The 71,223-nt window shown below is 38.7% G+C and overlaps 5 protein-coding genes and 1 non-coding gene across 10 annotated transcripts; all 6 read left to right on the plus strand.

Annotated features, from left to right (window-relative positions):
- The first annotated feature begins 6,550 nt into the window (after positions 1-6,550).
- LOC137999135 (pituitary homeobox 2-like) lies at positions 6,551-10,254 on the plus strand. Its single transcript, XM_068844978.1, has 3 exons — positions 6,551-6,820; positions 7,126-7,307; positions 8,700-10,254. Exons 1-3 carry the CDS (start codon positions 6,721-6,723, stop codon positions 9,249-9,251), a joined length of 834 nt encoding a protein of 277 aa, XP_068701079.1. The 5' UTR covers positions 6,551-6,720; the 3' UTR covers positions 9,252-10,254.
- A 15,126-nt stretch (positions 10,255-25,380) lies between these two features.
- On the plus strand, positions 25,381-34,010 carry LOC138000444 (diencephalon/mesencephalon homeobox protein 1-B-like). Of its 3 annotated transcripts, none has more exons than XM_068846865.1 (4): positions 25,381-25,518; positions 26,123-26,260; positions 29,223-29,398; positions 31,010-34,010. In XM_068846865.1, the coding sequence occupies exons 2-4, from the start codon at positions 26,146-26,148 to the stop codon at positions 31,409-31,411; spliced, it is 693 nt and encodes a 230-aa protein (XP_068702966.1). In that variant the 5' UTR covers positions 25,381-25,518; positions 26,123-26,145; the 3' UTR covers positions 31,412-34,010. The 3 variants fall into 3 exon arrangements, with proteins under 3 accessions (XP_068702966.1, XP_068702967.1, XP_068702968.1); XM_068846866.1 differs by having other exon boundaries at positions 25,423-25,527; XM_068846867.1 differs by lacking the exon at positions 25,381-25,518 and adding an exon at positions 25,752-26,042.
- Positions 34,011-35,067: 1,057 nt separating this feature from the next.
- LOC138000446 (diencephalon/mesencephalon homeobox protein 1-B-like) lies at positions 35,068-40,636 on the plus strand. Of its 3 annotated transcripts, none has more exons than XM_068846869.1 (4): positions 35,068-35,167; positions 35,508-35,758; positions 37,481-37,659; positions 38,521-40,636. In XM_068846869.1, the coding sequence occupies exons 2-4, from the start codon at positions 35,632-35,634 to the stop codon at positions 38,827-38,829; spliced, it is 615 nt and encodes a 204-aa protein (XP_068702970.1). In that variant the 5' UTR covers positions 35,068-35,167; positions 35,508-35,631; the 3' UTR covers positions 38,830-40,636. The 3 variants fall into 3 exon arrangements, with proteins under 3 accessions (XP_068702970.1, XP_068702971.1, XP_068702972.1); XM_068846870.1 differs by having other exon boundaries at positions 35,134-35,167; positions 35,393-35,758; XM_068846871.1 differs by lacking the exon at positions 35,068-35,167 and adding an exon at positions 35,267-35,286.
- Positions 38,171-38,243, plus strand: Trnat-ugu (transfer RNA threonine (anticodon UGU)). The gene has a single exon. It is a non-coding gene; the product is annotated as a tRNA-Thr (tRNA).
- Positions 40,637-41,646: 1,010 nt separating the features above from the next.
- LOC138000445 (diencephalon/mesencephalon homeobox protein 1-B-like) lies at positions 41,647-47,200 on the plus strand. The gene is made up of 3 exons (XM_068846868.1): positions 41,647-41,932; positions 43,907-44,085; positions 44,433-47,200. The coding sequence occupies exons 1-3, from the start codon at positions 41,800-41,802 to the stop codon at positions 44,763-44,765; spliced, it is 645 nt and encodes a 214-aa protein (XP_068702969.1). The 5' UTR covers positions 41,647-41,799; the 3' UTR covers positions 44,766-47,200.
- A 13,496-nt stretch (positions 47,201-60,696) lies between these two features.
- Positions 60,697-67,379, plus strand: LOC138000448 (diencephalon/mesencephalon homeobox protein 1-B-like). Its single transcript, XM_068846874.1, has 4 exons — positions 60,697-61,067; positions 64,216-64,413; positions 65,064-65,242; positions 66,023-67,379. Exons 2-4 carry the CDS (start codon positions 64,287-64,289, stop codon positions 66,362-66,364), a joined length of 648 nt encoding a protein of 215 aa, XP_068702975.1. The 5' UTR covers positions 60,697-61,067; positions 64,216-64,286; the 3' UTR covers positions 66,365-67,379.
- The last annotated feature ends 3,844 nt before the right edge of the window (positions 67,380-71,223 follow it).

Below are 71,223 nucleotides of genomic sequence, written 5' to 3' on the forward strand. Positions count from 1 at the left end.
GGTGCCGAGCAGCAGCAAGAATAGTGATATTTGATATCGTGGTTCCGTATACCTTCAAGGGTGGACTGACCGATGTAGTCGCACTTGGAGACAGCCCATTATAAATGAACACATATTCCAATGATACCCTTGGCTACCGAGATATCTTGGGATAGTTTTCCGCTTGAGCCGGTATCTGCAACTTGGCATCTACTCGGTGTCAAAATATGATTGTGCAGTAGGAGACTATATATTACAACTTTCAATGATTTAAAAGTGTTACCGGCTCAATGGTGCATGGTTACATATTCGAAATTTAAAATAAAGACAAACATGCTTGGGAAAATGCGGTGGAAGATCTAGTTACTTTCGAAGCTCGCTCAGTCTCGAGCAATAGTGTTTTAGTTACAGGGCTGACAAAATTGAAGGGCTTCTTTCAAACACTTCTTATTGAATACTATGGCCTGACCAAGGCGTTAAAAATAAGCAGGTGATTTCCAGCAGGGACAAATTAAAAGGGCGGAGACGTTTAAGTGTGTCGATAGGAGAAGCAATTATATTTGTTAAATACTCAACATTAGAATTCCAAGAGGGATTTTCATCTGCATAAACGGAAGGATTTTGGAGTGAACACTTGATGAACAGAAACATCGCCGAGAGTAACGTAAGATGAGGGATCTCGAAAGCAAATGTGAGCTCGAAATGCACTGAAACGCGTTTCGCGCGTGCAGTGCGATTATTTTCCCTTTTTTAACCAATAACATGATTGCTTTGGTGGCGTTGTCGTTGCTTTAACCGACAACGCCACAAAACAATATCACTGGTTAAAAGCGGAAAAAGAATCGTGTTGCATGTGCAGCACGCATTTTATTGTCGTACTTTGCATAACAACAACGTGAAATCACTAAATGCGAGGTTTTAAGGAATAACGTGAGCGTACAAGTGCGAATCTTTCATTTTATATTTTTACTCTGCACACGCTCGTATAAATCCAGTTTTACGGATACTTCGCCCACACTGTACGAGGTGAACGACTCGGAGATGAAATAACCGCGAAAGACTTTGGATTGTGCAAAGTTTCATTTTGAAGTAACGTTTCCGTCGCCGCCACCGTAGTAGATCTTAAAGTCCTTACTTTCAGTTTCGTGGTAGAAAATAAAACTTGGTACTTCTTGTAGAAAAGGATCATGATTGCTATTTCTAACTTTAACACAGTAGGTTTTGTTTGCACGGTGTTCGATAGCTTTTTAGTCTTATATTGTCTCAGAGGTAAAGCCTGTTGTGTCACAGCTCAAGGCCATGGAATGACTATGATCATTACGGTCTAGCTGGCATGTTTGATATCACGATTCTACGGTAGACGGAATAGCTCTAGGAACCTTTTGATAGGGATAAAGTAATTACCGTAACCTGCCAGAGTAAGGACATGCAAACATTTTGGTTAAGTAAAACCAGTTAAGCTGTGTAAACTAGTTTCATTGCACACGAGAAGGTGCCTGGACAAATAGATTGAAGATCATTTGTTATCCGACCGTCCTTAATAAATGCTTAACAACGAGAGACCAAGCGAACACATGGCACGTAAAGACATGAAGAACGTCATGCGCATGAATAGTGGCCTTGAACTTGAGGCCATGTTCATCGCTTTACAGAATAAAATGCACTTGCCCTTTGTTTAGTTTATCAAGACTGTGACAATGTATTGACAGAACCAACACACTATTCGTGATCTGTCGTTTCCTTAGATCTTGTGAAAGGTACACTGAGACTGATTGCTTTGTCTGAATCATAAAGATGATACAACAATACCATGTTTGCTTTACTTGAAATCAATTGAAGAGAGGTAATAACTTAGTGGCACATTTCGAATGATCAATACTTTCGAAACATCACATGCATTAAACAAGTTTTCCACAACACTTGTGATTTGAGCGAACGTTTCCAGCGAGAAAAAATCATAGTTTACCTTAAGTCTAGTTTGCAGGTGTAACACTGACAAATTTAAACACGCTGCAAATGTAACGAAATACACATGTTGACTACCGCAACGTAAACACAAACGCGTATGCCAGCTTCTCCCATCATACTGGAAAAAGACTTTGACGGCACCGGCGTATCTAAATTTCCTTGCGTTTTCGTGCTACGCCGCCAAAAGGACTGAGTGACCTGTCATTCGTACAGTTGAAAGCATTCACGTCCAAGTTAAATATCCAGGGGGCCGGTTGCTCGAAGCTTGGTTAGCGCTAACTGTTGGTTAAGATGTATCAAAACCGATAGGTTTCCATGGTATTTAACGCTGGTTAGCGCTATCCACGCTTCGAGCAACCCGGGCCAGGGCTTTCGTTTATTCCTTGTCAAAAAAAACTTAGAGATGGATTCTTCAAAACAACCTCCACGATTTGTGTTTCGGCAAAAGACCTTTCTATACAGATTCTCGGGCCAATTACTAGTGTAATTCGCATTATACATCATTTGTCACATGTCATACAAAAAGCACTGAAATCGTACATTAAGTATCACAATGACCGCGTTGGTCTGCAGATCAGGAAGTCACGTGTAATGCTTTTGAAATCACATCTTATATCAGGAAAATGGCTTGGTTAACCAATTCTGAAATTAATGCATATTTGAAGTGCAGGTTATAGGCGAAATGGAGAAGGGATCCTGGCGATTATTGTCTCTTTAAAACCTATGACCCGCACTTCAAAGTATAAATTTGTTTCATTCATCGACTCCTTCACGGGAACACATTGACCTGTTCCCAACTGAGTAGCTTCATAGCTCAGTTGGTAGAGCATTACACCAGCATCCCAGAGGTCATGTGGGTTCGAATCCCGTTGAAGACACCTGAATTTTTTAGTTGTGCATACGAGACACTATTTTTTTTTTTTTTTTTCAATACACAACATTTATTAACAAAAGTTACTATACTTACAATACTAACATTGCAATGACTACAGTACTTTCCAAACCGTATTAATTTACAACATAAAAAGCAATGCGAAGTAGAAAGAAAAACTAAAATACAAAACAAAAGTTGCAAGTACTTACAATCGCTATAATATTGCACAGTATACAATACAAACAAAAACTGCAAAGGTTACTGAAAACAACCAAAATTAAAATGCGGTACATTGACGGAAAACACTCTTATGTACAATCAACAAGAATGTGTGTAAAGTTCTGCCATTTAGAAAAGAAAAGTTTTTGTTGTCCCGAGGTAACTGCAATGTATTTTTCAAGTTCTATCTTATCCTGCACTACGAGACACTTGCTCATATTGTTCAGATAAGTGCGAATACCACTTCTCCATTTCGTCATTTTAACCAATTCTGTCGTGGAGAAAAGGCGGGGCCTTCACAAACTACGCCGTAGTACGCAGTAATGTTGTGCTAAGGTAAAATCCGAAGTAATTTTAGGCCTGATGGTGACTTTTCTAACCCGACAGTGCTTTCAGAGATACACTGGATCAAATTATGTGGAATATATCAGATATGCCTTTTTTAAACTGCCAATTGGTGTTAACTACGTGAAACTGCAGTGAGACAAACCAAAGCTTTGAAGAGCACAACTTCGGCACGGCTTTTAAGCCGAAAACATATATTTTCCTTGACAACTCAGTCCCGGGAATTCAGTTCACTGACCAAATGTAGATTTGGACTGCTCATTCCTCGACGACGCAACAGTACAATTCTCATAGAAACTCGCCCACTGTGCGATTTATCGACAACATTGGGTTTTTTTTTTGTTTCTTCAAAAAAGTAACTGCTACTCTTTAGCCTTTCTTTCGCAAACGTTTTACCCGGAATTTTATTTATTTCTCTTTTTTACCCACATTTTGCTTTACGTACGGAAATCAGTCGAACGCTTTTATTTGAATTTTCCTGGACAAAACCATAAAAAACATGACCGTTAAAATAGATCGCGTCTTTTTTTTGTCCCAAATGACCATTTTGATTAGTATCCGGACCCAGCTGTCCCAGTCGGAATCGATTTCTAAGAAAGGCCAAAATGGATTTTTGTCTTATCAGCCTAATGCATTATCAAGCAAACAGGTGAAAGGAATAGGAAAATGGCTATCATTTTGGAAATGAGATCCGTCAATTAGATATCATTAGGAGATTGAAAGATGCGTGTGGCTGCAAGGAACCGCTCTAATAAGAAAATCATCCAGCGTTCGAAGCATTCTTCTTCGAAGCATTATCATAATGAGAAGAGAGAAAAAAAATCACTAGTTACTTTAATAAATCACATCTTAAAAGAACATGTAATGCAAGATAAACATTTCGATATACCGGCACGATGAAAAACTAACCTTTAATATCGATATTTATTTACCGAATGGGTGGGTGCTATCTTAAAGTCTGTTATTCACCCACACCCACTTAAGTGCATGTTTTTAAACCACGAATAAAAGGCAGAAGTTGGATGGGTTTCCTAGCCCCTGCTAAAACATCGAATGTGCTTCTTTTCTTATCAAAAGAGCTCAGGGGCAAAATTAAAGAGGAATTAAACCATTTACACATTTGTAGACTAAACGGTCGCTCTCAATGCCAGGCTGATTTACCATCGAGATATATAGATATCTATTTTGAATTTCGCGGCAAACCTTCCTCTATTCAAATGACAGCACTTGGGCAAAACCTTCCCTGTCTACTTTTCACGCTGTATAAGTTTCTTCTAAACTTAGAAATCTCTGTTAGTTTAAAATCTTTATTTCTTATCAGTTAGAACAACCAACGAGAGGTATTTCGTGTTCGCCTGTTTTTTTTTCCTTCTGATGATCTTGCGAACTGAAAATTCATTTTTTTTCCTAATAGCTACAATTGAGTGACTTTAAGGTGAATTTTCGAATCAAGATGAAAGTCGGCGAAAAACGTGTATCCTTTCATCGGCTTCGTTTCCGAAGGAAATGGATAGCATTTAAACAGTTTTCTCTTTGTTTACTATCACTCTTATTTTTCATCTCAATACAAACGCCCTGGCCTTTAAACTCCAATTAAGGCAACAAATTACTTAACTCAAGGTAATGTTTTAGCCGGCTCCACACACAGTAATACAAGCTCACGTTAAGACGAGAGCAGTCTCGCCCCCTTACTTTGCAAAGTATTTCTCATTAATTAAAAAATCTTTGTTAGCTTTTTCCAAGATCAATAGCTAATTAGCAAGCTATAGAGCAAGCCGACGAACAACGTCAATGTGCTCTAAGTATTTGACGAATATATTTCTAGGTCGCGAGAAGATTAAAGAGTGTATACAGAAATCGCGACTATACAGTTATTCGGACGTTCTAGTTGAGGCGTAAAGAAAGCAGAAACTGTGTATACAACAACCGCTCTGTCGGTAGAGGAACACACTCAGCAAATCATGAATATTAATCGGGTTTTCTGGCGTTGGGACGTTGAAATATCCTTGAAATTCGATTTTACTAATTTCTGCAGCAAGAAAAAGTGTAAGGTTGACACCTCGAGCATTTGCTTGTACTTCAAACTGCTTTTCCTCCACGTCAGTTTTGTTCTCATTTTTTGTAAATGTGGAAGCGCCATTGTCAGTGTAATAAAATGACTGAAATAGACCGAAAGAAATTGTCTACGGAAGGCGGCAAGACCGAATTTAATAAACTACTCATTGTAGACAACACAAAGCTCTCTGTTTACTTTACTGTGTCTTTTCTAACAAATTACTCGATACATGGCCTTTAATAAAGTTTTGACTTGACGAAAATTTCGCTTTTGTGTGCTAAGTAAACATTGAAAAATCCAATAAAAAATAAGTCGAGAAGCGAGTTCGTGGTGACATAGATTTGCGCAACACAGATTCTTTGTGTGGTAATGGCATAATAGCCTTCATTATTCCAGCAATAGCTAGAAGTTCCTACAATGTTTGATAACGGCCTTAAAGTACTCGAATTCACAATTGTTTCCGAGACAGGATTGACAGAAAGCGCTTCTTTCTAGCTGAAAGTCAAACAGTTTGCAAATCAAATCGCGGCTAGCCTAATTAGGGCTCGAAAGCTTGCTTTAGGAGTGTATCAGCTCCACAATGAAGTACTTGACAAAACTCAATCAACAAATTTTAGACGAATTGTTTTGCCAGTTCGCTTTGGTACGGTCAGATTTATTTGCATATTATTACGAAAAATATGCACTTTGTTGAGGTTTGCTTTACAGACATAATTTTCTCCTCTAATCACGCGCGTTTTCTAAACCTCTCACGTCGTTCTCGAACGCCTAACGGTGAAAACGTTGAAGCATTTAACTTGCGTGAAACCAGCCGTGCGCCTATCCAGATATGTGAAACTTTGTTGTTCGTGGTTGCGTCTTTTCCCTTTTCCGAGATGAAGAATGAAATTGTTCTCCAGATAATTAGTCAACGGCAACCCACAAAGAGTCGGCGTCTCATACCGCAATTGACATTTGCGAAGTATTTTTCAAACTAAACAATTGAAAGCGTTAAAATGTAATTAATATAGATATGAGTTTATTTATAATAAAGTCGCTTTCTGATTGGCTGGCAGTACTTTACAGCATCAGTATAGTTTGTAAAGAAACTCACTGACGCATGAAGTCTCAGTCCCGACTTAATCGCATGCCGGTTGCATCAGGAACAAGACAGTTTTCTCAAAGCTAGGGACAGAGCACTATACCAAAGCCTTAAGCAACTCAAGGAGAATTCAAGGACCTCAAGAAAATCCTATTAAGTAAATCATCAACCAAAAAAAGAAAAATCAGTTTTTGAAATATGAGTTCCCCCAGGGATTCACCCGAGTTGCCTTCATACGACATGAACAACAACCTGTCCAGCAAGGAGTTATCCGAAAAGCGCACGAACTCACTCGAAGGTAAGACTTTCCTCCAGGGAAGGAAGAAACCTAGATTACTTTCCAGGATTCTAGATAACTAAGTTCTAATTAGTTCAGGATTTCTCAGGGATTAAGTGTTAATCTTGCCTGAAACAACAATATGTGTTCTTACTCCTTACAATTGAACGTGCGAACGTGCCATACTAGGCGCAGCAAGCGCTTCAGAGACATTCCAGGAAAACGGAGCGGCGAGTTCCGTCGTGCAAATTGTACTTACAATCACTACTATGTCTGCCGGGGGGCACTTATAAATGAATGAACGTTGTTTACGTTTTGTCGGACAGAAAACACAATTGTGGAAGAAGAAGGCACGAAGACGAAACGAAAACAACGGAGGCAACGAACACACTTCACGTCCTATCAGCTGCAAGAGATGGAGGCCATGTTCGCCCGAAACCGGTATCCAGACATGGCGGTTAGAGAAGATATTGCTTTGTGGACGAGCTTGACAGAAGCTAGAGTGAGGGTATGTATATAGACAGTCTGTTTAAATATCCTGGAATGGAGCGCACTCGAAACAGTTTGGTCGATTTTAAATAATTCAAGTCGAAGATAAATTTACACACTTATGGTTTGCGCGCGTCGGGCAATCCACACTTAAACTGAATCATTCTCGGCGCAGAGAAATCACGTTTTGTCGTAGCTAAGCTTATAAGAAACATGCTATGTTTGTTTGCTTTTAAACAAGCACCACTTAAGTCCCGCATTTTAAATACAGAATGAAAAACAGCACAAACAGAGTTCTTGCTCTTGCACACGAAGCGTAAATTATTTACCGCTACTAAGCAGAAAACCTGGCACATAAAATAATGGTACCGCCCCAAGAAGAAACATCGTACATATTTTCCTCTTCAGAGCTTTCTTGGACAACGCAACATCTCGATCATGACACAGATCTAACAAATTAGGATTAAAATCATTTTAAAGACTCGAATATCGTCAAGATGTTTGCTTTTTTAATGCGTTTCTCCGAGGTATATGTTCGTGCAATTACGGTAACTTTGTTTGTCGTGAAAGTCGGGAAACCGTTTCCAAATCACCTGGCGTTCGCCACACCAGCCCGCTTTGATTTCATGTTGCTTGTTTAATTTCGGAAAGAGCAAACTTTGCGAAAACAGTGTGTATTTCTCGCCTGGAAATCTTATTTGTTCTTTAAGCCCTTTTTGTCTCTTAAGTCCTCTGCACCACCTAAATTATAGAACTGGACGGCTTTTGGTGTTAACACCTTTGGAAATTACTCAATACCAAGTGTACCTGTGTTCATACGTTTAGGAACAGACATTTGAAACGCAGCCTAGAATCGCCAAATATTGAATAACATATACGTTTCTTTTTCGAAAAACGACGCGACACAATGGCTCGAATTGAAGCACAAACAGTCTCTCTGAAACATCCTGTGTTTTAGACATCGTAATGGCTGTACATCTTTCTTTCTTGCAAAAGAACCTTACTTATCAAATTAAACGTACTAAAGAACTACCTGCGATGCATTCCAATTTTGTCATTTAACTTTGAAGGTTAAGGGATCTAGCTTGGACTTTTAACAATGCGTTGTCGACATTTTAGCATGGTCATAATAATATCGAGTGGTCACATTATAAACGCCGCTGGTAGGGTTTCAAACAAATTAGCTCTTCTTCAGTGAACTGAATTACTATCAACGCAAAGAGAAGACCGTGTTTAAGGAGACTATAGGTTGAAGGCAAAAACCTTTGTCACAGTGTTTGTACTTTTTTTTTTTAGCAGAGAAAAATAGAGCTCTGACAAGTGTTATTTATCATTGCATTATATTCCTTAAGAAGATAAGATGCAAGCAAGCTCTCTACAGCGTTGACAAATTATACTTGATTTTCTCCAGGTGTGGTTTAAGAATCGCAGAGCAAAATGGCGAAAGAAAGAGAAAAACAACCCAAGTAACGTCCTTGGACAAGAAAAGCCTGGCACAATCATTCCAAGTGTGAATGGATACTACGAGAGTCCGAGCTCGCTTCGCTATGACAGCTCGGAAACAGCACCGTCGGTTTTCCCGAACTACAGCTCGAACTATTGGAGCAAGGGCGCACCTACTCTGGGATACAGCCCATTACAACAAGGAACCAACAGCCTTGGATACAACTCGTTTGGCCAAATACCCCCTCCCTGCCCGGTACCGCCACCCATGACGGGTTCTTTGAGTCCATTTTCAACTCCAATATCAAGTGACAATAACTCGGCAGCATCGTTTGGTGTCAGTTCTTCTGCTGTTCCAAGTGTTCCCTGCGGTTATCCATCGACTTACGCCTACCAGGAACAGAGCTCTATGTATTTGAAGGGTAAAAGCCCATCCTTAAACCACCACTCAAATTATTCGCAAGGGAATCCGTACGGCTCATACCCTTACGGAATGGCTGAAATCCCGATCAATATTTAAAAGAGCGCGGCGAGGCGACTTTTAACGGACGAGAACCGACTGTAGAGACATGTGTCTTAGGAAATGTGTCTTAGGAAATAACGTGAAAGATAATTTGTGTTTAGATACTTTTCAAATGAAGGGTAATTGCTAGAAGCAGAAGTTGTTTTTTAAAGTTTGATATTTTATGGTTTAAAACCGCCGTTAAGTTGGCATCAAAGCAATTAAAGGGCTAAACAATTCCCTGAACTAGATAATAGATTCAACCTAGGTTAGGCTTGGATGTTTTAGGCGGTCAGGCGTGTAAATCATCTCAAAAAAGTTGTAAATTCAGTATCATTCAACGTATCGAAATTAGATTAAGAAAGAGATTCAAGTCCTCAGTTACAATTTTAAAACTTATTAGATTTTCCCGGTGGCGAGAATGTTATGTGGCACAATATTCGACAATTTAGAAGTTTCTTGTTTTCACGCCTCAATGATCTTCATTCACATATTTCTATTGTTCCTGGCTGAAACCTTTTGAAGCATAATATCGGAGTAGCAACAACACCGAGTTTTAGTATTTTTCTGAGTTAAATACGCCTAAAGCTATCTACTCATTGAACTAAGAACTTTTTGATACCGATTGTAAGCGTTTCCTAATAATGGTTTTGTCTGGGACCCGTGTAGTTCTCGCTTCCTAATCCGTGATACATTGACTTAGTTATTAAGGTAATATCAAACCATTCTTGTGTAAGACGCTTAGCTGTTGAAAAGTGCTAAGCAACATGAATAAGTGCTTCCTTTTTAATCTTATCTGCTAGAAGTCGCAACTCGCAAGCGTTTAAGAGCGACACGCCCGCTGGTGACACTATGTGTAAAGTACCTGCGGTTTTTAGCCAGTTTTCGTGCCCTAAAAATATTTATTGAAATCGATTTTCAACAGCTGCGTTTTAAAGCAATCTCAAGAGACCACGGTGTTTTGCCCTGGGAATTTTCAGCTGTATTTAAGTTTGTACAGTCAATAAAAGAGTAAATGTTATGCACAGTCTTTTGTGTGTGATACACTCTTTTCATGGAGTGAGACAAAAGAAACAGGTCTCTTGAAGAGCCTTTTATGTCGTGTTCAAAAAGCCGCTCTATGCATGACGCTTTGACTTGTAAAATATCAGGTAACTTCTTGTGTCTTGTTTCGTGGAAGATAAATGTTATCGCGTAAGCATGGTTTTCAGGCAGTTGACTTGTCGCAACCATTTGAAAATTGCCGAAAGATGCAAATGACCAACAAAAGGCTATTCAAAATAGCGGCTATTTTCAATTCAAAGGCTGAATGAATATATGCACTTTACTGGACGGATGCAGCTAAATAGGTCCATTACATTGATGCATCTGATAAAAGAAGATAAAGGCGTCAAGGCTGTCCACAAAACGTCAAGTTACCAGAACTAAATTACTCAAAAGTAGTGCAATTTTTACAAGGAATAGACCCTTGAAGTTTCAAAAGCTGGATTAAAAACGTTCGGCATGGATTCCTTATTCGCACGATCCAACAGAATGTATAGACTAGACCAAAACTTTCGACTCGCATAAAATATAAAAATTTCTTTCGGAAATGTTTGCATCGAACCTTTGCTCGTTGAATAAGTGGCGGACATTGTCGTGGAAAAGTTATTACAATTTTCAGTTGTATGCATGACGGCAATTTCCTGGCGGGACAAATGATCCCTGAGCGTGTTTCGTGAAGTTATATTTTGAATCCTTATTTTTGAAAATACAGTGGCTCCAAGATGATTTTGGGTGATAATTCAGCAAATTTCAACGAAAATTCTTTGCATACAATTTTCCTTTCATTGTTTTTGCTTTGGACAGTGTTTTCGTTTGCCACAGTATTTTTGTTTCCTGCCCGAAAATTACGATGTAGACGCAATGGTACTTAATTGTAAAGAAACTAATTACTCGGTATTCTTGATCAGCTTTTCTGAGGCCTCACTAAAATTCGAAAAGGAGAAAAAAAAAAGACAATGGGTTTTGATATTACAGACATCTGCCTGGCCATTGAAAAAAGGATTTGGATCTCACACTTGTGAATTACTCATTATTAGAAACTGAATTCAAAAACCGTAATGTTGGGATTTGTTTTCGCTGCGAATGGCGTCAATAAATTAAATGACACTGTTATTCAAGTGTTACGCCAAACAAGGGCTTATATTTCGCGTTCTGTAGATAGCTGAGAATTCATAACACTTTTACAAAAAGTTGACCCAGAATTAAAGCCATCGCGTCGAATACAAATAGCAAAAGAAAACCCCCAGTTAACAATAATGGTTAATTTATGTATGTATAACTGACTGTAAACACTTCTTCGTCATTTTTGGCGTCTTTATTTTTGAAAAGTAGCATTCCCCGCTCCTTCTCGTTTCTAAATTATTTTTCTGGCCGAGGAAATTAAAGATAAATTTGAGGTCTTCCTGGAAAAAAATGTGGAAAGTTCTCTCGATTCGCTAGATGGTATAAATTGTCTGCTATCACGCCAGGTGATATTACGTTTTCAAAGTAACTAATAAAGTAATGATGATTCTTCTGATAATTTTCCTTGCGCCTTGCCATCAGTGAAGTAAAAATTTCTCACCTCAACTTTTTAAAATTTAAAAATTCAAGAAAATTTATGGAACACGCTGGGTTAAACTTGACATTGTGCTGCATAATTGATATTTTAGTTCTTTGTCAAGCTTGGAAAAATACTTTTTTTTCCCTTTATCTCTTTACAACTTTCAACGCCAAAAAACAAACTTATCGAAAATATAATTTTATCATCACTTTGTGTACTTGTGAAATAAACATACATTACAATAGGATATTTGCTTCCTGGAAGTATCATTTATTGGGGTATTACATTGCATATGGCATATTTTAGATAAGAAAAACAATAAACGAAATAATTCATATGCAAATGCCGATTTTGACAGTAATGGATCTTTCCAGGGTAATGGTTTATGTTTGATACAGCAAAGTAATAAATTGGTATAGTTATACAGCTGATTTTTTCAGTGGTAAAGTTTCATCAAAAAGTGTCAGCTGAAAATAACACTAAAAGCCACGTAGCTTATCAACAGGAAAGCTAATTAACTGGACGCCGTCCAGAACTTCAGATGCATTATGAAGTTGGTTAATAAATGAATAGAGTGGCGTAAAGGAAAGCCAATAGAATGGAAAAAAAAATTTCAAGAACCAGGATCTTTCCGTCCGTAATTGAAGAGGAAAAACGTTTACAACCATAGAAAGAGTAAAAAAATTGGAAAAGAGGAAAAGGGTTTCTTATTTTAAAAAGTCTTCTTCAGTATTTTGTGCCGGAGTGATAATTTCATTTAAAAGGTGTCTTTGGGACGACTATCACAGGCCTAGAATTTAACGCAAGACCTCGCAACTCGTTTTCGAGAAATACTTAGTGTTTGATCTGTGTTTCTTGAAGAATTTACGTTTGATAATTAAATCTATGTTTAAGATTTTCTTTAATATAATCCTTAAGTGTTAGATTTACAACGAAAGTTTTAAGGCGACGCGTGTACAGCTGCAAAAGTTTGATTATCAGAGTATGGCTATGGGCTTTTCTAGATTGTCTAGCGCAACGGTAAGTATTGCCTGGACAGCAACTGTTTTGGCCGTACCACTGCATAACGAGAATATCTAGTTTTTGGGGTTTGCAATAATTAAATGCAGCAAAAGTGACATATTTTCCAATGAATCCATAATGAAAGAAAACAAGTATCAACTGTTCGATATATTTACCAAGCTTATCGAAGGAGAAAATAACTGATCTTGTGTCAACGAGTCAATAATGTACAACGAATGTTCACTTTTTGGGTCCGTCTTCTTTATTTATTTTTATAGTATCTCTTTTATTTTATGACCCGTTTTCACGAAACGTTCATTTTATCAGCATCAGTAAGAGAATCCACTCTCATTGTTTGGGTTTTGCGCGACCACGGAAGACAAAATAAGCAAACACAATACACTCCATAGAACGATGTAGTGGCTTCATTCAGTATTTGCGAAGTCTCAAGTAGAAGAGGAAATGAACCTAGAATCTCGAGGAAAAAAACGACATTGGCGTACAAAGATGCAGAAGTCTCTGCACAGCTGCCAATCTTTGATTGCTTCGTTTTGCTTCGTTTCAGTGAAATTGACCTACGTATCAAAAGGAATATCAACCTTTCTACTCCTTTTCAAATAGATTAAGCAAATGTCATCTTTTATAATTTGTAAAAAGAAAAAAAATTGAAACACGGCTTTGCTTAACGCAGATAAGTATCCGTTCTTAGGAAAATAAATTAGCATAACCTGATAAATTTTGCGAGTTCCATGGGTCATTGGAACAAGTCATTCGTTTCCTGGCAGCATTGTTTTTTTGTTTTCAGTTGAATTAAACGGAGAAAATAATGCTAATCGGAATCTCTCAAGCAGAGTGTTTTATTGTTCAATTTTAACCAAGCGCAAGCAATTTTTGAGGGCGGCTCCATCCACATGGCTCACAGGCCAGTTAATCAAGCTTATCGCCTTATATAATTTGTCGCACGAAAGCCCTTATTACTTCACTAAGAGTTAAGTTCAAATGGCTCAAAGAGAATCAATAAGGAAGGCGTACATAAGCTATGCTTGAAAATGCCCAGGAAGCTCAAAAGCTAATCCAGAACGAAAATTGAAAAAAAAAAAATTATATTGAATCAAGTTATAAAAATATCGTGTCGCAAATGAGTAAATAAATTAGGCTGATAATTGCGTAGGAGGTTTGAGCCGTACGTTCTAGATCTATTCCTGTGAATATCTTGACATTTTTTTAAACATTGGGTAAACGATGAAATGATATATGAAATGAACCATATATTGAAGTGCGGATATGAGATCAAGTGAAGCTATGATCTTCGCACTTATGAACGACAGACTACAGACTCTTGGGTGTAGAACATTGGCCGATGAAAAGTCAATGCAGTCGTCCTCCTGGACTTACAGAAGGCCTTTGATACGGTCAATCACGAAACCCTTTTATCTAAATTAAGGAATTATGGCATATGCGATAACGCGCACTCTTGGTTTGAGCCATACTTGAACAACCGCATGTAGAGATGCTCAGTTAATGGGTCGCTCTCTAGGAGCTGCTCATTAAGCTCTGGTGTTCCTAGGGCCGCTGTTATTTTTACTGTATATTAATGATTTACCAAATTGCCTTTGAAGTTGTCAATCAAGGATGTATGCCGATGATACTCACCTAACCTACGCCGGTTTCAGCGCTGACAATATCCAATATAATCTTGTCTAAATGCTGATTTAGTAAATGTTAGCAATTGGCTGATGGCGAATAAACTTACGCTTAATATGACAAAAACTGAATTTATGCTTATTGGGTCAAGACAGAGGCTGTGTACTCTAACAGTTCCTCCTAGACTTTCAATCCATGGCTCTCCTATTGAGCAAGTCACTACTGCTAAACCACTAGGAGTGCTTATCGATGATAAACTTACTTTTAGAAGCCATATTGATAGGTTAACCAAGAAAATTGCTTCTGGTATTGGGGCCATAAAGCGAATCAGGCACCTTATCCCTATATGGGACCTTACATTCTGTTTATCAGGCCCTAGTACAACTGCAATATTGTTTGGGGAAACTGTGGAGTAACTTTGCAGGACAAACTGCAAAAACTACAAAACAGAGCAGCCCGTATCTTGACCTACTCTAAATATGACGCTGATGTCAATAACTTATTTAAACTCGCAGGATGGAAAACCCTAGCCTCCCAAAGGCAAATTAGAAGAGCAACAATGGTATTTGAGTCCCTACAGGGAAGAGAGACTCTGTGAACATGGCAAAATTAATGTTCCGCAACCGCGAAAAAACTACTTCAAAACAGCCTTAGCTATTGTGGCGCAGTTTTGTGGAACAGTATGCCTTTAGAACTAAGGAAAGCAGAATCCCTCAATCAATTCCAACGACTGATTAAAGAGGCTACCTAGGCCATTATTTTAAATACGGCATTCATGAAAAGCAGCTTTTATTTTATGATATTGTGTAGGATACAAATTAAAGTATTTTACGCAGTTTTATCTATACTTGGTTTATAATTTTAACTGTACATATGGTTTTTATATATAGCTGATGAATTGCACCGTGGTTAAATAAAGATTATTATTATATTATGATGATGATGATGATGGTACGACGCTCTAACCAACTGAGCTATGAAGTCACTGATGTCGGGACCTGGTCATTTGTGGGTTTAAATGTTCCTGTGATGAACGAATCAACGATGAAATATATGAAATGAACCATATTTTGGACTGCGGATGTGAAGCTATGATACTCACAGTTATGAACGCAATTTAGCATCGCGAGGTCACGGGTTCAAACCCCGTTTTCAGGCTGCGAAGATTTCATATCACCTGATTTCATATCCGCAGTTCAATAAATGGTTCATTTCATATATAATTTCATCGTTGATTCATTCACCACGGGAACAAGTGATCTTGGATCTGAGTGACCCTTTTTCGAGTCATCCCAAAGGAACGCACCCAAAACTCGTTGTTTCAATGATGTACTGTTTGGATCGGGGGTAATGACCAATCAAATCATTTTCCACACATTCCAGGAAAAATCACGTGGTATTGAACACGATTATCAACAGACGGTCCTCTCCGATTTTCTTTCCGAGAGTGGGCGGCTGTACACAGGCTGTAAAATTACTCATTCATTAGTCGGGGTGGAGGTTCCTTTAAAGACCCTGAGTGATGGTCCGGCCGGCGTCGAACTCACGACCTCCCGTACGCTCAAGCAACTGAGCTCAACCGTTTCTGTCTAGAAACGTTTTCTTGATGAGAGTTGCTGTGTGTGAAGTAATCCTATAAGGAAGCGTGAGAGTGATAAATGGGGAAATAAGCAAGGATGCATTAACGTTATGATTGAAAATCACCGCAGTTATGAGGGTAACGTTACTTAAGCGGTAAAGAAAACTCAGCCTTGGACGGGATGGAACACATGAACTTCAGGACTGTGCTTCGTATATGTAATCGCATGGGCCTGAGGGCAATTAAGGATTAATTTCACGCGTATTTTCAAAGTTTTCACAAAATTGCCCGAGTCGCGAAGCGAAAAAAACTTTGAAAATACAAGTGAAATTAATTCTTAATTGCACGACGGCAGATTGCGATAAGGGATGAAACAATGATAAATCTATCGCATTTTAAGAAGTGTTTGCGTTCTCTCGCTACCCCATCCTCACTACTGTGATTATGACATTCTTTTAATAATAAATAAATAAGTAAATAAATAATTAATTAATTAATTAATTAACTTACTCAAGTGTCAACTGTAATCGCGCTGAGGCACTAAATTGGGACACTGTACAGGAATCAAATCAAATCAAGTCAACTCGTATCAATGATCGTTTAAATGGGAAAACCGGAGTCCCCGGAGAAAAACCTCTCTGAAATGGGGGCCGTTTCTCGAAAGTCCCGAAACTTTACGGGCCATTTTCGGGTGCCACAGTTCCCTTTGTATCTCAAGAACGGAGAGGATTTAATTTGTCAAACTTAGCAGTTATTTTTCTTTTTGTTACCTTGAAAACATGTTAAACGATCGACTTCCCAAAACAAGTGGTTGGCAATTTCACAAAAGGGTTTTCGGGACTTTCAAGAAACGGGCCTCAGAGGTGAGAACCAACAAAGTCAGCCCCCATTTGATGCCAGGCCTGGAAGTCGAACCAGGGCCACACTGATTGGGGGAAGGCGAGTGCTCCCACCCCGGCGCCATCCCGGCTCCCTTTTAAACAATTGTTTTCTTTCGTATTTATCCTATATCCTTCTTAATGAAATTTGTACATATTATGCACTGTTATATACCTAGACTTTCGCTGAAATAAACGAGCACTGTGATTGGTTGATTCTTTGTCACGTGGCCCTGATCAAATTCAAATGTATCCCGACCAGGTTTCAATTCCGCAGTTGTTGCCCGCTCCGGATTTTTTTGTTGCGATTGTTGCAGGAAAAGTCTAAATATATAACAAAGCACCTAATGTCTGGTCCCTCGGGAAACTCGTTAGTTTTGTTTCTCCTCGAGTCCGGATGTTTGCCTCGACTTCGTCTCGGGAAACACGAGGACTCTCGGGAAAACAAAACTAACTGTTTCCCTCGGGATCATACATTAAGTGTATAATGTATTTCATCATGTAATCCTGCTACAGTAACTGCCACACGACTTTCATCGGAATAAAACAATTCAAATTGATAGGAATGTCCATGTTTAAATAAAGATCTATCTATCTAATTCAGCGATACCGGTGCAACGCTCTCTCAGTTAAGCTTTCGAGCCAACTGGGATCTAATCAATGAAAGACTAAAAGTTCACAGGAAGTATGAGGTTAGAAAGTTTTTAAATGTTGATCGTGCTAATCAAAACGTCAGTGACCATCCGCCATATTGCCTTTTTGCAATCATGGTTTGCGCTAACCCGTTCCAGCGTTAATTACCACAGTCCCGAATTGGGTATTTTCATCTAATATTAAAAAAGGAATGAGGTATTTTTTCGAGGATTGGTAGCTACTATATTTTATTATGGGCGTCACTTTATTTATCTTAAAAATTCCACTTCAAATTCCACTTAGGTCGTATTAGACGCAAATTTCATGGAAACCGGAACGTTGTACTGTCGATCAGTTTGTTTTGCTCGCAATGATTGGTCACTGAACACAGATTTTTAGTCGAAATGTCACTGGTCAGCCACATATAAGTAGTACCCCCAAGGAAGGGCGTCATTAGCTCTCGACGATTTGCCATTACAACTCACTAATGCTGAGGACCCTTCGATATACCGCTTAGCATTAATGCGTAGCTTGATTACTTTTATGTCACATTCACTTTCTTTGGAAAAGATCTTGGCAAGTGAGCAGTTTTGATTAAACGAAACGGTTCCCATCAAAGACCGGTGAATTACTTTCTAGAGGGAAGGCTCTAAGGGAAACGAGCGAAGAATTAGCTAAACTTGGAAATTCGTCAAGTGAAAAGGCCCATATAATGTAGATTACATATCTAAAATATTGAAAACGCCTAAGCTCACTGGAAAAAGTATGTGGCCAATAAACAGCATGGAATTATTCTGTGAAGCAAAGGGAAAAACCAGAGGCCTGCACATCATAATTGCATCTCCACATTCACCACCGTGTGACGGAAAGGAATCTGAGAGCCGCAGCACTGACACCGCAAGTCGGGAAAATATACTTAACTTAGGCACGGTTTGCCCTTGCTGCAACCCATAAGACTCTCACAAATAGCCGCGTAACCCATATATGACAGGAAAAAGCTAACAAACACTCTCGATCCAACGTGCATCAGCTCTGGAAATTCTCTTAAGTCACCAAATTCTAACAGCTTATCTACTCAGTGCGGTTAGCGTAAAAGTAAAGATTGCATTTTTTCCTTCAAGCGCGAGACGAAACCAGGGGTACGGCGACGGCGACGGCGACAATGAAGACAAGAATAAAAAAGGTAGTAAAAGAACTTCACCAGTTCCAGGCCAGATTTTTTTTTTCGATGACACCCCAAAATTTCCGTTTTTTCAGCCGATGTGGGAAAATTCGGCAAGCAAAATGGATGTTCAAGGTCTTTCTCTTAAAACATGCAATTCAGTATTGCCATTTTTAATCACGATTGTGGACCGGAAACAAAGTTAAACATGTGGTATAATGATTTTCAATCGATCTCTTTCATAGTTCTCAAGACGTACGATTTCAGCAAACTGAGAATGAGACCACTTTTATGTTATCTGACAGTCGCTACCCTTTTCTTGTCTACAACTACTACTACCACTACTACTACTACTACTACTACTACTACTACTACTACTACTACTACTACTACTACTACTACTACTACTACTACGACTACTACCACCACTACCACCACCACCACCACCACCACCACTACCACTACCACTACCACTACCACTACCACTACCACTACCACTACCACTACCACTACCACTACCACTACCACTACCACTACCACTACTACTACTACTACTACTACTACTACTACTACTACTACTACTACTACTACTACTACTACTACTACTACTACTACTACTACTAGAGAGTTAACTCAAAGGAAAGTGAAACAATTGAAAATATCAACATCTAAATATAAAAACGATGAGGACTGTGCAAAAAGTCTCTCTTTTCCTCTAGAATAATAATAATAATAATAATAATAATAATAATAATAATAATAATAATAATAATAATAATGTCTTTGTTTCGAAGGATAAACACACATCCTACGTTACAAAAAGCAATCATCTTCGTACGAAGTACTGAAAGGTGTATGGCGTTAATTCATAGTAATTACTGCGGTAAATGTATTGGTTGAGGCTTAACCTCTCTCGTGGGGAGGTTGTGTCATCAATTAAGAAATGAACGTGAACCTTCGCATGGAATGAGACCACGGCACTTGTACTTTTAAATTAATCATAAATTAAAAGTTATTATGTCTCATTATCATGGAAAGCTCTCTAATGTTTGTTGAGGCTTCTACATCATCAGGCAGACACAAAACAACTTCCAAGCTTAACGCTTTTTTGAAAGACTTCTTAGTTAATGTCATAATTAAAAAAATCCTTTTGTGATTGTTATTAAATAGGGGCGAATGGCTACACTCATGGACTGGAACTGCCCCGCTTTCAAATTACGGCACACGATCGATTTTTACTTTTCCTATGATCAGCCGCTTCGCTCCTCATTCAACGAGGGGTACAGACACATTTCTTTCAAAAGAGGAAAAGACTAATCAATGGAGATGATTGATTTCTGCTAGTTGATGGAGGTCAATTTTTTCAAGCTGTTCTAGCCAGCAGTAATGTTATTTTGGTCTCTTGAAATGGTAAAGTTTTTCGAAAGCAGACCAGGAAATCTATCGAATGTACGATTAGTTTAATTTTACTACATTTCTTTGTTATTGCAACTTCATCCTTTAATCTTTTCTTATTTCCGGAAGCCTTTATGCCGCATTATTTTCAAAGACTGACAGGGATCATCTGATTGGGGCGTTTTGCTTTCATCGTGGGTGATACTTCAATTCAAACGCTCGGGACGTTACTGTAAACACGTCTCCCTTGGGTTAATGTAAGTGCGAACGATCTCATAACTGAGTAATAGTAAGACCTAACCACCGTTGTATCACGATAATAGGGAGCTTACGAAACGAGGACGACGACGGCTACGAGGACTTCATTTAAAAATACAAGTTCGCGTTATTCATATCACTACGAAGCTATTTGATGTCGTTTCGGGTTAAAAATGTGTATTAACTGTCGAGGAATTAAACTGGTATGAGTGGGTTGGAAGCGTAGAGAGAGAACTGAAAATTCATCGTCATGTGCTAACGTCCTCCACAGAACCTTGAATTTGGTCATTTCACGTCGTCATTTAGGAGATGACGGCAAAGAAATGTATCAAAACGTAAAACGCACGTGCAGAGTTTGCAGAGCCATTGTTTTTGCTCACTAAACCTATTGTTTTGTAGCGTCGTCGCTGCCGTCGGCGTCGTCGTTTCGTAAGCTCCCTAATTAAACCAAAAGCTCGGCTCAAGTTTTTCATTCTTCGATATCAAAATATGGACTAAATAAAATAGATATAATCATACTAATTTCAAAGGAAAAAATGTAATTTAATAGCAAGTAAAAACAAGCAACGATCTAAGGCTTACGAAGACAAGTGTTTGAAAAACGTTTATTTCAGCGTTTCACATCGAAAAGGCCTTATCGACGAAGTCAGAAGGTTGAAGCCGAGATAACAGGTACATCAGTGTTAACAGTATTTGAGAGCTGTGTTGCGTCCGCGATTGACTAACAGACCCCAGATGTTGAAAATTTAACGCAAATTGGTTTTGATAGTACACGCTATCCTCTCCATGGTGATTTTCCTATGTAGAGCACCAGCTCCTTTTTAACAACCGACGCCGGGAATTTTCTTGCTAGGCTCTCCAATTCAGTATTTACTCTAAATAAGTTGTAAGCGTGTTTCTGTTTTGGGCAAAGACTATTACATTTCACAACTTTTGATCTCCTTCATAGTCTAAAGTGTCAACCGTCTTCTCGCCCAAACGAGGAGACGGCTGACACTTTAGACTATCTCCTTCACACTTCATTGTAGAGTGTGCTTGATTCTAAAAAGAAAGAGTTAAAACCTTAATTAAGTGTTGCTGGAAGCACGGAGAAGCTGCAAACGAAAGAGAAATCCATGCTTAGTTGGAAACTTTGTTTCAGTTGACTAAAGTATATCTGTTTGTAAACAAGAGTATCTTAGAGCCAAGTCGCCGGTGAAAGAAGAATCAAGCATTTTGATCTCTTAAAAGTGACAGAAGTGTGAAAAAAATCATAGAGCGTCGACGAACAGAGTAAACTAATGTCGGTAACCTTTCTTGTGTCAAACCATTTTTGTTCCAAGGCGGCAATGTTGACCGAAAATAGACTTCCTAGCAAAGGAAGCGGCAAGACTCTCTCTGCACCTCACGCCTCCACCTGCTGCATTTCCTGATTTGGTGCGCGTACGTGCCTCGCTTATCGCCTCTGTTTTCCTATTCACCCAAACGTGTTTAATCTAATTAGTGTTTGAAACTCATGACAAAAGTATAAGATTGACACGAGGATGTCTTGTTGAAATGATTGGTTAATATTTGTGGAGACGTTTCCGCCGAATCTTGCATCATGCTTCGAATAGACCCCATATTTCTCACAAGAGGCAGTGTACAGTTGAAACGACTGGTTAGGTTTTTTAGTTAGTGGTTGTATACTACAGTGTCACCAATCTGCTATCGTTTAAGTTGCTTACTTGCAGATGGACAATATCACTCTGTTTTAAATCCAAAAAAATCGCCTTTTCAGTTCTGCTGACAGGAACCGTTCTGCTTTGATCAAATTCGTCGTTCAAGTGCTTTTGGAGCCGAAAGTTGACTAGCAGACAGAAAAAAACGAAAGGGAGAAGTGGTCCTCGTACTTGTAAGGACAATTTAAGTAATTGTCTCTTCACAGAAACCAAAAAAAATTCAGGTGGCTCCAAAGGGAATCGAACCCATGACCTTTAAGATAAGATGCCGATGCAATACTTTACCAAATGAGTTATAAAGTCACTCGCTTTGGAGCCGGTCAATTTGTTGAGCTCATGTGTTCCTGTGAAATGACTCGATGAATAAAATATATCTCATTCAGACGGAAAAAGTTTGAAACAACATGCGTAGCAGTAAGCTCAGTTTTTGGCTTCAGTTCCCCTTTAAAGGATTACTGCCATTCACGTAAAGTATTTATGGATCTTTAGCCGATAAGGAAATTAAGTTAAAAAGCGTGAAAAGTAGGGCTAAACTTCAAATTCAAAATGTCTCTTTGTTACCCAAAAAACAATACTTTCTTGCAAACATAGCATACATAGCAAACATAGCTTCCTTCTGTTTTTTAACTCACCTCCCTGGTTTCATGAACTTTAATAGAAACTATTCATGCCATTAGAAATGTTAACCAAAAAGCGGTCACGCTACTGTTCTGTTCTCTTTTTATAGTCAGAAAGAACGTGACCTTTCAACAGTGCCCTACCCGCGCTTAAGTCACTTGCCGAAGAAGGTATTTCGGTTTGATCTCTGTTTATATTCGATACATACTCATGACCTTACGTTATCGAGGTAAAATGGTTTTGCACTATCATGATGAAGAAATGCTGCATCTCATGTGTCGAACACCTTGGACATCACTCGTCGAGAAACTTTCATGTAAGGTGCATTTAAGCGTGGCCAGCCCAATTTACGAAGTTTTCTCAGAATTATTTTTTATTACTCTTAGTAATTTTTGTATTAGTCCTATATCAGGTTTAGGTTTTACCTTATTATAGTAATCTGGGTTTCATAGCCGAGAGCCTCTATGTGAATCGCTTCATGTGGCTTGTAGGCATAATCGTTAAAGGTTCTTAAAATTATCATTTAAGAAAATTAAGATCAAAGCAATTAAAGATTGTTTGTTTATCACTGCCGTTCAAGTGAATCATGACGATAAAACGAAGAAAAGCGTGCGATATGCATATATATATATTTTTTATGGAGAAAGTTTATTGGCGGGTACATATGATGAAATAGAGTGCTCAAATTTCCACTTTTGACTTCCTTGTTGTCCGACGAATACGATACCGAAAGGGAGGACTGGAAGGACACAAAGGGAGATAAGGGATAGTCTTCACTAAGGCCTTTACTCGCCTTGTAATACCTTCGTTGGACTATTGAAGACTAAGAAGCCAGCCATAGTTAGTCTTATAGGGGGATAAGCATGGAAATTTTGGCACAACCCTTGTTGCCCTTTGGTGACTCGATCGGAGCTGATTCATTGTCGGAGGCAGTGTGGCCCAGTGGTTAGGGCGCTTGCCTTGAGATCCGGGGATCCCGGGTTCAAGATTCTGACCACTCGCTGAATTTGATCCTGGTAATCCCTGGTTCAACTGCCCAGCCGCACCTGTAAATAGCCAACTGGCCTGCTTCCAGCCAGTTGGGATTCTTACAAGTTGTTGTTGTTCTGTTCTGTCGTTACGTTGTGTTTCAATTGGCCCTGAAAAGCCCCTATGGGGAGCGGTCAATTACGTATGTATTGTATTGTATTGTATTTTGCACTATGCGACTTCTAAGCCCATGACATCCTCATCATTGCCTTGTACCAAGTGGTGTTTTTAAAACGCACCGCGACTAAATAAGAACAAAGGCTTCAAAAAAAAAATGCTATTTAAACACTGGCGAAAGACAAAATTTTGTTTTGTGCGGTTGAAAAAACTGCCTTCACCAACCCCTACGTCACGCGAGATGACGCATTGCCGACAAGGAAAAGGAACTGAGATCATAAAAGCACATACAAATAATCGCTTGTTTTTATGGCGTGACGTCAAGAATTTTTTTCTCCCGATGAAGATTATATCAATTACTTCCTTTGTTAAGCGTTTCTGCGTCCTTTTGAAGATAACCTTATAACAACAAAGCTATTTAAACGGATTTCGCCCTTCTTACGAATGCAACATCACAGTAATACCGCAATCAGCTGTCGAGCGCTCACCTGAGATACTTATGAATCACAAAGACGGCGTTACACAAAATACGTGATCAGGGATTAATACAAGGCGCTTACTGCCAAGTGGGGGGCAGAGAGAACGAACCTCGTCAAATATCTCCTGTCAGAAAGAGAACGAGTAAGGGAAACAAATTTAACGGCTATGAGACTACATTTTATCTCAAGTTTGTACATTTTGATTCAATAAATAAATAGGTCCCACGGTTGCAAGGCAAATGAAACGAACTTCGGTTGGAATGCCTTTTTGGCCACTCAAAGTCAACTGACGGTTGAATTTCTAATTAAATTATTTGTTTGTTCCCATAAAATTTCCTAACTTTTACCATGACTTTGGTGTGGATGCGTGACCAGTGTTAATAATAATTAAGGTAATCCCCCGGCAGAAATACGAAATCCCTTGGTGACACAATAAAACCCTTGCTTTTGCAGGATGTGGTCTGATCTGTAGAGAACCCTGAAAAGACTCTATTGTTAAGATAAAACGACTTATGTTTCCGCAAAAAAAGCAACGATTTTTGTTAAGCCCAGAAACACACTTTGCGACCGAAGATTTCTCTTCGCGTTCGATTTGAGTGAACATCGTTTAAAAACGGCACTTAAGGGCTCAAGACACGAAATTTTGCAACGAAATTTTGTTTGAATTCCGTGTTTGTCTTTACTCCCATGTTTTGACTGAAATCTCACTCCTTGTTGAACAAGGAATTAACATATGACGCTTCTTTAGCCGTTTACTCCCGGTTTACTGGAGGCAGCTAAATCTAAATTGGATCTTCGTGTAGGCATCCCAGCTAAAGCGCAACTTTACCCATTTTGAATAAGTGCAAGTCAATAATTCATGCGATTAATCCACAAACCTTTTGAAGACAATGACGGTGTTACAGCGTGACTTTCCGCATTGGCTTTCGGCGGCGAATTATAATGAAACGAGAACGCCACGAATTTGCTTTCACGCGAGATCAAGCCGCCATCAACTCTTTCGACATTTCCTGACAGTACTGTTATTATGTTATCATTAAGCCACTCCCAAGCCAGTAAGGGTTTAAATTGAAATGTACTGACCCACGAATTCACCACCAGTTTGCAACAAAACACCAACAAGTTGTGAAAAGGAGGATCCAAACAAAGTTTACAGTTCGAAAGTTTAGAAATACTTCTTCTGAAATCTCAAGTTGATCTCAAGGTAATTATGGTAAGATGTGGAATCATGTACAAGACACTCGCTGAACTTGTGAACTTGATTGAAGTGTTTGCTTGTTTGATTCACAAGTCCCTGACAAGTGTCTCTAAGAAGCAAAGAGTCTTATTTCTTTAAGAGACCACTTCAATCACTGATAACACTATATATACGACTCTATTTTTTGCGATCTTTTAAAGTTGTTATTCATGGCACGAGTATTTCCTGTAATGATTGAGTCGTATTCAACAGCTTCTAATTCTTGCCACGGACATTGCGCCTTCCAGAAATTGTCGAAGCACTCATTGATGGTGTCAAGGCGTGCTGCCTACCACTCTTAGTGGAGCAAAAGTGTTTAAAAAAGGAATCAACTTTAGAGTGAGAAAGTTGTCTGGTTCATTATCCGGTGACACGAAATCGCCACCCGTAAATAAATTACCGTGGAAACAATTTATTACATACATATCACGCCAAGGGGATTAGTGCAAATCTTACCAACGCATTTAAGACTGAATCTACATTCTTTTCAGGTAGAATCATCCTGAGTGATTGTATCAGAGGGTCGCATGCCAGTTCTGCTTTGAACATTATTTAAACATTTTATTTACAGAATCCTCTCGAGTTTGAAACGCTATGGATCGCCACTCCTTTTCAATTGAAAATATCTTGAAAGATACACGAGGCTCGGGCAATATCTTGAAAATGACACCAACATCTGAGGCACTGGCTTTGGCTGAAAGAATGGCTGGTAAGTTTATATTTCTTCTTTGATAAGGGAACTGTCTCCGAACCTTAGGAAACTTCGCGAAATCCTTAGGATGAATTTGTCTTTTAGATTGCGAAGCAGCACGACACTTTCTGTGAAAACCTTGAATAGGAGTCCAACTAGGTCTTCGCTGTGAGCGCAGTCTAAAAGAATATGCTCTCCTCAAGTTCTTTTAATATGGTTTTCTCGGGATATTCTCGATATCATCACTCCAGTAAATTTAGTCCCTGAAGCGGCTCAATCAATTCAAGGAGTTGAATTCCTAATAGTTAAGAAACATCATCTAAATCAGTATTTACTGTATTTCGCTATAAAGGAGTGGTATTCTGATGGACTCTTTTTGTCAAAGAATTCAGTGATTGCTGTATTTCACTTTCTCAACCCCGTTGCGGTAAATGAAAGTGAATAGAATGAGTCTATGATGAGTTAAAAAGAATTTGTTCAGTCGCTCGTTTTATAGTATACAACTTAGCCATTTTCATAAATAAAAGTCACCAACGGTGGCTATTTCTTTTTAATTTTGAATTTACAAAGAGAGGAACTCAGAAAATAAGATAAAGGCCTGTAAACGGAGAGTGGCTCCCTCAGGATAAAGCCAGTAGTGGGACTGAGGTCTCGATTACGGAGGCGAGTAAAGTGCTTCAACCGGGCCATGCCGTGGATTCGTGACTAATCGAGTGCCTTACATGGCACTAAGCTCATAATCCTTGTGGCAGCATCCGCCATTGAACTAATCTCTATTGCGGCTAAATTATCGGTTTATCTTTAAGGGTTTTGTCATTCAACCCGACACTTTGATGAAAGTTTTAATGTAAGTCTCCTTGCCAAGTATTTCGGGTGATATCCGTCAAGAGGACCTTCGGGTCGGCGAATTGGTCCAAGTTGACTCGTCTTCTTCGGTGCATGGAAATAGTGTTCGTGGTCAACTGAGTGGTTTGTTTAGTTTTTCGTTTCATTTTGGATTTCTTTTTCCACACAAAAAGAACTAAAGCCTCAAGAGAGCCACAGGAAAGACTCTTTGTTTTAATATCCAATCAGGTAGGCGGCGCGGAATCAGTGAAAGTCTCTACTTAATCAATTGAAAACGAGCAAACTGTGTAACTCATGAAAAAAAGGAACCTTAGTTGATTAACACTTTGAGGCGGAAATACTCATTGTATACGCGGTATCCTGAAACAACTTTTAATCTTTTAAGTCTTTCCGCAATTAGTTAACCGCAAGTTCGCGAGAACAGTTGCTTAGCCCAATGTCACATACAGTATATGAATTTAATTTGTCCATTTATCCAAACTTCATACGTCTGCAAAGCCTTCTGCTTTTATACAAGGCGTAAGCCTTTTGTCTAAGGGTCCGATGTGTGGTTCGCTCCACTGAGCATGCAAAAATTGAAATGAAGTTAAAAGAAAGGTCTAGTTTCAAGACTATTTAAGCTCATGCATCTTTAGTAAGAATAGTAATTTTCCGCTTCCAACACTTTTGGCTACTAGTTGTTATATGTGATGTTAATTTTGTCTAACTAATCACTCTAACAACGTTAAGGTGCTTCTTGAGTGTACAATTACACAAGCTAACTGAACCACTTTTTAGGGCCTTGGAGAGGCCTACAATAGGTGCTGGTCAATTTTTGCTGTGCACAGTTCACTGTAAGAATAAACGAAACAAATCCTGGTCCTAATAAAGCAATTTTCATCAGCGCTAATCCCACAAAAGTCCTATTAATTACTATCTAGAATTTTCCTTTGTTCCCTAGTTACTACGCTTAATTAGAAGTGGCAGCAGTGACAAGCTCATAAAATATGTTTCTCTGTGTTTGCGCTGGCTGGGCACTCTATGGGTCAACACACTGGGAACATTTAATCAGATTTATTTGCTCGTAATGTAAAGCTCAGTGAAGTAATTAATTACATCTGTGAAAATTTTCAGGTTCTTAAGTTTATGATCTTATATCAGATGTTTGCCGGATTCCTCGAGGATAGTAGTAACTTCGCTTTTTAGCACGCTATCTTTATTTAATAGCTAAGTTTACTAGCGACGTCGTAGATAGGGCATAGTGCAGAACCTTGAAGAGATATGCTCTTAACGCTGAGTGTTTACTCTTTGCTCAGCAATAAATTTAACCCCTTTCAAACGGCGCTAAAGAATTTAAAACATTATTCCCATATAGTACTGAAAGGGAGTGGGACTGTTCAAGTTTTGAATAAAAGCTGTCATATCGCGATCTTTCTTCGACCTCGAAAAGAAAAGCGATAGAGGATTTGTTTAAACAAGTTAATATAATTCATCACATAAAAGCAATCATGACCTTTTGAGTCTCCAGTTGATTAATTTGGTTGGATTCACGAGAAAACAAACAATAAGACTGCATCAATGACGCTCGTCAAGTTTCAAAAGCATTCCTCGCATAAGCCATTTTGTATAAGGCTTGTATGAAAATGACCCATCAGAAGTGAGGATAGCTGAAGAGATTAGGGCGTGCTTACGATGCTAAAATGAGGACAAAGTTGATTTTTTTTTATCAAATTTCAAATATGCGCTGGGGATTCGACCAGCCTGTTTTTGGGCAAGCGATGTAACTGCAATGTGCCAGCAAAAAGAAACTGATGTAAAAGTCACCGTAGCCCGGAAAACTACACAACATTTGATTGTGAAAAGGATGTTGTCGAACGCCTTGGGCAGCCCAAGCAAGAAATAAGGGTCATACTAAATTCGTTCAGAAGGAATATTCCAACCACATTACTTGAATGACTCATCTATGTGTGGTCTGACTTCGGCGGACTTTCCATATCTGGATAACCATGCTGAAATTGTAGTCTTAAAAGACAAAGGCAACCGCCCCAATGATAAACCCCTTCATGAATATTAAAAAAAAAAGCTCTTGACCTCACCATTTACATGCACGATATTGGTAGTCTATCTTGCACAAATATTTTCTCTTCGCCGCCAGACATCATCCTTAAGGTCAGCTGCTTGGAGGGAAGGAAGATTCGAAGAACGAGAACCACATTTAACCAATTTCAGTTGGAAACACTAGAGAGGACATTTGCTAGGACGCACTACCCTGATCTAATGTTACGTGAGCAGCTCGCAGCCTACACCAGTTTACCTGAGTCACGTGTACAGGTTAGTGCCCCTCCAGCCACTGAGAAACTTTTCCATTCAAGAAACAGTCCATAAGGTCAACTTTATAAAAAGATGCATGGAGCACAACGTCAAAATAACGATTTTAAGGCATGGCCCTCGGAGGGGATGGGAAACAATGAAGTACGAAAACAGTTCATCATTTACGACACCAAAATGTATAGAAAGTAATTCGTGAACAGTTTTAAATATCTTTCACCAAAATTGTCAAAGAATGGTTAGAGGTAATTATTTTATCTTTGTCAAAACCATGCACCTTATTGCAATTTACGAGTAGCTTGTTGTTCACAAAAAGACTTGATAAATTTGACCAAACAAAAAGCTATCGTAGCTATGCTATTCTATGCATGAAGATTTCTAAGTAATATTATCTCCATTTCTATTCATTGGCATAGTCTTTGATAACGCTTTCTCTAAAAGGGAAACTGGCCTGTTTTATCATTTCTTAGTAGCGATTTATGAGCACCTAGTAAAAGAAAAAACTTCATCCTGATTGTGAATTGTCTCAGCAATAACCTGAGAAAAATTATTGATAAAAGAGTAATCTTTGAAGTCCCAAGAACATTCCCTTGAATAATGATACTGCTCAATCCGTTCTGTTATTCAGGTGTTTTGTTCCAAAAATAACTCCAACTAATGCAAGTCCTTTAATTAACGTCCTTCAGCGATACAAAGGGATCTAAAGGGATTAAGGAAAATTTACAAACGAAGGCAATGATGTATGTTGGTTTCTAGGGAGTAAGCTTAAGGAAAACAGCTTGAGGCATAATAAGTTTATGTTAAAAAGGATTACTATAAAAGTAAAAGTCGATTTAATAATTGCGAGTAACCTCCCCAGAGATAAGTCTTCCCATTACTGAAATCAAACGATTGTAAAGTGGTCAGATGACACCCTCGCCAACGATGTTAGCGGTAATCGTTTTGCAGTGTCGCAGGAACAGAATTTGCTTCAGATGGGGCAGGGAATGACGTTTGCGACCAAAGCAAAGGCTTTGTCTGACTCTGAACTGACTACGAACCACTTCGCATAAATGAGCAACTAATTTGGTGTGTACGGAAATCAGTGTTTGACTAACCTTACCGTCTCAAACTGAGTCGTGAAAGAGCGCTTGGTTTTGATTCCTTGCATGCTGCATCTTATAAGACTGGCATTTTTTACTGGTGGAACGACTCTAACGCCTCTTTTTATATAGAAGACAACTTAAAATATTACCTTTATTATTGAGGGCCTGCTCAGAGGGCGACCATTACATGACGTCAGAGCGGAGAGCGTCAAAAGTAAAGCAATACTTGACCTCACCTGTGTACAGAACTTGACACTTTTCCCGGTTCGTTATGGCTGGTAGCCATGCAAGTGGTGCTCACTCTGGCCACGTCAAGGACTTCTTCTATTCAACGCCACCACACTTCATAGATTGCCCACTGGCTACTTTCTGACATTGGTTTCTCGACACTCAGTACGTCAGGTTATTTGAGTTGTTCCTCTCTATACTGACAAGGCCCCATGCACAAGCTCTGTGTCAAAAAAGTGTTTAATTTAGTCGTCTAATTTAGGTCTCAGCCTAAAAGTGCTAACAACCTCTGTCTCACCAGGTATGGTTCAAGAATCGCCGTGCCAAGTACCGCAAACTGAAGGGATTCAAAGAAACTGGAGACACAGAGGCTGAAAAAGAGGTAACGGAGACCAAGAGAAGCAGCAAAAGCAGCCAAGATGAAGCTGAACCAAGAGACGCTGTTGATGAGGAAACTCCACCAAATAAAAAGCCAAGAACCGAAAACAATGTGGAAGAGCGCATCGCTGTTCCTGCGCGTCCTACACCGCTAAGTTCTGCGTGCACACCTTGGTCGTTTCCGTTTGATCCGCGCCTAACTTCAGTCGGTTTTAGAGGTTCATGTGCACCGCTTGACTGGGCGGTCTATTACGGTGGCTTTAACTACCACCCCTGTCCAGTAACCGTACAGCAACTACAGTCAGGGCTCGGCGTCATTCCCTAATTTCAACACTCTCGGTGCTTTTGACTACTTGGGTATATAATTTTAGGGTGCTTAAATTAAAAATATATACATATAAGTGGTAGAGGTTAATGTATAATGTATAGTAGGGCACGGAAATCCCGATGTTCTGAGGCTAAGTCAATAATACTTCATAAGGGGAGTCACAGACCTCACACATTTCACCCTGCTTCTGTGTGCAAAACCAGCTTAATAAAATACAGGCTAGCACCAGGTAAGCTGTGAAAAGCCGGAGACTGTGCGTTTCCTCTTACCAAGTCTTTTCATTCTAACTAATTAGAATAGATCAGCCATGCTGCGTTTCTTGGCCAATACGGTTTGTATATACATAAAGCTGAAACAGGTCATAGTTAGAAAAGCGTAGCCTGCTTCAGCGGTTTAAACGAAAATTTACATTACGTATGCATGGAGCATCGTATTGGACATTTATTGCAAACAGTACAATTACGTGCTACACTTCAAGTTCAAAGATAGATACCAAAGTTTATATTTCAAATGACAAGTTTGTCGTCACCATTGCTAACTTAAACTTTTCATTCCAAACTTGCGTTCCCGTTATCTTTTTTTTTTTATCATGACATTCTCCTCAATCTGGAGGCGTGATGATAGATCTCCTCGCTACCTGCTCTCGATCCATTATGGCGGCAAAGAGCGAGAGAACACAAGCTTTGGAAGCTTTGACTGACATATAGCAAGGCAGGCAAACAGAACTTTGCGTCAGTGTGTGACAACGGCACATCTAGCGAGCTCAGGTTGAAATTTCTTGACGTCAGCTACGATTCAGAATCCCTCGAAAAGCATAAATAAGTCAACGAACACAAACCCCTCATCCTTGCGTTCATGAGGTTCATTGGAAAGTGTAACATCGGGCACTATTGCAATCACTTACATCATTGAGGCCCTCCCAGGGGTTTTGGGGAACAAGGAAACATCGCTAATTTGAAAGGGGGAACAGGGGAACATTAACAATGTCAAATTTTTTTTTTGGGAACAAGGGAACAAAAACAATTTAGGGATCAAAAAGCTGGGAACAAGTTTGAAAGTAATTGGGGAACAAGGGAACACAAGCAAATATTTCAAGGGAGTTTCCTCTACTATCAAACTGGGAGCTTGAATTTTGCTCATAATCATCCTGGGAGTGAAGAACACCCTTTTTTCCCCAACAGCATAAAAAACTCATAAATATATCTTGTGAGCGTTTTCTTGAAAGTGTTATTATACATTTTGGAAATAATTTTGGTTGGATGCCCTTGACCATTGTCCTACTGACGCAAAGTTCTATTCGCCTGTCTTGCTATATGTTAGCCAAAGCTTGAGCTCTCTCGCTCTTTGCCGTCATCATAATTGATCGAGGGCAGGTAGTGAGGAGTTTCCATGCACGAAATAAGTTTTCGTCTTCAGGCCTGGGTTGTTCAAAAAGGTGGATAACCAGGGGCACCCAACGAATCTGTTCCTCACATTATCTGTTCCCCAGAGGAATCTTGCTGGCTGGCAAAAATACAGGTGTTTCGATGAGCTGGCTGGGAAATTTTGTTTTTGATAGAGGTTTTGCCTGGGAATTACTGACTTTTTCTAGCATTTCAACCCGAGCTGGCTGTAGAAACTCTGAAGACTGAGGACGACCAAAAAAAAAAAAAAAAAAGAACCCCTTCCCTCTCTCAGAGAATAGTCACAAACATACTACGGCTGGTCAGAGTAATTGCGCTTGCGGCTTTGTCGCTTTTGCTCGGTCGTTTTGGATCTAGGGATTTGAAAGCGCGTGGAATTCCTGGCTGGGAAATAAATTTGATCAGCTGGCTGGGAAACCAACCAATTTTATCTAGCTGGCTGGAACATTTCTTGTGTGTCTTGCTGGGAAAAAGGAACAGATAATGTTTTCCCAGCAACACTGAAAAACACCTGAAAATGCCTTAATAACATTTATTTTCATTAACTGGGGTATAATAATACATTTTACAACAAATTGGTCGTTGGGTGCCCTTGGATAACGCTATCCATCGGTTAAATCACTGTCCAGGGGATAGCATGAACACTCGCAAAATCAATTGAGTCATCCAGTGAATGGTGATTTATCCAGTGCATAGCACTATCCACCCTTCCAACAACTGGGGCCAGGTGGACAGTTTCTGTTTATTTCGAGGTTGTCATGACCAAAAAAAAAAAGGGATAGCGCGAAAGCAAGTTTGGAATGAATATTTGAAGTTTGCAATGGTGACGAAAAACTTGTCATATGAAATAGTTTGGCATCTACTTTTGAAGTTTAGCATGTAATTGTATTGTTTGCAATAATGTCCAATACGGCGCCCCATATTTATCGATGCTTATATTTTGTCAAAAATATTAATATAAATTACGAAATCTGCGTTCGTATTTTTGAGGGCATATGTTAGATATTTGTAGAACGTGTGGTAAGATTGGACATACAGTCAGAGGATTTAATCATTCACTGTACTAATTTTTCAAAAGTTCTTTTATAAAAGTTTGTAATATATAAAAGCCAGCCAGTTTTGTAATAATTTTGAGAAAAAAAAAAGATCTATGCAATGAGCATCTGATTTTATAACAAAATAAAGATTCTGCGTTAAAATTTGTTGTTGCTAGATCTCGCTAGAGAAAGAATGAAACACGGCCATTTTGAATAGGTCGGAATAGAGCAGTCTTACCTAACGTGAAAAACCTCCACCGTACAATCACCCTCTCATCTGCTCATTACTCCTCTCTCCTCAAAGTCGGTTGCCTAACACCTCTAGTTCTGGGTTAATTTGCACTCGAAGAGCGAGTACGAAACAAACGGATGTGCACAAGCGGGGAAAACGATTTTCCCAATGATTCGTTTTGAAAGTCGAGACTAAATTGGTCTAAATTCCAAAGCTTTGCTGAAATCTCCCCCCGGGGGTGGGACTCCCATATGAAACAGACGGGGATGCTCGTCGGAAATTTTGAATTTAACCCCTAAAGGAGACCAATCTAGGCGTGGCTTAAGCAAATTTTGACCCCTAAAAGAGACCGTTTAAAAACACAAAAATACGACACGCAATGAGTTGTAATGATAAAAAGGCATAATCATCGAATGCTTTTATCTGAAAATTTAAAAGGAAATTTGACTTCTGTTTCTCTTCGCGTAATTCTGCGTTACTTCGCGGAACCCTAAACGAGACCTTGGTGGCATAAAATATTGGCGCTTTGCCCGGAACACCCTAAGCGAGACCAAAATCCAAAATTTACACCCCTAAGCGAGACGACGAGCATCCCCGTCTGTTTCATATGGGTGTCCCCCCCCCCCCCCCCCCGGGAATCTCCCTCTCGCAAATAACGAAATTTGCGCCTTTACGATACGACCACTGCTAACTTGAGGACGTTTGTAATTTAGAAGTGATCTTGCAACGGCGGAGCGCGCTGTATTGTTGTCTTTCTTGACAGCTTAGTTTTGATGACTTGAGTTCAAACTGACCAATAAAAGAAGTACCAGAGAAAGGCGGCGTTTTCAAGACTGCGTGACGGTCGGTTTGCAACTGCATGTAATATTGACAACTCCGCCCGCGTAAACTCTTTGCCTTCATGTCTCATCTGTGTTGTCTCTGTCGACGCGTATTTGAGAATGAAAACAATTTAATCTGACAAACACGCACCAGTGAAATGTCTTAAAGTGAATCTGACCGACTAAATGGCTGCTGACGTATGATTGTCTGTGGCCACAAGAATAAGCTATTCTTCCTTGAACAATTTGTCGTTTTTAAGGTAATTATCCGTCCCTCTTTGACTTCAAACTTCAAAACTTTTAGTTATGTCTTGCCCCCAAAACGGGTGTATAACTTTTTGGATGGAATTTAATTCATTAGACACTCCTCGTCTATTATGTAAGAGATGAATCAATTTGCACTGGCACTGCACGTAGCTGATAGCGTTATAAAACAAAAAATGAGTCCACTCCGTAAATACTATTTTGTTTTTATTTTTTCGAAGGAAAACCAAACACGGTGGCTTCTGTTCTATGATAAACTGGTGACCAGTTTCCGGGAACATTTGTCACTGTCAGACTGGCGGCGTAAATTACATTTACATCTGGTTATATTCACAGCATTAATTACAAAACGAAAGAAGGCCATGAACGGTGGCCAAGCCTGCAGCCCGTAGTTGCATGATAAAGTGATTACTGTTGCGGGATCTGGTTATTATTCTTTGGTGAGGAAAGCAGTCTATCAATGGACGCCAACCCGTTCTCCATTGAAAGCATCTTGAGGAAAACCCCTCCTGCACGCGTTAATGAGGAGAAAGAAACACAACCCTCGAAATCCAACGAGGCACTTTCACTGGCTGTGAAACTTGCTGGTATGTTGCGAGTTACAAAATAGTACAAAACGTAAGAAATGCACTGTTTTTTTTAAAAAGCAAACATTACACGATATCGAAGAGTATCATCGCCATGTTCCATTCCTTAAAGGTGCTGAAACTCCCCCGTCTTCACACGTGATTTGTGCTACTTCGTAGCCTTAAAGTTTTCAAACGAGCTGCTTTAACGTCAAAACGTTAAATCAAAGTGGATCTTGCACTCGACATTATACACTGTTTGTGCAAGTAGTTCTGTACTGCTCGGCATTCAGATCAAGCTTTGCGTCATTTTAGTAGCAAGTGAAGACTCCATTGAAAGTTTATTTAACAATTTTACTGTTTATATGTCATGGCACCGATCTTGTTAGCTTTAATACAAATTGTAAGCAACAACGTTAACATAAACAAGATAACAAGGAGCGAAGAGGTGTTATTTTCAATTTTTTGGGCTCAAGTGTCTCTGGACAAACTATAGGAATAGTAATTGGTGGGATTACAAACGTTATCCGCCTATTTACTTAGCACAAGATATTCCATGAAAGTACTGCAGTTAGTCATATGTTTTGGCTCTCCAGCCCGCAACCAGAAAGGAACTATTGAAAATCGGTGGAGAAAATCTTGGATTTAAGTGACCTTTGCTTATCAAATGACTGAAAGCTTCTTGGCGCCAACAAATGATCCGAAAGGCTGATAAAAGCAACACCCTATTTATGCTGTGCTTTGTAAGTGGGTTTCGTTCAGCGGACTGATCAACACTCGAAACGGTAGAACAAACTGTTACGTAAGAAACATTTTGAGTATAAAGATTAATTCACGCCATGTTTGTGCTTCTTAATCCTCTCTTTAGTTTCATTCCTTTACCGTTGCCTTGTTATCTTTAATTATCTGTGGTTTAGTGGCCAAAAAATGTGAGAAATATTTGCGTTTAATGATACATTTCATTCAGCTCTCACTGAAATGTTCTGTTCGAAATAATGGGTTTTCGTCGGTTTTTGGCAATACATGGCTTAGCCTGTCAAGTCGGTGTTGACATAAACAGATAAATCACTTGGCTAACCTCAACTTGGAGTAAAGCCATACTATGGGCGGTTGTGCAGGAAAATGCCCGTTGCTTTTGCCAAACGTAAATGTCAGCAACATTGGAAACTATAGTGGGCTTCAAGAAATTCTTCCAAAGTTCCCCCGGCATCAGCAATTTGAAAAAAGATGAACAACAGTCGATTAGTGGTGTAGAGAGAACAAACAGCTTGGTGCATTAAAATCGGCTCCCCAAGCTTCAAGTAATAAATCATTTGTAATTAGTACATTGCGTTGAAAGACTTTTAAAATTCCTCACCATAAGGAATGCACAGTAAGGAGCCTTTAGATACAACACTTTCGCACAACAACCTGCATTCAGTAGAGCTTGCATTTAATAAAATTTGAGATCTATACCTAAGAGCTGCTCGTTTACTTCAGTTAACACAGGAAATTACGCACCGTTTGTCCAATATTGAAGCACGAGTCCAACCGTAATTGGTAAGTTGGTGGAAGATGTCGGTGGGGTTCAGACTAAGCTCCAACCTCGTTCCCATGGTCTCTACAATGGAGATCCTGTGAACGAGGTTGACTAAGCAGCCAGAAATCTCTTCGTTATTATCTATTCGTTATTATCAAGCGCGGCGAGGACGAAGAACACGGAACTTGTCACCTTCGACAGGCAATATTATACTTTTCTTACAGATGTTATCCTGGAAGCACGGAAAGAGAAGACTCGCCGTCCCCCAAGACGCACGCGCACAGCCTTCACCCACCAACAGCTGGGAATACTGGAAAAATCGTTCAGTAAAACGCATTACCCGGATGTCGAACTCAGAGAGCAACTTGCTGCCAAGACCAACTTACAGGAAGGTAGAATTCAGGTGAATGATCGCTTTCCCATTCATGGTGGGCTAAGCTGAAACACCCATTAAAAACAAACTGAAATGACACCGACGCCGCTGAACAAAAACAACATTAAATGCAGTGGTGGTTTGTTTAGCATATTTACACGATAAATCGAATTGCAATATGCCATGTTACAATAAAAGCCGAAAAACAAACGGTTTTTAAAAAACATCCTCATATATAGAAAAAAAAACTATATTTCAATAAGTTTTGTGGCAACAAAAGCCGGTTCAGTAAACAAAGCACGGAATTAAAAATGATGCCAGCCATTTTCGTCGCAAACGATAGATCGGCAGTAAGTTCTCGTTTAAGGACGGTGCCACCTAATAAGAAGAAAAAAAATTGCGTTTATAGATGCGAAGATCATAGCTTCACTTGATTTCATATCCGTAGTTCATATATGATCCATTTCATATATCATTTCATCGTTGATTCATTCCTCACGGGAACATTAGAATCCACAAATGACCAGCTCCCAACGTCAGTGGCCTCATAGCTCAGTTGGTTAGAGCATCGCACCTGTATCGCGAGGTCACGGGTTCAAACCCCGTTGAAGTCCTGAATTTTTCAGGTTTCTTTATGCAATCGCGAAAATTGCGTTCATAACTGCGAGGATCATAGCTTCACTTGATTTCATATCCGCATATATGATCCATTTCATATATCATTTCACCGTTATCTCTAACAAGTTACTCTTGATAACGATTTGCTTTTTAATTTCACCAATATCCACTAAAGAACGTATTTACTCATTTTACAGTTTTAAAAGTTAATGTCACCTAAGTCATAGATTAATTTTTCGCGCAATGATCGCTAATCTTTTCTGAAAATTTTAGGTGTGGTTTAAAAACAGACGCGCCAAGTATCGAAAGCAAGTCAAACGATACTTCTCTCTGGAAGGCGCTGAAAGTGAAGATGAAGACATTTCTGTTGTTTGTCACGTGGCAAAGAGTAAAGAGCCGTCACCTTGTCTTCATTGTAGCTCAGTGATACCTCACCACTGCGGTGATCCTATCAAAGCGGTGTGCACACACTTTCCAACGCATGCTCAAACTGTTCGACATGGTAATGAATACAACAGCTTGCCTTACGCCGACAATGTGATGATAGACTACAGACATTTTGGAAATTTATGGAATCGATGACAACTAGATTTGGCAACAGTTACTGAATTACCTCAGCAGGGGGATTGCCTGCAGGTTTAATCGTCACTTTCGCCCTTTGTACGACTGTAAACTAGTACATCGTTACGTGACATAAGGTTTCTTTCGAGTGCCTCAGTCATAGAACGGAACAGGACAAGAGCCAAAATCGTTTCCTCTTGCAGATCTACGATTGGTGGAAAATTGCTTTTAAAGGAACCCAATAAATGAAATAATATTGATACTTAAGGATAACAAACCAAGAGTAATAAGGTCTCCGAAAGACTTACATGCTGAACAATTTGTTATTCTTTGGAGGGATTTGTTTGTTGGAGTACGTCATGTAAATGTTCGTTTGGTTAGAAGTTTTCGGGGAAGTTTTAAACTGGTTATTTTGTTTGCGTTTGTATTCGGTTTAGAATGTGCATCGAGATTGCTACGTATTTGATCACCTTGATCTTTGACTTGATTAAAACTCATAATATAACGGCGAACTTTTCACTACTCAAGTTAACCGGCTGAAAACGACATATCAAAATCAGTATTGGGAAAAAAAAGAAGACAAGAGGGTTTTCCTTTTATTGAAATACGTTAATCAAGAAAGTGTTGTGCATAAGTCATCACGGCAAATCTGTTTCGACGGTGTGTTCACGCAAATTTGGCTCAAGTAATTTGAAAACTGGATAAGCTTAAATCGGGCAAGGGGATCTTTGAATTCTTAAACATTTCTACCAGCGGAACTCCCCTTTACTGCTCTTTATTGGATTGCTTATCACATGAACACTACGTTTTCAATGAGCCATAGAAGCGACTGCATCCCTTGATAGATGACCACTGAGAAATGGTGCCGGGTAGCCCCTGAATTTCTTGGTACACCAAAGGTAAAGTGAGCTTAGGCGCGCGAATCCACGAATAAGCGTTGTTTCCGTGATATAAATACAGTTTGTTTTCGCCGCTGTATCCGGCTTCGATTTGTCTTTTTCTAGAAAAAAACAGGGAAAAAAGGAAAAGGAGAAGGAGCATACAACTCTTAAACTTTTTTTTAGAATCGTGTCATCAGCGAGAACAAATCGAAATTTATTAAGCCAAGAACATGAGTGGATTAAAGGATCACTGCAAGGGATAATGCGGTGACTGATAGATCACTGCTGGACAACCTTCGAGAGATGTATCTCTTACCCTTGCGTCCATGACAAGACCAGAGGCCTAGAGCATGCTGCTATTTTTGTATGAGTACTTTATGCAACTTGTTTTTGCGTCATTTGGCCACAAAGTATTCAGATTCCAATTATGGTGCACCTATCATTTTCTTGCAAGAGAAGAGGAAGAGGCTAACGTGAAATGGATAAACAAGCAAGACGGATAATATTAACAATAATATGAAAGAAAATGCTCTAAAGTGTGGCTTTGTTTATGCCTTTCTTTGAATAATCAGTAAATTCTGACTAAGGAGAAACTAAAGACGTACTGCAATGGGACTAAACTAAACGTATAGGTAATATGACAAAAGTCCGATTCATTAATCATCCATAATGAATGATTCGAAAAGCTATACAGAAAAAAAACTTGGTTAACGTTGTTTTGCAGGACGTTTTACTTGACCTTTAAAGCGACAACAGTGACTTTAAACGTTTTACACTTTACTTTTACTAACATTTGATCTGAACACAAGTATTAATGGCGTTTTAATCCCAAAAGCCCTAAAGGTATCTACCGATAACTTTAGACGAGTTATTATTTTTCTTTCCAAGGATGAGGAAAAACCGACAAAATGGAAGTCAAGCATTTGTTAAATTTTAAAGCAATTTTTTTTGTTCAAAGATGGTAGGTCAGCTAAACAAAATGGCAAAAGGTTTTATAACTCATTCAATAGTTATCAAATTGAAAACGTGAACAAGCGACCCTACATCAGTCTTTGGCGTAGTTATGCTCCCTATTTGTTAAGAAATTTTGAAATAACCATAACACACTGCAGGCAAAAATCTACGTGACAATATGGCATAAGTAATCAATGGCAAACCTATAGGAGCCAAAGAGAAGAAAGGAGAATTGCCACTTAGAATCTGTTACTTACATCTTGTGCGTCGTGAACGTCATAGTTTCTAATTGAAATTGAGACCATGAACTTTGCCGTAATTTATCAAAGGATGCGCGATAGCCATCAGCAAGTATTAATGAAGAAAATTCCGGGACTATCTTACACTAGCCGCCTCTGTCGGTACGCATTTAAAACGAAAACAATTTAATCCCGCAAACAGGGAGGAAAACTGGACAAAATTGACTAAATAGCTGCTGATAGGTGCTGTTGGGAGAATGCTTGAACAATAAATCATAACTTCATGGGGTATCACAAATGGGGTCTTTTAATGATTTAATGTCTTAATCTCGTATTACGAGAGAAATATAAGTTATAACAGCTTTAACATGCGACTTTCTCGACTAACATCATCTAATCTTTTCCAATATATCAACTCCTTCTCCTGAAACATCTTGAAAATAACATAACTCCCCTTCGAGATAAGCTTTTTTTTGACGTATTGCAAATGTTATAGTTATGGACTAATTGCTAATCCTATAGCATTAGCACATCATCTTACCATAAGTGAGGATTCAAGAGCATACAAATGCTCGGTTTCTGTTGAGATGTTCAAGAATGTACCGTTATAAGTCGGCATAATTTCAAGCCTAGCAGCGGACTTCGACTCCTTGGCGTTGGTTAACAACACAGATCGCCAGTTGCGGGAATCTTCCTGTGACAGCTTCTTAGTGTATTTATCAATGTTACGTCTGCGCCCTAATTGCATTTGCAGCTACAAACAGCCTGAAAGCAAACACGATTATATTTGAAAAGCACACACACAGTAGTCTCTTTTACAACCCGAGAGCACTAAGTCTCACACGGTGCTCGACTAGAGATAGCAGTTCTAGAATTTCATTCACAGGAACAGTGATAACAAAGAACATAACTTTTCCATGGATGGAAATCCGTTTTCAATTGAAAGTATTCTAAAAAAGAACAGTCCTTCGACTTCACTGGCCTCAACTACAAGCGAAACGCCACCATGTAAATCAACTGAAGCACTTTCTTTGGCCGTGAAACTCGCGGGTAAGTACACTATTTACGTTAACCTAGTGTGAAGCAACTTTCTTCCACCTGAATATTTCAATGCTCAGATTGAGAAAATCCAAAGCTACAAACTCCAAATTAAACTGACATAAAAAATCTTGAACAAAAATGAGCTGCAAGAACTTTTTAAGGAGCAGAATGTTTTGTCCCTGACTTAGGCGTCAGTGATCTCAAAGTTATCACTTTTTGTTTTTTCTAAAACAAAGTACTTTCAATTGATGTATAGGAATTTAATGGCCTAAATCAATTGCAACAGAGAAGTTTTGGTTTTGTGGACAAATTGTGCCTCATGGAATGTAACCGCTGTAGGATTTATCGAAAGTCTCTTGGGGTGTTCCACTTGAAATAGAGTGAATATTAACGAAATAGGGTTTAACGAACAAGCAGTTGTGAACTGTCAGGGGTCCACCGTAGAAAAACAAAACGGAAATTGCAAGTTCAAATCGCTTATGTGACTTGAGGAAAACCTCAACTGATTGCGAAGAATAGTGACAATCCATTTAATGCTCACTATTTAGACAATTCATGTAGATAATAATTATTCGGCATTTTAAGATTTTTTAAAGAAAATTTGTGCAAACTCTTTTAGTGAAGAAACTATGTTAAGGCCATTGTTGATTATCGTAGTTTGGATAAACAACAATGAGGCCTTATCAATCAATTCATTCAAGTAGCGCTATGTCTTGATTTAAACCGACGAGCTGCAATGTAAACAAGTTAACAAGGAGTTGATCACTTTGCGTATCATTATGAACATTGTAGTTTAAATGCAAACTAACCACCTATATTGCAAATCTAAGTTTCGTGGGAGCTTTTTTGTGAGTTTTCTTACGTACATCTAACAATATCCGCTGATTGGATTCACTCAGGAGAAAATTTCGTCATAGATAAGAGCACAAGTGGCTATCATCTGGTCTAAGAATAAAACGCAAAAGGAAATTCCATTCTGCGTGTAAACTAGAAGACCTTACCCTATATATAGGTGGTTAGCACGTTTAGTCATCGCCATCATTATGGATGACACAACCACTACAGATCTCTCGTTAGCTTCTTTGCACATCTTTAGAAGTTGGTTGCAAACCACCGATTGACATCTGGGACATGTAAAAGAGAGCATGTGGACAATTTCTGAGACGAAGATAACGAGGAAAAGTTAATACTGATCAGATACACTCAAGATTCATAATTGAACATATAAGTCATCGCATGCTATGGGTTTATATTATCTGGCAGCTTATCAGTGTTACATCCTCCTTCTTGACCAATCTGGCGCCAGCAAAGTCTGGAAATTGTGATAGAGTACAAGATTTCAAATCCTCGAAACTACTATTCGTTCACCTAAAAAACCGCGGACGAAAGGGCAAGGCCCCCATTGTTGGTACTTAGCAACTCTCGGTCAGCTTGAATGAAGGCTAAATAATAACTTGATAAGTCCGAACTTGACAACTTCGGCTTCGACAGAAGAGAAAAAAGAAGGCACTCCTCACGTTAAAAAATCTGGTGTTCGCAACACCTCGCAATATTTTAATCTATAGCTTATGATCTTGGATCTGAATGAAATGGATATTAACAACTTTTGTGCATTTTTTATTTAAATTCAACGTTAAGAAGTAGAGGCTATCAAATCTACTATTATGACCAAGAACCTTTAAGGAGGAGATGCTCGTTTTATTTAGTGTCCATAAACCGTCCTATATGTATATTGATCATTCAGGGCTGGAGTACCCATTTTGAAGACCAAAAATATTGAAAGGGCAAACCATGTATCCATATTTAAAAAAAGGAAGCTCTTTCGTGATCGCGTCGAACGGAAATAATGCCGAATACCTTCCACCCCAGCGCCTAAAAAAAACTCCATGGTTAAAAAATGATAATGCCGCAGCTGGCATAATCATTATTGGAATGGGTTCTATTTGCCTCTGTTTACGCCGATGAATGTGTGACCTCTTTCAGATGTCATTCTGGAAGCAAGACAGGAGAAAACTCGCCGTCCCCCAAGACGCACGCGCACCGCCTTCACGCACCAACAGCTAGGAATATTGGAAAAATATTTCACTAAAACGCATTACCCGGATGTAGAGCTTCGGGAGCAACTTGCAGCAAAGACCAACCTACAAGAAGGCAGAATTCAGGTGCTTACATGGTTGCTGTTGCCTTTTACAGTGGACTGAGCACATTTTAATGTGGTAAACACATGATTGAGATAAGATAAAATCATGTGTGAAACTAATTTTTTGTCATATGTTGTGAATAGCTTCTTACTTTTTTTCGAGGAAAGCTGACTTTGTTAAGCTTTAAAATGATGTACATATTCGTTTTCCTCATAACTGAGAATACGCTTTGTGTAAAAAGAAAACTTATTTTTTGGGATGTTGGCCTTCACGCGCCACAAACAAACAAACAAACAAACAGCGAACGTGGAAACGAACTAATTGATACATTTGATTTTGCAATTGCCAACATTTCTTCCTTGTTTCAGGTTTGGTTTAAAAATCGACGCGCTAAGTATCGTAAGGAGATAAGAACATGTGTTTTACCGAATTGCCCAGGGAGTGATGATGAACCCATGGCTGGTCCTTGTCAAATGGCACCGACACCTGACCCACTGCACCTTTATCAATGCAACTCAATTCCTTATTACTGCAATTACACGAAGCCTGTGAACTCAGTGACAACCTTTGGATATCCACCAAAAATGTTCACCCACGGTCAACTGACAGTCCGTAGCCAGTTAGCTCATGCGCGTGACCTTTCTCATGCCTGGAGTCCTATGATAGATCGTGTACACTTTGAAGAAATGTGGCAGGGTTGACAGAATTGGACGTTATGGGAAAAAAAGATGAAATAGCGCAAACTATAATTTCACTTGCTTGCTTCCAGAGGTTGTGTCAATTGAGAATTGATATCAGTACTTTCTTTGCCACCTTAAAAAGCGGAAAACCTGGATAAAACTCTAGTAGTATTAGCTTTATGATCATACGACCAAGCATTATCGCTTCCAGAAGACCCTACCTACATAGCTTCGAGCCTACTACTGTTCCAGTAACTGTAACTTGTGTACCTTTTCAGTATGGAGCTTAAGCACGTGCGTTTTCGAGACGCGGACGGCAACCGGAAGGGAAAATTTCAAGTGCCAGGACAGCGATGTCTCCCAGATTTTTATACTAATCATCTCTAATGGAGAAAAGATTCTTGGTAATGTAAATGTAGTTGTGAAGACCAGTTAAAAGGGAAAACAGCTCAGTTCCGCGCATGCTTAAGTTCCCTAGTACTAAAGGAGGCTCGCTGAGCGCGCGCATGCAAGGCACACACGCAGACTTAGCCTACTATTGCTATTGCGCATACGTTCTGCGCATCTCGAGATACTCGGATTTCCTATGGGTGATATTCCTTAATACAGGGATATTTTTGCGCGGTTCAAAACTATTCGGAGAAAGCAGAACTTAGCAAGTGCTCTTGGTATTCAAAAAGAAAATTGGGGGTAATCGTGCATTTTTCAGAGACAATTAAGCTTCAATTTGGAAAAGAACGCCGTACATAGCTTTGTAATTTAATTACAATTTTCTTTTTGGATGTCAATAACTTGTGAAGATCTGCTTTTCCCGCATATTCAGTAAACCGCACAAAAATACCTTTGAATTAGTAGGCACCGTCCTTTAGTTGCTCTCCTCAACGGATGAATCAAAACTGACCAGGACAAATTTCTTGAGTTGTTACTGAGCAACGTCTCGACATGAACTTAGTTCGGTGATCTACCTTGTCTCCTTTGTATACAAGTAAGATTCACATAATTCAAAAAGATTTTTAAATCTTTTCATTTTTTTTTCATTTTCTTTGTCTTTCATTAATTGAGATCTTTAGCTTTACGTTTACGTATAACAACGAACGGCAAACTCCTTTTCATGAAAACACGAAAATTCACTTACCCTACTGCTCTTCTCTCGCTTTTTAGGAGTTGCACGTTATCTGTAGTTATTACGGAGTTTAATAAACGACAACGGCTACGGAAACGACAAAAAGCAGTAATATTATTGGTTGAAAAAACCAAAATGATCGTCCTGCACGTGCGGCACGCATTTTTGAACATTTCCCTCCCGTACTCGTCAAAAGTACTACGTGAAATTACCAAATTTGATGTCTTGACGACAACGTGGACAAACTACAGTGAATCTTTCAGTCTCGCTCTTTACTTCAAATCCGTCCGTACCAATCCAGTTATAGGACACTTCGCACATATTGTATAATATAAACAAGATTGAATAATCCCGAAATACTTAGATTAGCTCAAACCTATATTTTGAAGACTCCCTATTAAAAACTGAACTACGGACATCAGATTTCGAGCGTTTCCAGTGGCTCGCCGGACACAGGCTATCAGTTCATATAACTGCAGCCCCTAATATGGTCAAGGAGCGCGTCAAAAATAAAGCGAACTGAAAACATTTTTGCAGCTTTGAGAAAAAGTGGCCGACAAAACCCGTTTTGGACCGGAACTGACTGGAACATCATGGAGTTTTTAATAAAACAATTATTCTACTCGGGCTTGCCGAATATAAAATGATTATAACCAACTCGGCACTACGAGCCTCGTTGGTTATCTACCACTACATATCCAGCGCGCCCGCCTCGTAGAATAATTAAATAACAAACATAAAATGAGCTGAAATGAATCAGGTTTCTTTGTTTTTTTGCAAAACTTCAGCCTCGAGGTTGAGTTTGTCGTTTACTGTAAACGCGATGGTAAACCTCTTCAATAACACAAGTTCTATGAAATCAATGTTTCTCATACCAAGTATTAGATAAAAGAATTTCATGGGTTTTCACCGGAAATAAAAAGAAAAGTACTTAAGATTTAAGATATTTTGAAATACTGAATTTTAGAGGTGTTTTAGCAGTGGTGAATCGTTGCCATGGCAACAGTTCAAGCTTCGCAGACAGCCTTCACAAATGCCTGACACCAGTAATTAGACAAATAAGAAAACGTTTCTCAGATGAACGGATCGATAGTGGACTGCGGATGTCAGACTAAAGTTTGCGTTTTGCCAAAAACGGAAGTATAGTGTTGGATATGAGATCATTTCTTGCCTGTTAGCGGCAGGTATCAAGTAACTTCTCAAAAGAGAACATAGTTTTCAGGCTTTTATGACAAGAAACAGCAGCCCACCGTTTCGCGGTTGCTGTTTTTAACGTGAACGCAATCAGTGTTAAAACCTTTTTATTATTGTGATCCTTTTCCATTGGAAACCCACTTTTACCTGAGGAAAACCTTTCTAACCTCCTTGACTTAAAATGCCTCCACCATTTTCCCCTGCTTAGTGAACTTTAACTTTAACTTTATTCATTTATATTGCGCAAGTATCAACTTAAAGTTTTCAAATGCGCATTAGATCATAATAGAGTGGTGTTGTGAAGAAACTTTGTTTTCTGTTTACCTTGGGCTACAACCAACGTCTGATAAAATCAAGTACAAAGTAACTAAATATCTTACAAATCTACTTTAGAAGAGCTTACTAACAACACTGTTATATTTTATACAACAACGTGATCGATCGAAAGATCCAAAACCCAACATTGTAAAAAACTATAGGTATTGAGAAAACTGACATCGTTTTTGAAGCAAATGTCTCCTTGACCACCAATTGGGTGTGATGATCATTAAACTATTAAACTAACTATTTTAATGAAGTTGTATTTCAAAATTGCAAAACCTTTCTCCACGGTTAGGTTCTGATAATAGGAGCTGTGATCGTGACGCAGTCACAGAAATTTCTTATTCGATCGTTTTAACTAAAACAGTTGGAAACTTGGAATTAAGACATCAAGATTAAAGTGCCCCTTGAACGAAAATTCGCCTTTTTTGTCGGCCTTATATGCCATTGGGCTAATTACTATGTGTAACTGACAAAGAACATTGAAAACAAACCCTTTAACGTAATAATTTTCGCCTCCAAAGTGTCCTAAACTTTGGCCGCCATTACTAAACTTTGTCCCTAATGAGCCCACAATTTCTTAATCATGACGTCAGAGGCTCGTTTGTAGACAGGAAACGTTTTTCTAGGCCGTTAACTAGTGGACAGGTTGCTTACACATTTACACAATCTACGTTACAAAATCTCACTTCCAGACATGTTCATGTATTGAACTTTCCACGAAAATTTGCTTGCCTTGTCATATCAGTTAGATCATTTTCCCACTTTTACCTAAGGTGCACATTTTCCAACCGTTCGCTAGAGTTTCTTGTAAAACTTGAAGAGTAAAGATGCTGTATGAAAGTTGACCGATGCGTTGAAAGAATGGAGGATTTAGGCGGCGGAACAAATTTGTACACTGTAGCCTATTTTACAACATCCTAAAGATCAACTCTTCGGAGATGGCGAAAACAACAGTCGTAGAACAATTTTCGTCTCTTATGTATGCAACTTTTATAAACCAGTGTAAAGAACAAAATAACATTTAATATGTTATTACGTACCTTTCTACGCGATCGCGCGGAGGATGGCTTCTCCGGTCCCTCTTTCCATACGGTCGGAATTTATAGCATGAGATGAGGACGGATTGGATCAATCAACTTGAAAGACCCTCTTAAAACAGACAAAAATACCTCGCGGTGCAAAATTTTCCCGGTGCGTACGAACAAATGGAAACCACTGATGCCACACGGCTCCACTTGCAGGGCTACGATGCAAAGAAATCCCAGCACTATGGTTTGATATATTGCTACAGCCTCGCACTGCATGTACAGCGACTTGACGGCTTTTTTTTAGTTCGACACGACATAGTACAGTGTATGAAATAGATCAACTAGTTACAAAGAGCAAATTTCACCGTGTATTTCCATATGAAAATTGGACGTGTGAAGTTTTCGTGTTGAGCCTCTGACGTCACTAACAGTAATTTACAAGCCTCCTGGCTAGTTTGGTCACGAGGCCAAGTAATGGTGGCCGTGAAATCACGAACAAGATGGTCGAGGAAAAAGTACTTCTAATCTTCGTAAAATTTCGTTAGGTGAGTAAGAAAGTCCTATTCTACACGAAAATGTAAAAATTAAGATAGAATACAAAAATTTTCGTCCAAGGGGCACTTTAAGTTTAAGAATCTTTCACAGTAATTTCATAGTCAATTCACTATCCTCCTTGTCCAGGTAAAAATGCTATATTTATTTGCAGTTTTGTTATAAAATGTTTCCAAGGCTTCGGGTTATTACAAAAGGCGAAACTTGCTATGACTTGAGTACTTGAGAACAACGATGTTGTCTTTCAGATGCTTTGCCACCACTCTTTGAAGACTGTGAGATAACTATGGACGGTGTGCCATAGAATAGACTAGTTTCGAATTGTGCAAGCAACAAAAGAACAGAGTCGAGGTTCAGGGGAATAATTTGCATTTAGTTCTGTTCAAAACAAAGGAAAATGCTAATTATTTCCCTGAACCTCGACTCTGTTCTTTTGCTGCTGCACAATTCGAAACTAGCCTATTGAGGGACTTTATCTGACGTCACAGTGGCCGTGTTGATGTGCAGAACAATGCAGTAAAATGTATTTTGGGAATTTGACTCTATTAGTATGCAAAACTTGCGGAGCCATTTTCTATTGTTTTGTACACCAACATGGCCGTCTCATCACGTGAATGAAAACCAAGAATTGCAGAACAAACAAAAAGAGCTGATAGTAGATTGCACCTGACGTCACGGCGGCCATGTTGGTCGAAAGAACAAAAGCGAAAAAGTCTTTTGGGAATTTGACTCTATTTTTATGCAAAACTTGTGGAGCCATTTTCTATTGTTTTGTACACCAACATGGCCCGGCGTCTCATCACGTGAATGAAAACCAAGAATTGCAGAACAAACAAAAAGAGCTGATAGTAGATTGCACCTGACGTCACGGCGGCCATGTTGATGTACAGAACAATGCAGTAATATGTATTTTGGGAATTTGACTCTATTTTTATGCAAAACTTGCGGAGCCATTTTCTATTGTTTTGTACACCAACATGGCCGTCTCATCACGTGAATGAAAACCAAGAATTGCAGAACAAACAAAAAGAGCTGATAGTAGATTGCACCTGACGTCACGGCGGCCATGTTGGTCGAAAGAACAAAAGCGAAAAAGTCTTTTGGGAATTTGACTCTATTTTTATGCAAAACTTGTGGAGCCATTTTCTATTGTTTTGTACACCAACATGACCCGGCGTCTCATCACGTGAATGAAAACCAAGAATTGCAGAACGAACAAAAAGAGCTGATAGTAGATTGCACCTGACGTCACGGCGGCCATGTTGGTCGAAAGAACAAAAGCAAAAAAAGTCTTTTGGGATTTTACTATTTTTATGCAAAACTTGAGCTACATTTTTGAAAATATAGCCGTCTTATCAAGTGAGTGCAATCCAAGAATTGTTTTCGTCTACCGACATCGTGGCGATGGTGTCACATGAAAACCACCCATTGTACAATCTTGATCAGTTCTCACTCGGTATAATGGACACTATGTGCTACTCTTATAAATGCGGTTATTCTGGAGGCACTCAGTTAGGCTCAAAATAGTAACGGCATCGATTGAATACGAGCGGATTGGATACGCTCGAATAACATCAAACTTTTGAGATGACTAGGACTGAACTTAATTGAAAGAAAAAGAAAAAAAGGGAACCAATGCGAGTACACAGCAACTGCAAAGACAGGTCAACCGGATGACCAAGGTTCAAAATGAGCACAGCAGGAATAAAAAGAAATCCGAAATGGTATGCACCCACAGCATATTTTGTCATATTTGCATTGCTGCTAATGTATTTCTTTTTAACGCGAGAATGCCAACTTTGGTTTACAAATGAAGCCAGACAAATGACGATGAGTGACCTGCGCTTTTCTTTTAGGTCATCACATGCAGGTGGCTTGAAACCAATTGAGAAATGCTTATCGACGAATGAAAGAATTTATGAGAGATCTTTTGTTTTCGTCCACGAAAATGGTGGCAAAGGCTTACCGCACCATAGACGAGTTGTGTAACACCACAATACAATACAACTATTAAACAAAAACAAAGTATCTTATACATCTGAACTAAAAAAATAGAAGAAATACATATACGTTTCTATTTATACGAAAGGGAAGATTACAAGTTTACATAATTTCACGGTAATTGTTCAATAATTGTGCAAAGATGTATATTTCATATGGATCTGGAGTAGTTTGAAAATTTGCTACTTCCCCCTGGAAGGAATATTTAATCCATCGCAGGGGCTTACCCCCAGCAGATTGTAGCCAGTAATAATTGAGGCACCTGAGTCTTGAGAGACAGTGAGGAGCAAAGCTCAGTTGTCTAAGGAAACCACATGGTGATAAATCGTGCTTTGAAAAGAATGTGTTCTTATTCTCGTGGATTAATCTGGAATCAGGGTATCCGGATGGCTTATCAAGTACACTCCGGAAACAAAAAACTGTCATCAATTTCTGAACTTTGTAACGCCTTTTTGATACCTGAGCGTAAGAAACTGGATACTTAATACAGGTACCAAGTTGACATTAAATTTAGACTGGGAAAGAACTCTGAGAGCGTGGTCAATCTTTAGAGGACGCTTAACTAAATAGATATGAAGCAAGCAATAAAGCAATCACCACTCTCTAAGGCGATCTGTTATCAAAGTCGTTGACTTGAAACTTTTGGAGAAGTCGTAAACACAGAATCATGATTCTTTCCCCATCAAGTCTTATAAATATTGTTACATCATGCTTTTATGACGATATTTACAACGAAATATCTCATCATTACTATCACTTTCTTTCGCAAGCTTGTTGCTCTGGCTCTCAATACAGAGAAAAATGTTAATTAAAAGTGAAAGAATAGAGATATTCATTAAATGCTAACGTGCTCTTAAAAGCGGAACTTGCAAAGGGCGGTTCTAAGGGTGGAGGTACTCGCATGCTTCGTGTAACCACTCGACTGAGAGAAAGCGGAAAGTTGTGTCTTTTTTTTTTCAGCGCTTCCCAACTGCTGTCAAGTTTCTTATATAATGTCAGTCTTGAGGAAGGATAAAACTGGTTTGTCTTCAGCTAAGCATGCATTTTATCAGAATTATCACGACATGTCTAAAGTTTCACTAGCGATTCTATAGTTGCTGCATGAAGCAGCAGGACATAACTGACAGCGAAGTAAGGATGTGCAAAGAAAGAAAATTACCAAGAATGTCCTTGAGAATCTCCAGTCATGTGATGGCGATGAAGCAGGTGAGGGCACGTTCCTGATTTGTGATCATTCCAATAATAAATGTGCCTTTATCGTGACTTTATAATGTTTGTTTTTCTATTTAACCCATTGACTCCTGCGTCTTTAACAAGAAGTGGAAAGACAAAGTCACGGATCTATTCTTCAAAGACCTTATGCAAAATAGCCACAATTCAGTTTGAGCCGAATTGCAGTTTTTGTTAGACACTCGCAGCATCTTTGTTGTGATCACAATGGCGGACCGTTTCCAAATTCATACCGAATGGATGACGTTCACCTCTTGCCCAAAATCGCCACTAAAATCAAAACTGTTGGCGAACGGTGTTTCAGAGTTCAGCCATGGATTAAAGGCTAAAGCTTTTTTTTTTTTTCGGAAGCCTTTTGTTTGAGTACTTTGGGTTAGAAAAAAATATTGCATTTTTTGTCTAATCGACCTAATACTGGATACCAGATAGAGAAGGAAAGCTAACTCCTAAACTCTTTAATTATAAGAACTGATCACTTCCTCAAGAAACGGGTCTTCTGTTCATCCGGAGAATACAATAAATAGGTAATACAATCATTCGAAACCATAAAAAAACAAACACTAAGTTTACTGGTTGTACCGATAAAATAGGACAAATGAAAAAAAAAAAACAGCAGTATGATTACATTTGAGCTAAGCTCGCTGGTATGAATTATTCGTGGTCTGATCGATATAAAGGGGTCCTGAATTACAATTTTACTCGCTACCGGCCGTCTTAAATGGTAACTCGCATTTTGGTGGTATCCCAATAACTTTCCTATTGTGTAATAACTGTGTGACTGGAAATTCAATCGGTCTTCCCTATGCTTTGCAAAATCTGTCAATTGCAATGAACAAATTTGATTGCGAGATAGCATCTAGTAGATCACGTTCTCAAAGAGTGGAAAAATTGTGCAAATTTTCTCACATTGTTTCAAGTTACGGAGCTGTGTGTTGCACTTGTACTCAACTTGAAATAGTTTAAAGTAAATTTAAAATGAATGATACTAATTGCAAATAGTCACGATAAAATGCCGATGGAAGTCTCTTTAAGAAAACATTTAGAACTAAGAAAGTGGTGCACCTTTTAATTCTCTCAGCAAGGAGATTTTCCCAGGCTGTCTATCGCGTTACTAGACAAGAAATATGGTTAATGTTTCGGAATTCAATGGCAGTTAGTCTTCCCTGAGATACGACGGTTTCAAAAAATAAGATTTCACATTTTACCTGTGGCAGAGGAAAGTTTTCCACAGCAACAAAACGGAGGTCAAGGCCGGAAGCCAGGGTTAAAATAATACAAAGTCAACTTTTTAATCCCCAATTCATTTTGGTACTAAACCAGGCTTGGCTATGACTCAAATACTTTAAGATTCAATGGTTGCAACATTAATAAGAGGATGTTGGAAGCATCAGTTTTGACTGTTCCTAACAAACACCTTTCTGGTTTTTTTGCCCTAGTGACCTTTTTTCTTTTGCAATTTACAATTATTACGAAAAAAATTGCTGTTTCTTGGCAACCTGTTATTGGTCGAAGGCATCCACAACGCAAGGATTATTTGTCAAATCAACAATCCTTGGTTTCCTGGGAATGGAACTATTTTCGGCTGAATAGGATCAACGCACTTTAATGTATAAGGGTCAATCGGAGGTGATTGTTTCCCATACCACCTATTTTGGAGAGTCTAATATTTCTCAAAAGAAACACGGCTACCTTAAAGATGTCGTCGTGACAAGGAAAAATACACTGCTTCGCACACATGATAAAAGGAAATTAAGCATTCGGCATTGATAACAGTATCAGAAAAGCACTGTTACTATGAGTACTTGCACTCCAATCGACGACAAAACTAAAGATATCCAAGATGGAGAAAGTTATTACAGGATTTGACTCTTGAGCCAAGAAAGGGCTAAATGCACAAGAACGGTAATCTGATAATTGGACATGGAGAAAATCTCTTCCTCATAAAAATCCGATTCATTAGCACGCTCTACACGGCAAAGTACACTGAGGCAGCGTTTACACGAACGCGGTCTCACACCGAAACGGTTTCATGTCTTCAAAAGTCAAAATCGATGCGGTTTGGAAGTGTTTACACGGAACTGCGTTTTCGCCAGAAAGTCAAAGTCGTGGTGGTATAAGCGAGCGCTGCACTACGTGCTAAATTTACCATTTTGAATCGAACAATGCATATTTCGCGCCAAAATAGTAACCGTATTCAAATCGATGCGGTTTCGCTGTTTACACGACAGATGAAACCCTAACGTATTGAAAACGCTCCACTTTTGGCAGCGTTTTCAAATCGACCCGGTTTCGCCAACGGACTCGATCGGTGTCGCGTAAACAGAAGGCGTAACCGCATCGAATACGATGCGGATACAAATGAAACCGCGTTCCTGTAAACGCTGCCTGATTCCGAACCGCGCAACATCTTTCCAACCTCCCCAATAAAGATAGCACGCACCGCTAGTATTTTAAGGTTTTCTGTCCAGTGTATTTTTATAGTTGTCTGCATTGCTTTCAAAACTAAGACGGCCTCGTGGATTAAGTTGTCGCTAACAGGGAGTCTAAATAAATCATTTAAAGAACGACATAAAAAGGAATTGGAAAAAATTAAAAGTAAATTTAAAAAATAAAATATAGCACAATGGGATTTTATTTATCAGCAAAGCTCCTACGATTTGTTAACTTCAAGACATGCGAATGATGGCTTTCAATTCAATGTGATAAGATTAAAACGAATCATTTTTTTTTCTATTTTACCGTTAGAAAGCTATTCCAAATCACTGAAGAAATCTATTTCAATCGTGTTTTTGAAAGGGATCATATTAACTGATCCATGAATTTCTCGGTATTCGAAAGGTCTCGTGGATGATTTTCCTACTCAATGAAAATTACAACCTCGAGGCATTCTAAAAGAAATAAGTAAAAACATTCTCAAATTCTTTTCTGATTGAAAACAAAAAAAATTCTTCGGAAAGATCTCACACAAAAGTGACCTGATTTTTTATGAACCCCTCGGAAGTAAACGACACGTTTTGTGTTCTTGATTTTTCTTTTTTTTAAACTTTATCATTTCCTCTTGGCTGATGGCCCAACGTGTGGTGACATAATCCTCCTGATAATTTAGGCCAAATTTTCTTAATGTATCCTAGGACTTAACCCCAGGTTCAGAGACCACCTCGTTCGTTCACCTGACGCTTCTGAAGACTCCCTTACGGCAACATATGGGAGAACTAAACCATGGAACTGGGTAAAGGGTTCTCCTAAGGACGTTATGAAAAATTTGGCAGCTGTCTGCTTGTCAACTCTGCAGTTAATTCTGCTCTAATTATGGATAATCTATGAGATCTCAAACCTTGTATTGGTCGTAAAAACAACACTACGGTAATACACAAACATTTCAACATTGTTGACTGGATTAGATGCTATAATCAAAGATAGAATAATAATTAACTATTTCAGACACGCAGAATGTTCGGTCACATTTTAAAGTTAATTTAAAATATAAATGCCAACCAATGTCAACATGTGTCTCGAGGAATAAGTTTGTTTTCGATAAAATAAGAAGGAAGAGTGAATTTGTTCACGGTAAATCGCTGTTCCTCATCACGGCAGCTCTTCGAAAGCTCTCATCACGATTAATCGGGTTTAATACACAATTTATCGTCACAATTTGATTAGTTTAAGCTTCATCCGGAATTCTAAATATTTGGAACTTACACCACCCCTCTGCGTTCCAAGCTTGTTTGTTCAAAGAAAGGAAATTGCTACTGATCGTCGCTAAGTGCATGGTGACGTTAAAACATATCACGAAAAGACCTCGAAACTCACCACTTGAAGTCTTCACGCATGAAACGAAATTATGATGAATTGATTTAAAGCAAAGTTGATGACATACTTAGCTGTGAAACAATTTGACTCATGAGTCGTTCCTTGTGCTCATGTGGATGCGGCCTGCTTTGATTGTATTAAGACGTTATCATTTCTCGGTAATGCCGTTTTAAATTTAATATATTTGTTCGCGCGCGAACTTCTGCGAATGAACAGAAAGTGTTTCCAGCAACTATTGACTACACAGATTTACATTTCCTATTTCCAAGTTAAGATTTACTTATAAATACAACCAGATAGAGCATCAACATGTGTCAGTGCCCCCAAGATAAATAAGAAATATTTTTTTCCGACTGAGTAAAAATCAGCGAGCCACTATCTAAACCAATGGAAGTCGATAGCCGACCCTACCAGTTGTAGTAATTGGGTCCCTTCTACAATCACTATCTCAGTCTGTAATAAAACAGTTTTGTCGGAGAATACAATCACTCATACTGAATAACAAACCTAACTTTTTGTCGCGTAAAGTATATGAAACTAAGGTTAATCTTGAGCAGTCGAGAGAATGCGGAAAACAGAGGGCAATCAATTACTCACTTTCGTTGTGATAAGCTATTTATGCCTACAAAATTGAATAAATAAATAAATAAATAAATGACACAAACGAGAGAATCAATGATGGTGTATTTGCCATTGACATTTAATTACGTCACAAGCAACCACGACCAGTTCAAAGCTAAAACTGAACAAGTTGGTCATGATATACACAGAATAGTATTGACCGTGACAATCAGTAGAAAATAATTAGGCAAACATAACCGCTATCTTTTAAAAGATCAGTCGAGACCATGTGATCAAACGGAACAGTTGTCAATTCATATTTTATTGCAGATTTATTCAATGAACCGCTAACTGAAACAGTGCTCGGTTAACTTAACCGAGGTACACGATGAGCTATTAACTTTCACGCAACTTATGCACTGCAAGAGCGTGCGTTTCTATAATCAAACTTAGCATTAATCAGCGAAAAACTACAACGATTTTTCAATGATTCGCAGTCACTAGATTGAGTAGAAAGTAGAAAAGCCAACAGGATTGATGATTTCAACAGCTTGAGGAGTAACTTCAAGCGAGCACAGGAACTCCTCCCTCCTGTCCCTTTTCCTCACTCCGATCAAATCAGAAATTACTAAACCTCCTCATTGATAAAAAGAAACAGGAAGGTTAGGGCAAAGGTTCCAAAAAAGATTTATTGTAACCATGCAACCATTTTTTATATAATTCAGATCGTTTGCGGCTTCACTCTGCAAAGGGACCTTGCTACTCTCTCATTCCATTATTTCAGTTCAGCACTGTCACTACAACTGTGATTTTATTTTGCCATCCTGGGAGAAACTAGATGCAACTGACGGTTAAAGCCAAGCAAGGATTGTATTCAGAAAATAAACTACTGTGTGGCCGAAGTTACTCAAGCCAGTAATACTCGAGCCAAAAAATGAAGAAAGAAATATCACAATTATACTGACCCTCATTAAACATCATTATCATTTCAAAACAACAAAAGACGTTATGCTGCCATGCCATTTTGATCATAACTGTTTTTTAAGTCATGTCTTGACTTTGTTTTTCGATGCCAGAAAACGGAAGTATAAATCCGTCAAAAAATTTTTGCATTTAGCCAAGGTTTCCTCATTAATTCTATGATAACGAACCTGGACATAATCTTAAGTCCATACAGTGCAGCGGTTTTTTCCAACACCGTACTGTGATCATCCATCGAATCTTGTATATTTTGTGTGCTTTTTCTCCAAGGGCAAAATCCTCTCAAAGGAATTATATTCCAATCGGATTAGAATGTGACCTGGACCTGCAAGGCGTTCTCCTTCACTAAACGTTGAAGGAAGTAGTTTGTCGATAACTCTTTAGGCGAACCGTACGCCGTGGCCACCCTTGCATAAACCTCCCCGGCTTCATTGAATAGCAACACTGCATTAAGATTTGACGACCTAAAAGTCGTCTTGAACGTGAAGTTACCTGTGTGCGTGTCTTTCAACTATGTATAGCCTGTACTCTTGCATATGTTTTCGCGGAAAGAGCAGATTCTTGAAAAATCAGATTGAATGAATTGAAATAGGATTTAGCACATCACAACAAACTGTACTTTGTAATTGTTTGCGTCTAAATAAACAAAATAATTAACAGCGTCTTCATAGTGTTTCCCTCTCTCCTCTTGTTTATCGAAGGATATGATTTGTGATCGAACTGTGAACAGTTCAGAACACGTTAAATACCAACTTCTTATTATGTTAATTTCCCATAAACAAGGTAACTGCACGGCAATTATTTCCTACAACTGCTCAGTTAATTGAAAACACTGAGAATAAAAACTTAGCAAAACCGAGCGGGGAGATGCGTTTGTGTTGACACAGGGCAATACCCTTACTCATTGAATGAAAAAGAACAGGAATTACGCAGTTGCCACGTCTTTTAGTGAGTTTTAGTGTCTTTACTTTGGCTACTTTACAACTGTGAAGTCGTTTTCTTAAATTTAAGTTGCTTTTTTGGCTACGTTCAAGTTGATGGCATACTTCAGATTCTTTAGGAAAGGCTTAATTGAAGGGAGAGCAATCTAGATCTAATATCGGAAGATTGGAAGGGAAGACGGGGGGGGGGGGGGGGGGGGAGGGGGAGGGAGCAGGGGCTCACTCACCTTGAAGGACAACTACGTGCAAGCAGGTACCGTCTAAAACGCTTAACCAAGTCCAACCGTTGTGGTATAATTCGACATACCCCAGGTGTTTAAGCGTAACTAACAAAATAAGAAAGGTTTTTCATTTCAATGCACATTTTTTTCCTTAGTAATAGATGTTATGAAATGAAACTACATTTGATAAAAGCATGTTCCCTATGAGAAGGAATAGAACCCCCCCGGACAACACTTCCAGGTGACAACCTTTCCGTCAAAACTGCAGGGCTCGTCAATTACAAACTTGATTGGCCTCTTTTGCACTCTATAAACAACTTGTAAGTCGTAAACTAAACATTTCGGGTTTACTGTCTCCAAAGAGGACCAAACAGTTTTAAAGTCTGGTGTAAAATGAATCATAAAACTGTTGACTCAAATATTGCGTTTATGTGTTTTACAGGTCTTACACCTACAACCTTCGAAGTTATTTTATTTTGCTGAATGCGTGTGATGCCGTGACTTACTGATGGTTTCGTTAATCAGCTTACTGAACCAATCCCAGTTTTCCAAAGAAATCTTACTAACGTATTCCTAATGCAAAGTACAAACTAAATCAACTCTTTAGAAAGGAAACCTTTTGTATCTTCTGTTTACAAGAAAAACAATAAACGTTTAAAAATGCAGAGTAAACGGTTCCAAGTTTTGCAATGGTATTCGAAGGAACAACTTTGACCTTTTAATATCTCATTTCCAAGGATTTGCGTTTATTGAAAGCCGATGAAATCAAAAGTATCCGTAAATCAAGAACAAGTTTACCTGCCCACGAGCACGGCAGTTATTGCAGCTTTTAAAACGCGAAAAAGGTGAACCGAAACGAATTTTTACTGGTTGTTTTGATTTAGTTGTGTTCGATATTTCCGGGAACTGGCACAACATCTCTTCAGATGTTAAAAGTTGTGAAATTCCTTCGGCTTAAAATGTACTCACGTAATCATTAACTTGCCAGATCGTGTGTGGGCATGCGCCACATACTTTGTAGTCTTTCTATCATGATCTTTTTTCGTTATTGGTAGGTCACGATAAAGTGCCTTGCTTACTCTATCATTAGTTAAAGAATAACCTCCCAGGTCAATGCAAGATTCACAGGTGCTATATAACATTATGAGGTTCGAAGCAGTTACTTGGATAGAAGCAAAAGTTTCGTGCAATGCTACCATGTCGCGCATTAAGGTTATATTAGTTGGATTTGCCGGAAAATTTTTGGCGATTTCACGATAGCACGCAATACCCATCCATCGCGTGTTCAATCGCCCGTCGTAAGCTCTTCTCGTTCAATGACCAGCCTGTAATAATCAATCACTTAAGAAGGCTCATTAGTAAATAATCTCTTTAAATCCATGGGTAAACTAAGAATCGGCGAAACTTCTTGCCTCAACAAGAATGCATTATTTTCAATAATTTGAACACTTGAAGTTCATATTTCCTACCAAAATGTTTAAAAATTTGATGCGAAACGTGAACCGGATATTGGACCGAGCTCGTAACGAAGAAAATATCTTTCAGATGTCATCTCAGTAATCTTGACAATATCCCAAAAATGCAATACCTTAATCTTTTTATTAAAATTTAAGCTGTAGACTAAGTACCTATTACACCATTATTTGTTTAACGATGAAAACCTTAAAGTCTCGATACGAGGAATGATTGTCTCCACTCTCTACCTTAAAAAAAGCATATTTTAAGTTATTATACTATTTTTTTCATTTATTCGTTGACGAATTGACGTTTTAACTACGCGAGGACATCGCATGTTGCAATGCCCCTGTCAATCTCGCGTTATGATAAGCTAAGCTGAAATCGCTTTATGTCACTCTCATCCGACAGTCCGTATAAACATATAACGCTTATACTAATACTCCATAAGCATCATCCTTTCAAAAATAAGAATCCTATCTCCGCGAAATCGCAGTGTTATGAAAACAAGTTTCTGTTTATACATACGGTCCATTTCGCTGTTGTCCCAGGTTTAACATAATTACCTCTGCCCTGTAAACTGAATGTAGACTCCCTTAAAGTGGGAGTTTCTTCGCCCAGGGAAAAATCCATACATCAGGGAAAAATCAGTCTCGCAGCTGAAAAGCATGACTAGACAGGATTAAGGAATGCCGTAAAAAGAGAGATTTAGGCTTTCGAAATGAGCTCACGGGGCACTATACTTCCACAACTACACTAAACAAACAACCCATCACGCATATAATGCACATTGGAATTATGAATGACGGGTTTAATGTTAGTGTACTGACGAACGTGAGGCAGTCAAGCAAAGATCGAAGTCAAGGAAACTAGGCAGAGACTATAAGCGAAACTATAAAAAGGTACTTAACATTTTAAGTTAAATAGCGTTTACAATTTAAATTTAGCTACGTAAAGGAAATTGTACAAAACTTTACATTTTTTTAAATTTGCACTTTCTCAACATGCATAAATTCGACCTAAAATGAACTGAGAAAAGCAGGGAATCATACTATGAACCATTCAGTCTAAAGCAAACTTGACAACAATAGCCACAATATATTTTTTCCTTATAACTGCATTGGCGATGTGATTTCCTATTTTAAGCTTTTTACTGAGAATCCTTTCTGACATGAAAGCTGTCATGCATGATTTTATAACTTCTTACCAGGGTATGCCAGCAAAAAGGGAATATACTAAACGGGAGAATATCTTTTTAGTTTAATAATATTTTATTCCTCTCGTTGATGTGTAGTGTCTTTCCAGTGTAACAGTTATAAGGAGTCTGAGTCTCCAATGGTGCTTCCAAGCATTGTGTATAACGTTGCAGAGTGGAGTGAAAGAAATCTCACTGAAACTGCGTTAAACACGGACCTTTCGATGGATTCTTGTCAATTCACAAGTTTGGCAGTAATTAAACCAACTAAAGTCATCAAAATGCGGAACTTTTAAATTTGTATTTGTAGAAAAACATTGAGAAAAAAGACGGTAGATTTCAGCTTTCGTAGAATCCTGTTTCCTTTGCTAATAAAAAAAAAATTAAATTAAGAGAAAAGTCTACCAAAGAGTAATCTACAGATTTTTGAAGATTTCTTCAAAAAATGAAAAAAAAAAAAAAGCCAGAGGGGGCTCATGCAAGATCGAACTAGCTTGAAGAAAGATTTCAAGCCCCACGAGAATTTCATGAAACAAAAAATTAAATCAGAGAAACAAAGAAAGTATTCCCAAACAAGTGGCGTGGTCCTCAGCATAGCGTGACACAAAAGTGAGGATTATTCCAACATAAAAGTCCAAAAATAATGTAAAGCGATTTGGCAAAACGCAAGGAAGCCTAAGCGGGATAAACTGTGTTATGTTTGGCTGGGAACGGAAAAAGGTTTGTATATTGTGGTTAATGACGTGGCCTTACATTTTTAACGTTCTAGAGTGATTATTCAGGAGCCCAAAAAGAATCTACTCAATCGAGAACGCGTTCGATATATTAAAGAAATTCGGAACACATCTACCTTAAATTCTTGGCGTTTCATTTTTAAGAAAGCACTCTACCGACATTAGGGCATTTTCTTTGAACTGTTGTCACGGCAAAGTAAAGTCACCTGCAGTTATGCCAAATAAAATTGATTTCTGGACCGGCGCCTTTAACTTGCTATTCAGGCAGAAGACAATATACAACGGCAGAGGACACAAAAAAAAACTGCAAAGAACCTTCAAAGTCTTTATCAGAACAAGGCATTTGCTTCAAAGAGCTAAAAGATGCGACCGGATGATTAAACAAAAACACTTGTTTTGTTCGTTGAGACCCACCTATCTAGGAATATTAAATGGACACCACGGTATATAGACCAGCAGAACGGCCGAGTAAAATTAATGTAGAAAAAGATGGAGATAATTGTTGTAGTTTTCTTTTTCAACATTTTCAACGAAGGATTGAGCAATTTTTCAGTCAATGCGACATTTAGTTGAGTTCGCAATTGCGCCGTACAATTTCCGAAAGTTATATGAGATGTTGGCGCAATTATAAATAACAAAATCACAGACAAAATCGCCGAAAGGAAAAAAGTGATTACTTTTAAGGAGGACTCGCCAAAGCCTTTTCCGCCCTGTCACCGATCAATACGTTCTCATCCTATCTTATTCTGAATTTAAACAGTTAATAATCTTTTAATTATACATGCAACTTTTTCGTTTAGTATTAGAGTGGTAAGCGTAAGACATTCCGCGCGTCGTTTATCAGCAGATTGATCGTTGGGTCTGGTCTATCGTTTTAATCAAAAAAGAAAGCAACAGGATTATTGATAACTCGATGTATCGTTTGTAAATCCTTGCCTTGTGGGAATCGTCTGGCCTATTTTTCACGAAATAAAAAAAAACAAAAAACAAAACTGTTTTCGTCAGTTGGTACCATGTCACAGTGTAACAGGGTACATGCTTTCACCATGCTTTCTTAACTTACAAAATGATGCAGTATTTACTTTAAATGAATTGTATTATCAATACGTTTTCATCCAGGATGATCATAAAGTTTCCTATCTAATTAATCACCCTCTCCTTCGCTTAATTCATTAATAAAGAGCTTCTTCCAGGAGGTCCCCTACAGCGCAATATCGCAGGACGCAATCAATTAGTGTCAGAGCGAATGTCTTGAGCAAACTATGGACATTTCACATAAATCGAGCTGTGTACTTTATGTAATAACCCGGCTTAAGCAGTGTACTACATAGGATGGGCAATGAACATGGACAATTTGTTTAGCCCCACAGATGGTGTTTTGTCTTTGGAAATGATTGGAGTTTAGAGGGTAAATTAACCAAGTCTTCTTAGTCTTACCAATGGCTTTTTTCATATCGAGGATAAGGTGGATTACCTTTTAATAACCTTTCATTTATCAAAACGAGTCACTGTAGAATGCAATACAATGAAAGGAAAAGACTAAGCCCTAAAACACCGCCGCCACTCCAAAAAACAAGGTGTGTACACTTCTTCAATCGAAAACTGAAAAACAAGTCAAATAGAACATGACGGAACTCAAAAACTTAAGTGCTGATCAAGGAGGTGGTAAGCATGCGGAACAAAACGTATTTCCCGTAAAGTACGAATATTTTCAGTCGTTTGGGATTCAAATCAACGTACATAGGATTTCCAGGACTGCCGACTATTGGCGACTAAGGAGTTTATCCCGAAAGACAGATTGAGGAAATCGTCTAACGATTTAAAGTTTGCACGTTACGAGTAGGTCTTCTTGTTCTTTCCCCGCTTTCAACCACTTGCAGATGAAGGGTGGATTATTTACATTCCTGTTTTTAAACCTGTTTGTGATACAAGCAAAAGAAAGAAGTCCCAAACAGGGTGTACATAACGGGTTGAGACAAAGTACTGTATTTGACGATAGTTCAACAATAAGGAGAGCATGAAGGATGGCAACCAACAAGAAAACTATTCCTGTACTGCACCCTACAATTAAATGGTTTGAACAGATCTTAGTTACTAATATATAGAAACAACTGTTTGCAGGCAACTGAAGGAAGAGCACGCAAGTGATCCCGATATCTGTACTATCTGAAAAGGGAAATAAAACCTCTGACATGGAATCTGCCGGTCTAAGCTCATCATCATTTTCCATCGATAACATTCTGAAACCAGACAAATGCGATTCGTCACAGGAACCTCGCTCAGCAGATAGAGCACTAACGCTGGCTGAGCGCCTAGCTGGTAAGTACTGTCTAATGCTTTACATGCACGGCCACCCAATCAGCCGAATATTTATAGTGACTGACAGAACAGAGAAAAGGGTTTTATCAAAATAGAACCGTTGATTTATTTCATCACTGTTCTTCAGTAGATGTAATCTTCTGCCAATTGATAGGATAAAGACAAAAGAAAAACTTCAAAAAAAGGCCTTCAGTATCCTAGAATTGAACGGTTATATTGTAAACTCGGTAGGGCAAACTGCCTGTTTCTTACCTACGGTGTTCCAACTTTTACAGAAGCAAGGAGCGATTCCTGGAGAGTACAACAAATTATGTAAACAACCGGCGGATTTAGTAAATCAAAACATGGAGAACCTTTCTCCAAAGCCCCGAACGGGCCTTTTTCCGGCAGCATTACTTTTCTATGTATCTTTTAAAAAATGCGTTTCTAAAAGCAAGAAATCAATCTTTCCATCACTTTGGTCTTTCTTGGAATCTTAAAAACAGGTCTTAAAAATGAGAGGATAGCAGCCATGGTGTTTTGGGATTTCCTAAAAATGGGATCTTGAATCATTTCGCTATGAACATTGTAGACGGGAATAGAAAGAACAATTGGCTTTCAAGAATTCGTTCATCTTTTTAGGTCAGTAAATCTAATATTTCCCTTTCTAGACATAATACTGGAAGTGCATTACGGATCATCGCGAGGTAAACATCGAAGAACACGCACTGCTTTTACCCATCAGCAGCTACAAATACTTGAAAATACCTTCTCCAAGACGCATTATCCCGATGTTGTTATGAGGGAACAGCTGGCTGTTTATATTAATATTCCAGAGTCAAGAATACAGGTAAATTAAACATTGAGGTTATTGATCGTGACAAAGAAGTTACCGAGATATCACTGCTTTTTGTTAATTTAATTGTTTCCGTACTCAAGCACGGAATAATAATAATAATAATAATAATAATAATAATAATAATAATAATAATAAAAGTGAACAAAAACCTATCTGTACCAGGATATGCTACCAAACGACTTTTCTACAACGTGAAAAATGAATGCTATTGATAAGGGTTGTGTTCTTTGTTCGTCTGCCCAGCGAATTCACGTCCAAAAACTTAAGCAAATTTTGAATTTGGCTCTAAGCATCAAGCACCTATAACTTTTCAACAACTTAGACGGGTTTATTTTATGATTTGATGGGCTACACGGGACTAAAATTTAAGATAAATCTACAGGAATACGATGAAGAAGGAAGAAGGGGTAGAAAAAAACTGGATAGATATGTTGCAAAAACGATTTTTAAATCACCATGCGAAGTTGCCGGATAAAGTCTGAATTCTTTTTCAAAAATCATAATTGTTTTTTCATATATAAACAACCAGGAAGCACTGAACGAAAATGGCTCCGTAAACGTTTGGACAGTCACGCGCCATTACCGTCAATTTTCAAATGTCCTTGGAAGAAAGGAAACCGTTTGCAATATTGTTACAGATATATTTAAAATTTATAATTTGTCAGGTTCCAATGCATTTTCAAAGCAATTGATTTACATCGAAGTAAGTTGGGTCCAGTATCGTGATCCACACTTAAACAAGTCAAGTCTAATTACAATATTAAATTTTAGGTGTGGTTCAAAAATCGCAGAGCAAAATACAGAAAGCAAATGAAAGATGGCGAAGAATTAACAACTGGGAATGAAATCGAAACTAAAGCGCTGGAGCGTCATTTTGGAAGCCATGAAGCTCCTTGGAACCCTCAGCACTTTTATTCAGGAAGTGGTCTTTCTTTTGGCCCGGGAAATGCTGTTACAGCGCAAAGCAACTTTGCGCAATATTCCTGGTCTACCGTTCCGTTGTATACTTCAAGTCCATGTGCATGCGTGCCTTCGTGCTCTGAAAATGCTAGGTCTTGGTCTGCTTGTTCAGTGTGTTATGAAAACTCAGACAGAAAAAAACACTTAAAATGATTTACTTACTATGGTTGACTCAGAGGTATGGATATGTGTACAGATTTCACGAATTAGTGGACTTTGCTAAAGTACTGGCTCAATTAGAACTGTAAATTCTTTCCACCATAGAGATAACAATAAAGATTATGAGAACTTAAAATAAGAGCCCAGGGGGTATGCTTTTCGCATTTCACCGCAATCCCTTATTTCCTTCTAGTCTTCTCATATTCCACTTTACCACACCCATTCTATCGTTTTCTTTCGAGAACTTCGGGAAAACGATAACATGATGCTAGTCAGAATATCAAGATGTATGAGACATACTTAGTGGAAGTCGATGTAATCGATGTAAATAAAGTCATGTATGCATGTGTTTTATTTCTAGAAGCCCAATTGATTATTGACATCACTTTACATATTGTTCTAAAATATTGGTATTAAGTTTGGATGTGGGATCAGGAGCGAAAACTAGATTCGCAACGGACTGAAGGTTTTTCTGTCTTAGTAATTTTTCACATGACTCAGTGGAATGGGCCCTGTGCATGATAGTGATCACATGGTACAAAAACTGCCATACTGGAAGGCAAATTGCCACTGGGAAACCTAAAACAAAGAAAATTTAGATTAACTCGCTTTGTTTTATATGTCCCAGTACGCAATTTGCGTTCCAGTATGGCGGTTTTTCTACCATGTGATCACTATCCTCCAAAGGACCCATTAAAGGAATATAGAAGCCGGGAACATATGGCTCGTATGTTTTAATCTAGTCGTGAAGAGAAACAAATTGCGCGTTTGTCAGACAAACCGCCATAAAAACAACAGGATGCCCATGTATTACAAGGATGCCCATGTATTGGCATCCTTATTCGATTAGAAATATAAATACACGCTGTGGGATATTGACGAATTAGCATTCAGGCGAACTGCCTCGCAGGTTGCCAGTTTGAAAGAAATGGTTGGGCTTACCACAGAATACTGCATGATTTGTTATACGGTTGTACGTAAATCGATGAATAAAAATGTTCAAAACGAGTCTAATGAAAACAAGTAGTTGTAAATATTTAGTTTTTGAGAAAAAAAAACTAAGCAAGCTGAGTGAATTGCGTTAATTATATAAACTCCAGGGCCCGGTTGCTCGGAAGCTGATTAACTTAACCCAGGATTAGCGTAAACCTTTGTTTCACGTTTTCAACTTTTTGGTGAAAGTTTCTTTTGCTTGTTTTTGCCTTTCAAGATTGACTTCTTCTAATGAAAAGTTTTGCCGAAAATCAGCGTTGAACAGCATTTGGGAGGAGAGAAATAAACTCCATGGTTAATTGTTAATCTGGGATTAGCGTTAATCGGCTTTTGAACAACCGGGCCCAGGTCCAATGGGCCCGTTGAAGAAGGAAAATGTGTACTCGGTATTCCAATACGCGTTCCGCGTACGCGTTTCTATTCTCATTACCTGAATGGGTATAATCAATATTGACAATACTTGTAACAGGGCTGTAACGGTTTAGGAATGACTCAGTCTTCCAGCTTTATCTTACGGACGTCTAGTTTTCGGATTACAGATAAGAAAGATGGCCGATAGCGCGGGGGATTACCTTAAAGTATCTCAGAGGCTGCGAACGAGACGATTAGGCGATGCGTTGGGGGCATTTAAATTGTTCCAGTCAATTCCGGTCTTCCACTGAAGTAAACAAACTTAGCAGTGCTAACATAGACGACAGGACATCTAGTAATAAAGTGAACTGATTGAGACAGGTAAACAGTGTGATGCGTTTGATAGCTGAACTACAGGTGTAGCTCGGAAAATTGAAGGATCGCTATCAACTTATTTAAGATCATTTTGTACAGGACGATACCAAGGGAGGTGGACATGTTTAAAACATCTAAACTGGGAGGAAACAGTTTCAAATAAATTCCCGAACTATTGATTGGATCTTTAATATGGAGCAATTAGAAATACCCCGGTAACATAGTCACTGTATCAAAGGTTATCTTAGTCATAACGTATTGCCGGTAAGAAATTAAAACAAACAACTAGAAGTCTACGAGTCTGTATATCATAAATATTTGTAAAACCCCTTCTTGGTGAAAGTACATTGATTTGATTACTAAATGGCACGGCTCTCTTGTATCACTGTAAGGTACCATAATTCTGTGATTGTCGCACCTGGTTATGTTGTAAAATCCGGCCTCAGGTTGGATCCGTTTTTACCTAGGTTAAATTGTTGATCCTTATTTTACCTAGGTTGAATATGAACTCTACCTAGTTAAAGCAGCTATCAACTCCCCGAAAAGGACCCAAAACACTTATGCCTGCTCTCAAGCTCTATCTTAACGCATCTCAACACAACTTCTTATAGTTTCGCATCATGCTATCGGTTTCTATAATCATACACTTACCCATTCAGTCTCAACATTACAACATCATGAGTAAGGGAATACAGAACTGTACTATACACTTATCGGTACTCGAACGCGGACCCTCTAGATCTCTATAGTCCTGTGTCTTTACTACTATACACTACAACTACGAACATGCTCAACCTAGCACAGTTCCTTTTATTATTTACTTTTGTATAAAACATGTTTAAAACATCAACACTATCCATGTACGATTGCTAACCCTAACCCTAACCCCAACTGAATATTTCTCTAGCCTTAATTTACGCTCCAAAAAAGTTTCTTCTATATATAATATACCTGACCTGCTAATCGCCCTTTCTCGCAGTCGGAGACTGAATTACTAAGGGCGCAGCTCACGGAGGTCAGACCGAAGGAGTTGTGCAGCCGACTAGACGCTCGGCCCCTGAACACGACCCATTTTGATGAGGGAGGAAAACCGGAGTACCCGGAGAAAAACTCTCGGAGTCAGATTGAGATCGACTGAAACTCTGGCCTCGCTCTCTGCTGTTTCCCCTGAATAAGCCATGTCTATAAACCACTAATGGAACGAAACAGCCATGCATGAGTCAAAAGGGACCTTGCAACATGTAGATGTAAGTGAATAACGGTATCATTGTTTGCGCAACCAGGCTGGATAGAGGCGCACTGACTAAACAAAAAATCCTCGAAATAGCCTCGTTTAAAGTATGTAAAAATGTGCTCATCTCATCATCTATAGTGGCAACGCCAGAACCCGAAGAGAGAGTACGGAACAAGGCGTAGACCTAACGTTTTCTATAAATGCTTGGTCACTAGTCATGCCAGTTAGACTTGTCTTCCTTCCCTCCCTACATTTTTGGTTTATTCTTTGCGCTAACTCTTAAGTGTGATAAAAACTGACTGTAAACATAAAGTTTAAGGACGTTCGCGCTAATTGTTTGTGCGCAACGTTACTGCGCAGGTAACGCGACGGTAACATGTCACGCATTACTTCAAGCATTAGTGAAAACCTTTGCAAAAACCGTGGACGATAAGTCTTGCACAACGTTGGATCAGAGAAGATCGTGATCAGTCAAAATTGATTATAATATATTTATGAACGTCAAGTAGACTACTGCACGACTGATATTCACGGTGTTTTATCAGTGGTGCAATAGACCCTTCCACGGTTTTTGACCGCCATCTTGGCTGAGGGGCAAACACGGCTAAATTTACAGTAAATGCATGGGATTTTGGCCGACTTTGAACCGCTGTAGCGCCGCTAAAAAGAGACAGATTTCCAACTTTGCTACTACTTTAAATAGTTTTATTGATATCATTCATTCAACAGAAAATAAGGCCATTAAGGAAGGTATGACGTCCGTAATTCGAATTAACAAATCGAAAGTGGTTCAGCGTTGTTGACCATTGTGACGACGAATATCGTTGTCGATAATGGTACAGACAACGCTGAACCACATTCGATTTGTTTTTTGTCACAATATTTAACGCAAAAGAAAGTTTTTTCATTTCAGAGCGTGACCAAAATCATGACATAAAGAAAGAGCAAGCGTTGTCTATAACTTTCTTGCAATATGATTGGTTTATTTCCCAAAATGAGCGTTCCTGATTGGCTATTACATTGCGTGACAAATTGACCCGAGCATGACAACGGCAAATTAGCCAATCAGATTGCGAGATTACAAGCAATTGTGGTAAGATAATAAATCTTCTCATGTTGCATCTTAAAATTCGTTTACGGTCGTTGTAGCCTGAATCTGTTCTTTATATTTCATGAAAATAATCTCAGTATAAATGTCTTTTAAAAGACACTATCACTGTGGAAATCCGGCGGCGCTACAGCTGTTCAAAGTCGGCTAAAACCCCATAGATTTACTGTAAATTTAGCCGTGTTTGCCCCTAACCAAGATGGCGCCAAAAACCGTGGAAGGGTCTATAGTCTACTTGACTTTCATAAATCAGTATTTTTCAAGCATTAGTTAAAATAACATGGCGACAAAAACGCCGGGGAAAAAACTCCAGACCGGCCAAAGAATGGCAAATTTATTTCCAAGTCATCATGAAACGTTAAAGAGAAGTGAGCGGAAGGGTGGAAAAGCTCTGGAAAAAGGAGCTGATCGAGTAGTGGCCGAAAGTTTGGAAAACTCGATGACGAAACCGTTGCGTAAATTTAATAGGGCTGTTAATGTTTGTATTACCCTACGAACTTTAGTTCAAAATGAATGCATAATTTTGAAGTTTTTTTGCTTTACTTTCATGAAAATAGAGCAGAATTGTATTTTCTTAGTCGTCCACTTAAACAGTGCGGACCTACGAGGAAACACCAAGCGATTAAATTTCAAAAAACCACACTCTAGAAGATGAGCATGACGGCAATGGAGAGATATGATACAAAACACTAACCAAATGAAGATGAAGCCTGCTTGAAACTTCGTTGCTATGCTCTAGAAGGTTTTTTTTTTTTTTAAATAAAAGCCTTTCATCCCTTCAACGATTTATCC

This window comes from Montipora foliosa, chromosome 4 (genome assembly GCF_036669935.1).
Source record: "Montipora foliosa isolate CH-2021 chromosome 4, ASM3666993v2, whole genome shotgun sequence".
NCBI classification, from domain to species: Eukaryota; Metazoa; Cnidaria; class Anthozoa; order Scleractinia; family Acroporidae; genus Montipora; species Montipora foliosa.

Coding starts and splice junctions, on each gene's coding strand:
- LOC138000445 (XM_068846868.1), top strand. CDS start 41,800: ATGGATGGAAATCCGTTTTCAATTGAAAGTATTCTAAAAAAGAACAGT. Junction 41,933..43,906: donor TTTGGCCGTGAAACTCGCGG/GTAAGTACACTA, acceptor GACCTCTTTCAG/ATGTCATTCTGGAAGCAAGA. Junction 44,086..44,432: donor TACAAGAAGGCAGAATTCAG/GTGCTTACATGG, acceptor TCCTTGTTTCAG/GTTTGGTTTAAAAATCGACG.
- LOC137999135 (XM_068844978.1), top strand. CDS start 6,721: ATGAGTTCCCCCAGGGATTCACCCGAGTTGCCTTCATACGACATGAAC. Junction 6,821..7,125: donor GCGCACGAACTCACTCGAAG/GTAAGACTTTCC, acceptor TTTGTCGGACAG/AAAACACAATTGTGGAAGAA. Junction 7,308..8,699: donor TGACAGAAGCTAGAGTGAGG/GTATGTATATAG, acceptor GATTTTCTCCAG/GTGTGGTTTAAGAATCGCAG.
- LOC138000446 (XM_068846869.1), top strand. CDS start 35,632: ATGGACGCCAACCCGTTCTCCATTGAAAGCATCTTGAGGAAAACCCCT. Junction 35,759..37,480: donor ACTGGCTGTGAAACTTGCTG/GTATGTTGCGAG, acceptor CTTTTCTTACAG/ATGTTATCCTGGAAGCACGG. Junction 37,660..38,520: donor TACAGGAAGGTAGAATTCAG/GTGAATGATCGC, acceptor TGAAAATTTTAG/GTGTGGTTTAAAAACAGACG.
- LOC138000448 (XM_068846874.1), top strand. CDS start 64,287: ATGGAATCTGCCGGTCTAAGCTCATCATCATTTTCCATCGATAACATT. Junction 64,414..65,063: donor GCTGGCTGAGCGCCTAGCTG/GTAAGTACTGTC, acceptor TTCCCTTTCTAG/ACATAATACTGGAAGTGCAT. Junction 65,243..66,022: donor TTCCAGAGTCAAGAATACAG/GTAAATTAAACA, acceptor ATTAAATTTTAG/GTGTGGTTCAAAAATCGCAG.
- LOC138000444 (XM_068846865.1), top strand. CDS start 26,146: ATGGATCGCCACTCCTTTTCAATTGAAAATATCTTGAAAGATACACGA. Junction 26,261..29,222: donor TTTGGCTGAAAGAATGGCTG/GTAAGTTTATAT, acceptor CTTCGCCGCCAG/ACATCATCCTTAAGGTCAGC. Junction 29,399..31,009: donor TACCTGAGTCACGTGTACAG/GTTAGTGCCCCT, acceptor CTGTCTCACCAG/GTATGGTTCAAGAATCGCCG.